The sequence below is a fragment of the Rhipicephalus microplus genome, chromosome 8 (assembly GCF_043290135.1).
Source record: "Rhipicephalus microplus isolate Deutch F79 chromosome 8, USDA_Rmic, whole genome shotgun sequence".
NCBI lineage: Eukaryota > Metazoa > Arthropoda > Arachnida > Ixodida > Ixodidae > Rhipicephalus > Rhipicephalus microplus.
In genome coordinates, this window is record NC_134707.1 from 12,390,099 (window position 1) to 12,462,187 (window position 72,089).

The 72,089-nt window shown below is 44.9% G+C and overlaps 1 protein-coding gene across 1 annotated transcript; it reads left to right on the top strand.

Moving 5' to 3' along the window:
• The first annotated feature begins 3,345 nt into the window (after positions 1 to 3,345).
• LOC119164140 (uncharacterized) lies at positions 3,346 to 41,984 on the top strand. Its single transcript, XM_037416250.2, has 3 exons — positions 3,346 to 3,570; positions 11,529 to 11,657; positions 39,656 to 41,984. Exons 1-3 carry the CDS (start codon positions 3,566 to 3,568, stop codon positions 41,778 to 41,780), a joined length of 2,259 nt encoding a protein of 752 aa, XP_037272147.2. The 5' UTR covers positions 3,346 to 3,565; the 3' UTR covers positions 41,781 to 41,984.
• The last annotated feature ends 30,105 nt before the right edge of the window (positions 41,985 to 72,089 follow it).

Genomic DNA, 72,089 nt, shown 5'->3' on the forward strand with positions numbered 1-72,089 from the left:
TCGTGCGTGGTATATCGCTGGATCCCGCCGTTCGATAAGGCAAGTGCTTACGTTAGGTCAGCTTCAAGCCATCAAAATTAGGATGGAGGCGTGAAAGTTTACCTTGTTTAGAAATTCATGTCTTTTTTATTGGGGGCACGACCACCTAGCGATGATTCTCTTTTAAATGCGAAGCATATTTTAGTGAACTTCACCGACTTTGAGCGTATCTATCTATCTATCTATCTATCTATCTATCTAGCTGCTTACGTTTTGGTACTCTCGTGGTCACGCCCTTAGCTTGGCGTGAACCAAAATTATCATGGGAGGATAAGATGATTTGACAAATATGATGCGCTGGCCAAGACATGAATAATGTCACAATCCCGTCACGTACGTCATCAAACATTTGTCGGCAGACAGTGGCAAATACCCACGAGCGGGTATGTGCCACTGTTATACGGGTATGTGCTGATATGCGGGTATGTGATTGAACACTTTATATCTAACCAGGATCGACGAGAACATACATGGGCAATTTTAACGCGCCAGCGTTAAGAAGTACCCGAAATTGGTAGCGCCAACCCCACGAATGCAAAGAATAAATGTTAGGGTCCAAGCTGGAATTGAACCCAAGCATTCTGCGTGGCAATCAAGCATTTTACCACCGAGCTACGCTGCAGGTGTCGGAACTACTTTTCAAATAGACGCTAATCTTCGTGATACGTCAATAGTGGTTGCAGTGCTGCCTACCTAATTTTATTTATAACATTACATATGTACTCCTTTGATACAACATCTAGCCTTCACGTCGAGCTAACGTCCATTGTAGTTAGGTGCCATGCGCTGAAGTTCATTTATGTAGCAGTGTCCAGGGCCAGCATCCTCGCGAGCATCAGCGCTTCATATCAGCTTCTGGTTTTGCTAATACACATGTTCTAGTTGACATCGCGTCGCAACTGCAAACAACTGGTTACATAAACATCTGCCACTCTTCAACATATGTCTGTTTGTTCAACATTTGTACATAAATTTGTACGAAAATATCACAGATGACATGTCGCTCAAATAAAAAAAAATGCAACATGGTCACCTTCCCTCTGCATGCTTCGCATAACATTGATTCCCAGGTAAGTAAAATCTGCCGAATTTTGTATTCTTCAAATGCTTCGGGTCAAGCATTTCCGGTTTCCCGAATATTATGAAGAACTGTTATTGGCTGGTATGAAATATATGGTCCTGGTACAAGTTAAAATTTTGGGTGGATACGCATTCTATTGAAGCGTACGTACAGTAAAGGTAAGGAGGAAAGAAGTTATGGAATAATTGAGAAAAGTAAGTTGAACTTTTTGATTGGAAGAACTAACGGTTTTTTGTGAACAAGGGAATAGTTGCGGCACCTGGCGAGACAAATGTCAACTACGTGTCTTTGTTTACGTAGCCTCACAGATTTGTTTTGGCAATGTCAGAAAACACGAAGGTAATACATGCAATACGACAGGACACAAACCCTGAGGTGCCAGCGTCACCACTAGACAGATGGTAAAGCTAACGACCAAGAATGCCTTGCGAAGGCAAGGAATCCTTCACCTTCGGCAAAATAGCTGGAGCTCACTCACGAAGTATATTCCAGCTTGGAGTTAACTCGAACTGAGCGCTCACCAACGTTTTCGTCAACTAGACTCACTCAGACTCCGAATCACTAAAATGTTCTTGAAACAAGCTCACCAAAATATCACTATACTGGACACAATGAGACTAAAACGCATGACTTTATCAGAGACTAAGCACACGAACGCCGACCTGTGAGTGGCACCAACAGACAGCTAGCTAAGTCGACGAACAGCGTCTCCTTACTGAACAATAGGATGGCGAAAAAAAGTCTAGCTTACTCAGGCTCAGGGCTCACTCAGACAAATCACTCGGAATTACAAACATTTTCTTCAGCCGGAGACAGTCACACTCAGGCTCACGAAAAATCTTGCTCAAACAAACTGACCCCGAGCCACACTCACCAAATTATCCCTCTCACCTGGACTCACCTAAAGTAAGATACATGGCGCTGTCTTAGGCGCGTATTCACAAACCAACGTCATCTTTTCCTCGAGTTTTCCCCATCGGTTTTAAACCTCGCTGCACTTAATGAACAAAGTAGGCCAGTATTCATGAACCCACCTTACTCATATCTTTCACCCTGTTACCATTTTCGTACATTTATAACGCATGCAGAGAATACAGGAAGCTGAGGAAGATCTGAGGTAAGGCCGAGCTTGGTTTGTGAATATGGGCCTTAGTCCGAAGGAGTCACCTCATGGGTGAGTTTGCTTACCTGTGCACTACAGTTACAAACGTGACTCAGCTGTTTCCTCTTTTCGAGTATATTGCCACATCATCGATTGGGCCATGGTGTTGGTGATATCACAATGTAGTTATAGGACTGTAGAAAATTCTTCATGTTCTTTCTTGAAAAGCAAATATTTTGTAGTAAAGGCAGTGTCAGTGTTCGTGGGAATGTTTATTGAGAATATTTGCGTTGTTGGACATTCAGGACACTCGACAGATGTTGATTCCAGTTTCATGACAAGCTGTATGTATTTTATTTGAATAATTCTCACGCAATGGTGTCAAGTGCCTTCTTGAGGCTTTGAGTTGTGTGCTGAGGAATTACAGCATACGTTATCACGGACGCAGCTATCTGCAAAAAGTAGAAGGGTGAAAGTGTGCTTGTTAGAGTAGTTTACACACCTCCGTTTATATAATTACCAATTATCTTGCAGTATCTAGCAAAATGGCTATTTGTCGACACTAGAAAATTATTTCACATATCAGATGGTTTGTCGTAGCTTTGGTATAGGCAAATAACGTTTGTGACAGACGAATATATTTATAACAAAGGCTGATATATGACATATATGATATGACACTGGACGGCCAATGGCCGAGGCCACCGCCAGAGCTCTTGAGCTCTGGCGGTGGCCTCAAGAGCGGGGATATCTGCCCAGATCCCTGAACAACTCGCCGGCCATTTTTTAAAAATAAAGTTGTGTTTCTTTCTTTCTTCTCCATGATCGGGACAGCCCACAGCTTGCTTCTTACTGGGGAGGGAACCCTCACTTATCCTAACACAAGTTTTTTTATGTAACCACATTTTTCCTCTTTTACTTGTTTCAAGTGCTTGATCTGTCTCTTAATACACTGCATATTTGTTTTCTTCGTATATGAACTCGCTTTGTGCCAGTTTATGATAAATAAAGATGTTGTATCTGAATTTATTTTCTTTGGCTATCTTGGGCTATTTTTGAGTTACGTTTGGCTGTTTTGGGGCTACTAATGGGCCTGAACTTGGCGGGTTGCTCTCCTACCACCTGGCAACCCTGCCGACGCTCGTGTTCCGTGGTATGTCACCGTATGTGGTGGTATCGTATAAACGGTGGTCGCGCATCGTACCTTGATTTTGTGAAGACTGCTCGCTTCCTTCCTCCATGCGGCTCGCTAACGGCGCGTCGTATTCCAGCATTTTCTTTCCCGGCACTCCGCAACTTGTTGTTTTGCTTCCCGAAGGCCCTGCCTCCAGTGTGCCTCAACGATGAGGTAAGTCGCGCCCACTTGGCGCGAAACGGGAGTCGCTTGAAGGCGGGCGTTTCAGCTTGTGTGTTGTGTCCACTGTTGTAATAGGGCACGCAGTAACTTGTGTAAGGTACCATGGTATTCAGTAACATTACCAATCCTGAAATTTAGCGCCTAACCACTGAGTTTCGTAGGGGTGCTCTGATGAGTGGCTTGCTTGGCGTAATCGCTTTGTCTGGAGGTAGTTACGTCGGACGTTAATCCGAGAGCCAGATACGCCGGACGCGTATACCCGTAACCAGTAGTCTAAAGATGCGTCGGCCGTCGCGCTTTCTCGCGGGCCTGCACTCAAGTGCCTCCAAATTCGACCAGCCCGTCCTGCCCGTCCGTCGTTTGTTCCCACGATTGACCTAGTGGACCGTGGAAGCGCGTATCAGGGAGGCGAAAGATACGTTGGACGCTGCACCTTTTCACCTACTCAAGCTTGGTTATAGCGGATGTCTACCAACCTGGAAAACCTGTAAAAGTCAGGGAATTCGGACCCTTCTGGAAAAGTAATGGAATTTCTGAAAAACCTGGCCAGTTCATGGAAACTGACTGCAGTTCTGTGTGACAGTCACACAAATAAGCATTGCCATTGATCAAAGCTTAGGAAGTCGCTCTTTCAACGGCATTTACAGTGAGGTGCTAATTGATTAATTGATATGGGCAGTTTAACGTCCCGAAACCACCATATGATTATGAGAAGACGCCGTAGTGGAGGGCTCCGAAAATTTCGACCACCTGGGGTTCTTTAAAGTGCACCCAAAGCTGAGCACACGGGCCTTCAGCATTTTCGCCTCTATCGAAAATGCAGCGGCCGCTGCCGGCATTCGATCCCGCGACCTGCGGGTCGGCAGCTGAGTACCTTAGCCACTAGACCACTGCAGTGGGGCACAGTGAGTTGCTAGAAGGCGTGTGAAAAAAAAAAAGTTCATAACTTTTGCTTCTTAGTGTAAACAAGAAAGGATACACAGACCCATAGAACACAATGTTTACTGACGTTTCAACACCCGGTAAGGGAAGGAGCCTTGTTCACAATGGAAACCATAAGAAAGGCACAGCGTACTTCAGTACACCTAAATACGTGGCATAAGTAGCGAGAGTACATTGTCAGAAGCGTCCTATCAGTCCTGTTCACTCTATGTCCAGTCGTCTGTATCTGGATTCTAGGTTCAGGCATGATGCAAGCTTCTTTTAAGAGCAGAGCGTTTTATGTTTTCCACCCCTACTTCGCATGCTCACGTCTCGTGCCAACTGTTAATCTCCAATTATTTTTCAGCGTCACGTTCACAGAAGGGGACGTAGTTCAATGTAACGTGCCAATATTCGTGACTGATCTGTGGAATCAAGGAAGCTGTTGCACCTTGACAGATTCCTTCTTGCCACCACATATTCATATGTCGGCACTTTAAACGCTGTCCCCAGATTTCGTTGTAGCCGTCTGAGAACTTTCGCTGCACTTCAAGTGTCAGAGCCCAGAATCAGAATACAAACATGCATGTGCTCATCAGAGAAAAAAAAGAAAGCAAAAAAATATAGAAAAAAAATAGCAGTTGGCCCTGTTCTAGCAACATTGTCGTTATTCCTTGTCAAGGCAAGGTACACAGAGTGTGGGAGTAGTTGTTATTCATTTTTTAAAGTATATTCTAGAGGTGCACAAATTAGGCGGGCACCTCAATAAATAGTAAATACAGCAATCCTGGTCGAGTCAGATTTAATTCAATCCACATTCTAAATAGTTGAGTCAAATACAGCAGTTCAGGGCGATTTAATTCAATCCCATCCACATCCTAAGTGGTGTGGGCTGCAGCCATTATAATTGATCGTTATGTGGGATTTAACGTCTCAAAACCACCATATGATTATGAGAGACGCCGTAGTGGAGGGCTTGGGAAATTTCGACCACCTGGTGTTCTTCAACGTGCACCAAAATCTGAGCACACGGGCCTGACACATTTCCGCCTCCGCCGGAAATGTAGCCGCCGTAGCCGGGATTCGATCCCGCGCCTGCGGGTCAGCAGCCAAATACCTTAGCCACTAGACCACCGTGGCGGGGCGTGCAGCCATATAGTAAACTAGGTTATACTCCAGTGGCAGAACCGGCCACTCTCCTGTGTCCTCCTTTTACATGGATGCCACGAGATGGTACCGCTGTTACGTTTCCTAGCAACATTGACTGCGTTGTTGGACTATCGCAGGCTCCTTCAAACTTACATATGCAGTTACTTTTAACTTGTGTCTTTGCTTCCTGGTTCTTCCGAACATCAAACAGCTAAGTTGTTCACTGCCTGGCTCAGGGATTTTATTTTGGCCAGATATAAACCTTTTTTCACATTTACCGCACGCGCTCAGAACATTCATAGTGCATCTGGTAAATATGTTTACTTATTTTATATGGAGCGCCTGATTTTTTTTTACCTCTCGAGGGTTTGTTTTCAGTGCACAGAATTTTCTAAGCAGATGTGGTGGTCATGGAATTTGCTTTTAATCATCATGAAAAAACCTGGAAAAGTCGGGCAATTCAGAACTATCAAATTGGTAGACACCCTGCTATAGCACTTAGTTAAAAAAAAAAAGCGGGCTCACGCACGCTGGTTAGTTTTTGAAAGACGGTCGCAGTTGCGGTTTCAAAGAGTATCAAATGAGGCGGCACCCAGAATGGTTTCTATGCAAACTCAACTGGCTATAAGGAGACTGGAAAACCACATTCACATGGGCACCTCCCAGACACACTTTTGCAGCGAAGGCCCTAGGTGTATTGCTATGATCCTCTATCAGAGGTTGCAACTATGAGCCGAACCGCCCCTCCCCTCCCCCCCGCTTTTCCAGAAAAATGCACTGCCGAGGCAAACTTCCGTGCGAGTCTGCCCCCTTCTTTCCGTTCAAAAGGTCTGCGAGGAGAGAACGCTCACAAGGATCGTGGCAGCTAGCACAAACTTGACACAGGTGGTGGTTCGTCATTTATGCGAAAACTGAAGGCGCGCTTCGCATGCAGTGAGAGAGGTGACATGACACGCACTTTAAAATCGTTGATGTTAAGGCCTACACAAATCTATCCGACAAGTTATCACGTTTTCGGTTTCGTGTCAGTGGTCTTTTCAAGAAGCATTGACACCGGCGATTGACAGAAGTCTACAACTGGCACTACCGACCACGACACCGTTCGTCAACCATGTGATGCTGTTTTTTGTTGTCATCGGCGGTGCTCGCCCGGCTCGTTTCTTGTCGGTCTTCTTCAAACTGGTATGCGATAGACACGATCCACCCTGCGACTGGTGCGTTCGCCACTACATCGCGATAGCCGACGTATCTTTCGGCTCGCGGTTGCGGGTGCGACTGACGCACAGTACCTTAAGCCTTTGGGATTCGCGCATACCCAACGTATCTTTAGACTCCTGGTTCCGCGTACGTCCGATGTACCTTTAGCTTTTAGTATTCAGGTATGTCCAACGTACCTTTAGATATGTGGTGTCCTAATTAAACATGAACGGTAGCGCGGAAAAACAAGAACTCCGAAAGAACAAGTAACAACACGAGTGCCAACAACACGAACGCAACACCAACTGGCCTAGCTTCGCATCCTCTTGCAGGCTCCTCTTGATTGCTGCATGGTCAAACGTGGCCTTGCTAGTATTGAAGGCTGTATAGGGTTGGGCTAGTTGTTTCATGATTATAACAAGCAAGAAAACAGTGCCAAATTTTGTCCTGTCAGACTCAACATATTTGCGCAGTTCAAGAAAATGAATATTTACGGCGTAACTACAGAAGGAAGAGACATGTACAGGAAAGAGCGCAGACTTCAACTAAATTTTATTAGCAAAAACGCTGGAAATATATACACGATAGCAAGCAGCGCACCACAGTACAAGTGTGCTATTTGTTGCGTCACAGCCAGACACTCAATATTTCGTTAAGTGGGTATAAAGCATGTCCTCGTTTTCTTGTGCGGTGCAAATATGTCGATCCCAAATCGCCAAGTAGCCCAAGCATGTCTTATCAAGTCCTGTCAGAATTTTGCAGTGTCAGATACAGCTTCCTTAAAGTGGAGTGTTCAGTAAGTCTTGGTTCTAAAACATTTAAATAATGTTTTCTTGTAACATTATCATACCACCCAAACAATGTACCGCTCGCCTTGTGTGTCTATTGTGCAGCCCTCACCGAAAAAAGGATCGTGGGACGACCCTAGTTGAGGCAGGTGCTCGCGTTAGTCTGCCACATAATGCAGCAACCTCGCAAAACTCCACATTGGCTGCCAGTGCAACGACCTCCAAACTTGCAATGGGAATAGCACCTTTGTACGCGTTAAAACCATTGCTACAGAACTTGTACATGTGCGTTGTATTTTCAGTTCTTGGTGGCTATATTACAGCAAACTGACCATGACAGTTCTTGTGCACTCGCACTTCAAGTTTTTTTTCTTTTTTTAGGGAAGCCTGCTGGTAAATATTTGTATATAGCATATCCTTGGCTGTTATATCTGCATTCCCTTTGAAGGGACTGACGAGTGGTTTTTTTCGGTCCAGTTTTTCTCTGAAAGTTTGTAGTGTTCATAGCTGCCGTAATTAATCCCAATAGCACTTAGTCGTATAAGCAATATTTTTTATCTAAAAAGCTCTGAACACAGATGAGCCCTTTCATCTAGCAACGCTGAGAATTTACAGCGATGCGGTAGCCTTTTTAGCGACTTGTGCATGCTGTAGTTCTGCTTTCACAGGAGTCTCCGTCACTGTGAAAATTCACTGTGTCACTGTGAAATTTGTACCGCATTGTGTGCGCCTGCGCCCAAAGTTGTTCCATCGTCGTTACTCTCTCGACACACGAGCCAAGCCATGTTACCGAAAACATTGGCACTGGTATGCACAGCCGTGCTGACTGGCTGTACATGTCAATTCTGAGACAAATTGTAAATAGAAAAACCACGACGCTCTAAAATCTTTGCGACCCGCGAACTGCGTGCTCGGTTTTATGGGCAAGCAGAAAAGTTTCTCAAGACGCACTAATGAGCATGGTTTCTCAAGACGCACTAATGAGCATGGGATGATTACGTCATGCAAAGGCAGCGCCACTTTGATGCGTACTACTAATGCAGGTATATATGTAAATTTTTATGTAGTAATATCTGTTACTATAAAAAATTCAAATAACCTTTCGATACTAACTGAGAAATTGTTGAACGTGTACACTAGTTTATGAAGTCACGGGGCCACGGCCGGGCTAGACTGCACCTGCACGCTGAGGCACATTTGGCGGCAGTTTCTGCCACGAGGTGCTGCCACAGGCTATTTTTGCAATTTTCTAGAAGGAACAAAAATATGCACTTTTCACAAGAAATATAGGGTTGGTTTCAGTTGCTATGAGGGACAATATTTTCGTCCATGCAGTCATCTCATTTTGTGTTCTGGGCAGCTGTCGGTCCCTTCCCTTTAGTTGCAACATCTCGCTGGTTAGGTCAGGTGAGGGCACGTGCAAGTGTGGAGGTCGCATGTTTCACTAGCTACCTCGAGGAGGCACACTGAGGTGCACTCTATGTAGTGCGATCCTTAAAACACTGGCACAATTCTTACCAGTGAGTTTTATGTGCACGAGGTTTCTTCCTAGTGCTCTTAATGTGGGAGCATCAAGGAGCTAGTTTCTTAGAAACTCCAGTGGCATTGGCAAAGTGAAACTTCGAGGTGGATTCAAAGAAATATAGAAGCTGGAGGGAGGTCATTACTTTCTTGCAGCACAGTTTAGGTCTCTTAAGAGCAAAAGCAGGGTAGCTATTGGGAAGGCTATAATATTGTTGCCATGTTCAGCTCTTAAAGGGACCCCGAAACAGTTTTGATGATTCTTTACAAACACATTGGGCCAGGAGACTTATTCTCAAGAGTAATTTACAGACTGAATTAAGCTCTTTGTTTAAACTCTGTAATTCATTACAATGCTTTAAAGCTACGAATTGCTGCTAATCACTGTGGCTCAGCTAGACGCATTTGAAACCACTCATTGACAGCGTGACATCCTCTGGTAGCAGGACGCCGCCCAGACTCTTGATCTAATTGGCTGTGGAATGTGCGGAAGATCGGCTGGTAGTATGGCGACGCCTCTCGGAGTAGATATTAACCACTCCGCAATCATCTCTGTTGCTAGACGGTGTGCGTGCTGACGGGCGCACTGGGCTGTGACAGGCGTCGCCATACTACCAGCCGACCTTCCGCACATTCCACAGCCAATCAGATCAAGAGTCTGGGCGACGTCCTGCTACCGGAGGATGTCATGCTGTCAATAAGTAGTTTAAAATGCGTCTAGCTGAGTCACAGTGTGGTTTTCATGATTCCATGCCTTCTGTCGGCCTGCGATCTCTGAGGCTGTGACTGGGCGAATCTCGCTGTAATGTGTGCTTGGAAGAGCGCTGCGATCGCCAGAGATGTTGGCATGTCTCGGGAGTTGAGGAGGAAAGGCAGTGATGAAGAGGATGGTATAGATATAATTGTTCATGGCGGCCTTCGTACACAGTGTGCAGCTGTATTTGTGGTGTGATTGATTTGATGCTCTAGTGTGAACACTCACAAAAGTTAAACCGTTTTTGGATTTCTTTAGAGGGGAAGCTTAAAGAGCCAATAAACTACCCCGAGGTCCAGAAATTGCTATGAAGAGAAATGTGCACACTTTTGCTATGTGCATATGTTGCCGCAAGGATTATCCGAATACGTGCTATAATAAGGAAGTCGCAGGGGTTCGAACATCCATTTCACTGCCTCACCACCCTTCTCTGCCATAGGGAGGGGAAAGGCGTAGCCCATCGTCACGACTTCGCCCACTTCAGCAATTTGATGCGACGTTCAAAAATATTACAAAATTTTTACCACCACAGTTGCTGACTTCACAGAACTTGCATATGGCACTTCATAGGGTTAATCAGTGGAAGAGAACTGGTGTTCAGCTGGTCAGCCAGTTGAAATTAAGTGGTTACCACCAGGTCAACCAGTTCAACACTTGCAGCATGATCTCTTTACAACTAGAATGTTTCCTATAAAGGCTCTGCTCCAATTGGAAAGTCTTTTCCAATTCGGATGTGCACATTCCAATCGGGAGGCCAATAGGAATCAACTCTTCCAATTGTGTACCAAGTGGTATGTGTGCAACCAATTGGACTGACAAGCATTCCAATTGAGAGACCAATCGAAAACTGGTGGACCTATTGGAATGACCAATCGGAATTGTGTGATCCAATAGGTCCTTCACATTGAAGCGTTATATCCAAGTTGGTTTCCAATTCATTCCATTTTGGATCGATTGCTAGGAACTGGTATAAATAATTGGACCCATTCACTTTTTTTTAATGGGTGGAGCTATCGCTGGCTAGTGGCATGTTTGCATGTAATGGTAGCAAAAAGGTAGTAACAGCATGTGAAAGTCTGTTCTGTGGCTTATGGTATTCACCAGCCTTGTACTATTCTGCACTGTTCATCTGCACCTCTTTTGGCAAGATGCTTTCTGCAAACTTGAGGAAACGTGCTTGTACACTGTGCCCGTGGAATGAAACCTGATAATTTAGGGTTAAGCAGTGCAGATGCCTCTGTTTCTACTGTCTTCAGCTTTTATCATTGCAGTATAATTTAGACTCGAGTGCTCACGTAATCTAACTTTACATTTAATGTTCATATTTGTCGCGACATGGTTTGGTCATTTTGAGCCATACTAGTCGTTATGCTAAAAGTTTAGATTTTACATTTTAACCCGTGAACACTTTAAAGAATATGCTTGGGCAGTATGCTCTCACACAATATACTTCATTGCAAGTTTGCTCTGGTATTTGCACATGACTCACCTTTCTGCTTGCAAAAATGCTGAATGTCTTGCGTAAAAGTATTTCTCGCGGAAGGATTTTAACATTCATCATATGTAATATGTAACACCATTAAATTGTGGATTCGTTGATGAAATTGCCTGCTTTTCAGAGGCTGTCGAACGAGGGCCCGTAAGTTGGGTCAAGGCGAAGATGCTGGTTCAGCTCCGCCGCAGGACCTTGGTCAAATCCCTGCTGCATTGGACACCACTACTAGGCGTACAGCCCGGTTGAAACACTCGTAGGTTTCTCCATGGAAAGCTCTATCTATGTTAGTTACCACTAGAGGATCTTTTCGGTGCTCTCCTGTCAGTGGTCTTCCTTCCACAGCTTATTTTAGAAGCTCACCTCGTGTTTAATTTGGCGTGTTCTGAACACGCATTTGATGCAAGTTTTTCTCTGCAAAGCAGTTTACCACAGCTGCAGGCATGAGCAATGAAAATTATCGAAAGGCGCATGTTCTTTTAGTCTTCCTTATTTGCAGAAGCATTAAAAATTGCTGTAGCACAGCAGCCACCGTGATGCAGAGGTGGAAGTGCTGCACTAGTCTGAAGCAGGACGGCGCAGCAAAAGCAAACTGCTTTGTTGCGCCAATACTGCTCCTAAGCAGACTTTGGTGCTTTCATGTGCCGTTGTCATTCGTGACATGGCTCGAGCAAGCGAGCCCCTACTATCATCTTCAACATGGCGTGCTTTTGCGTGCAGCTGTGATGCTGATGATGGTGCGAAAAAGCTAGCTAACGGTAAAGGGTAGGAGACAGCTAGCTACAGTAAATAAAGTGGTTGTTCAGCCATTTTTTTCCAATGGTGGAGACAGAGTTTTGTGAACACTTCACTTCTCTTTCCTTTTCAATCGTATGTGTAACCTGGTGTACTGTCAATCTGAACATTGTAAAAAAAAGAAAGGATGCTAAGGAATAGTTGGGTTTAACTAGGCAGTGCATTGAATGTCTTTATTTTCCTTTTGGATATCATGTCGGCTATGAATTTTTAAAGAGAAAGGGTACTGACACAAAATATTGTGGGTGAGACAGTCTGCAGAAACGATTCCCGTGAACATGCGCTTGTCATCTCCAAATTATCAACAGCAAATATAGCTTCGAAGGTGTTTTAAATAATTTTGAAGTTTGCATAATCAATGGACTTTATCACGCTATTGACACCCTCGAAGAGGACTCTTGGGGACCCCCTACTCCCTTAGCGTGACAAAGCTGCAGCAAGTTATGATGACATCATAGCTTCTTTTGCTCCAAGAGGTTATATTTCAGCAGCTGCTCGAGAGTCCATGGCCATGGCGCACAAGTTGAGTTTTGTGTTTGATTACATTGATGTCTAGTTTCCTGGTCGAAAAAACTTTTAGGGGCGAAGCTCCTTAAGGCGTGGGCTGTGCGTCCCCTGTATGTAGCCACCTCTCGTTTAGTTCTTGCAGTGTCCACTAGATGGTGGCACCGTCTCCTGTATGTTGCCTCCTCTCGCTTAGTTCTTGCAGTGTTCACTAGATGGCGGCACCGTCTCCTGCATGTAGCCACCTCTTGTTTAGTTCTTTCAGTGCTCACTAGATGGCGGGACTTGTAGCTGATGATGAAAAGATGCAAGATGTTATAAACTAGACGGCGGTACTTGTAGTTGATGATGAAAGATGTGAGATGTTATAAAATAGGAATGATGTCACATATGGCACGTGTCATTGGTGGAAGGCAATCGTTCGATTTAGTGCGGCGACGTACGCTAGGGGGGAGCATTGTAATAAAATCGAGTGGGCAAAATGTACGGAGGATTCATGGTTTACCAGGTTTTCCTCTAGAGCTTCGCTCACTCATCATCATTCACTTCGTGGATATGGCGGCACTTTTTTTGATCTGATCAGCACAGAAGTGCTTCGCAGCTCTGTGTTCTGACATGGTCAAATGTTGCACCAACTCGGTAGTGATGGACGCACCCGGTGGCTTGTCGTTTTTGATACCGAAACTGACACTGGTTAGCAATACCGAGCCTTTAATTGTGTCGTGCGCTGCCAAAATCTGTCTCGTGTTATGGCTAACAGGGCCCCAGGAACACATTACAGAAAAAAAAAATACGAGGCCATAATTTTTGTGTCAGTACCCCTTTAAAATTCATATTACTGCAAAATTTGTATCAACCATAATCGTATCCTAGAGATTCTACTGGTTTAAAGCATGCAAAAGTGCATTACTCATTGCAGTATAGACCGCTAATAAAATAAGTCGCGGGAGTCTCGAATATCCGCTCTATAAGCGGTACCACACTATAACTAATACTATCTATTTTTTTTTTTCAAGGACCGCACTTGCGTAAAACGTGTATACTGTGCAGCCTCGAGAGTTTGAGAATCGAAGCATGTGATGCGCAGTGCACACAAGCATATACATTTCCAAATAAAAAAAATTAACTTCCAAAGATACGTGCTTCTAATGTGATAATGCGAAAAGGGGGGGGGGGGGGCTAACGGAAGCAAGCACCATCACAGAAATTCGCAGACTACTTCTCAGACTGCCTCTATTAGTCGCATTACAAAGAAGCTATGTTGAATTGTGTCCAGAACTTCACGCGCCGAAAGACTCCAATCGTTCAATTTCACGGGCGCGCACACGATTTAAAAAAATCGCAGTCTGATCGTGAACCACCAATAGAGTGCTACATGTGCCACACTCGTTTTCATTAACTATATGTATCGCTTCCCATGAAGTGCAGCCACCACAAAGAGTTTCGTTAATTCCGTACTAAACCACAACCTACAAATGGCAGGTAACCACCAGCCCCCCCCCCCCCCCCCCCATCCTTCTTGAAATTTTTTTTTGGTGCTGGGGGGGGGGGGGGTGGCTACTCGATTTACTGTCGTCACTGTCTTCACTTTCAGACACAAGATAAATTCAGTGATACCTCGTTAACTCGAAGTCTTAAAAACCAGGGGAAATTTCGACATAAGCAAAGTTGTGCTAATCGCCGGGAAAAATGAAAGCTTTTCAGAAAAGCGCTACTGCTTACTGGCTCTTAAGTGGCAGTTTCGAATTTTTCTTCTCGTGTGGGTTTAAAAAAGATAAAAATAACATACAAGAGACTTTAACCAGCTGGGTTTTGCCGCACTGCCATTTTATTTAGTAGAGAAAATTGCCCAATACTCGTCTGCTTTGCAGTCATACTCGGACCTAGCAAAAAGTCCTCCAGCTGCTTGACAAAGGGTTGCTTGACAAAGTTGATATGTCACTGGGCTAAGAAATAGCACACTTCGTGTTCGTGGAAAGTATTGATGTAGTGGCAGGGTCGGATAAATAAGAAAAAAAAGTACTGACTTCAGGCGTGGCAGTATTGTGCGAATCTTGTGAAATGGCCTGGCAAGTTATCTGCAAGCTGACTCAAAAATACTTCAAGATAAAGAGAAAAATGTACATGGGACGTATAAAAAAAAATGTTCGGTGCCGCGAAAAACTTCAACCTAGCTGATTTTTCGCAATGGGCGAGTTTGAGGTAGTTAGTAGTTAGGTATTACTGTATATTATGGGCAGAAACAGCGCACAAACTCACTGGACGAAGAGAAGAGACACAAACAAGCGCTGCAGGATGGCTTCAGTCTTGCTTCAGTTTATTAATGTATATGTACCCAAATTGTCATCACTCAAAGATCACGATAATGAATAGCGTCTTTTTTGTGTTCACGGGCCGGCTATGCATTGGTTGCAGTCATTGTTGCAGTCTTTTCATACATAACCATGTTCATGTCGCAGTAGACAACTACATCCTCTAGCGAATGCTGCCATGTAGTTGATGACGCACAATGTAAGCTGTAAAGGTACGCTTCTTTGTCTGAACGCTAGAGGGCGGTACCTATTCTGCTAGGAGGAGTTCTGCTCGTCCAAATTAGTTTGGGGACAGTTAGGGCAGGATGAGCCCTGCTCGTCTAAAGTAGCTAAAAAGTTTAAGGGTCGCCCATTTTTGCTTGTGCAACACTTTCCCCCACATAAAATAATTTATCAATTCCCCCCTCCACTTTTCAAATAGCCATGGAGCCATACCTGTCTAGTGGCATGTTTATATGTAATTGGAGCAAGATGGTATTAAACAAGATCTGAAACATTGTTTTGTGGCTTTTGATATTCACCAGCCACTTGTACTATTATGCACTATTCATCTGCACCCCTTTTGCCGAGATGCTTTCTGATGATTGATATGTGGGGTTTAACGTCCCAAAACCACTATATGATTATGAGACGCCGTAGTGGAGGGCTCCGGAAATTTAGACCAACTGGGGTTCTTTAACGTGCACCCAAATATGACCACACGGGCCTACAACATTTCGGCCTCCATCGGAAATGCAGCCGCCGCAGCCGGGATTCGAACCCGCGCCCTGCGGGTCAGCAGCCGAGTACCTTAGCCACTAGACCAACGCGGCGGGGCGAGATGCTTTCTGCAACCTCTGCAAACTGAAGGAAGCTTGCTTGATATACTGTGCCCATGGACTGACGATTTGGGGCTAATTAATGCACGAAACTTTGTTTCTACTGTTTTCTGCTTTCATCATTCCAATGTAATTTCGATTCGAGTGCTTGCATTATATACAACTTTGCCTCCATTTATCAGATAAGTAGTGAGTGACAAGACTTATATTTTGGCATAATGACTAGTATTGCTCAAGATATCTATCTGTGAGCACTTTACATTTGTGAACATGCTTGGGCAGTATGCTCACACACAATGCTTAAGGGCAAGTTTGCTCTGGTATGTGAATATAGCTCACCTTTCTCCTTGCACAAATGCTGAATGTCTTGTGTAAAAGTATTTTTCATGGAAGGACTTAAACATTCAGAGTACCAATAAATGACCCTGTTGAATTGTGGGTCAATGTGAATGCAGCCATTTGTGGGCTGTATTCGTAATTTTGTAAAAAGATCTATGTAGCATCCAAGTACTTAGGAGTAGTAACGAGATATGTAGACAGGGATACTGAAAAAAAAAAAAAAAAATGGGACAGGATGGACGCCACAGATGATATGAGGGTGCAGCAGGTACTCCATCTCACAGAGAAGCCAAATGGCCACAAGTAATGCCAGCAGGCCCAGATGTGACCACAGCAGGCGGAATCGCGGTCATGTGAGTTTGAGCTGTCGGTGTCATCGTGGAGGTTACATCAACGTATGTGGGCAGCGGCCTTGCTGGTGGAGCGACCGGCGCTGTCTGTGTTGTGATGGTTGCCAACTCCTGCTTTTCAAGATTCCATAGGTTAAAGGGTGTGGGTGGAGTTGAGACAGCAGTGGACCACTGCTGTTCCATGCGTCAAGGTTCTTCTCAGATAAGAGCTTTCAAATAGGAACGAGGCATAAGGCAAGGATCGCTGTTTTGTTGAAGGTGGGGGGACTGCCACTGGTAAAGGCATTGGCATGTCAAAATGACGTTTGCAACAGCAGTTGGATTATAAAGAGTGAAGGCGTTGAATGCAATTGTGCTGATTCTATTAAGGATGTGGTGAATGCGCTCTGCTTCCATCGTATCGCTGTTAGGATGGTTACGCAGGGCCAAAACATCCTCAATATACAAAGTGTAGGACTCATATGCAAGTTGAACACACGGGGCCAGCTTCTCTTTTGCAGTTTCTGAAGGGCCTGGTGATCATGTGAAGATCTGTTGCAGCTTAGTGGCAAAGGTCAACCAATTGACAAAGTCAGTTTCTTGGTTGAAATGCCACGTTTTGGCTGCGCCTGTCAGAATGGAAAGTAGCTCAATTTCTCTGCTTTAGTCTACCGATTGGCTGAACCCACATTGTCGTAAAAGTCGAGCCAGTCCTCGATGTCACCGCGGTGACCCGCGAACGTGAGTGGTTCACACTGAGGGCTGGTGATAGTGAATGGAGGGAGCGAAGCCGCAGGCATTGGTGCGATAGCGTTAAGGGTAGGTGTTGGTTCTGTTGTCTGCATAGCTGTGCAGGTGGCCGGCTGCAAGTAGCGACAGGATCTTAGCTCCAAGTGGGACACGAACTTATTAGGACATCGGGATCTTGACCCACCTCTATCACTCTCAAAGACGCAGGAAGATTTGACCATGCAAGGCCAGCAGAAGCGTTTATTTCATTGTGTCTGCCTAGGCCCATAACAGCAACGAGAGAGAATAGAGGTGATGATGGTTGTGTACAAGTAAAAACGATGCCGTGCGATAAATGTGCTTACAGTGCATATATGTATACACATACATTCGGGACGTGGCGGCGATGGCAAAAATTAGCCAAGAGTGTCCATATAATTGCTATCACAGTAAAAGCATTTTTTTAGAGCACAGCTGTTGCCGGTACGCGAGCGCCAGATAAGTCCAGGTGGCTGGCATCAAATAGTTTATTAGCCGAACTGCATGCAGAGGGTTTCTCAAGTTTCTACTGTGTCTTCTGTAGGAACTCCGAAGAACCAAGCAAAATTGAAGGTTGCTTGACTGTCACCACGGTGTAAGAATAAGTTAGGTGATGACACTGCGCCTGGCGGCGCGTTCAGATTTTGTTCGTCACCTGGGATGTTTCCGCTTGATGCGACAGATGGCGCTCACTGGGGAGTGACTCTGATCCGCGTGTAGAAGGTTATTGCTGCAGAGCCTTGCTTGCTTATTACCCTCGATGTACACATATACATGTATGTCGATAAATTAATACACTGTGACTCTGCTGTAATGAAATTGATTTCCTAGTTTTATGTGCAGCTTATTTGCTACCAGTGTTCTTGTCATATGAATGATCCGACAGCAGGAAGCATAGGCCTGCAGAGCGGTCGCATTTTGACGCGACGGCACTCGAGAGTTCGTTTCGCTAAAATTTTGGTGTCGCGTCAGCATATTTGGTTCAGAACAACAAAAAAAAAAATGCATTGTACAGCAGAGAAAATTTGAAGTGTTTGCAATAAGGATACCAGCCCGAGGCAAAGGCAGGCTAGCTATTAAGAAAGCGATAGCCTGCGTGCGTTTGTGCTTGTATGTGAGTGCATGTGTGCCTGCTTGTAGGCGTGTGTGTGTTAATGTGTGTGCATGCGGGCGCGCGTGGGGGGGGGGGGGATAATGCTGTTGCATTTTGTTTGCTTAGCAAAATCAATGAATAACTTCGCCAGTAATCTTTCAAGTATAATGTATCACGACACTTACACACATTCTATTAAGAACTTAAATCGACAGGCTACCCTTGCCAGTATTGCTGTTAGCGTTGCATAGATGACTCCATTGTGGCACTGGCAGTGTAAGCAGCATTGTATTTTGCGGGAAGAACGTCATTGGGTCCCGAAGGTCGACCCTGAGTTAACCCGTACCACACCCATGCCGCCATTGTCGGGCCAGTGCCATCAGCCATGCTTTGCGATATTTTATTAAGCCGGGCAGACTTCAACTTGACTGAAGCGCTTATCGGATAGTGAAAGCGAGCGCACTACCTAAAGCAGTATATTTTGTGCAGCTCGTCCCTTACGGCGCCGACGTGGGACGCCGACAATGGTATTTCGCGCTTGATGAGGCATCTAAGGCTATCTAATGGCTTCGCCTTAACAAACGGTGTTGTGCCATAAGTACTATGGTCGGAAGTGTTCCTGCGATGTTGCAAGACAGTGGCGATGAAGTGCCAGAGACATCTAAAAACGAGAAAATCTGGCCTGATGTCATCTTGCTTAGCAAACTACTTATAATGACGTGAATATAATGAACGTAAAAAAAAAAAACATGGGCTGCATCAGAGAAATAGTATGCCCATTGATTTCTGTTCAACAACATTTAATTTTTCTTGGTCCAAATAGGCATAGATGACTGACATGTGGGTTTTTGAGGTCCCAAAACCACCTTATGATTATGAGAGGTGCCGTAGTAGAGGGCTCCAGAAATTTCGACCACCTGGGGTTCTTTAACGTGCATGCAAATGGGAGTACACGGGCCCACAGCATTTTTGCCTCCTTCGAAAATGCAGCCGCCGCAGCCGGTATTTGATCTCTCGAACTGTGTGGCGGCAGCCGAGCACCTTAGCCAATAGACCACTGCGGTGGGTAATATAGGCATAGATGAGGCAGCTAAAAAAAATGGCATCCAAATTTAAAACAAGAAATTACTTCTCTGATGTGATAAGGAACTGAGTCAACAGCGCATAGGCCCACACTATCAGTGTGTCGGTGAGGAGCATCCTCCTCTTCACGAGGATGAGGCCCGTTACTGCTAAAGTCGAAGCGCTGCCTTTTGCATGTGTGCCTGCTGATTCATCATCCCCATGCTGTGGAGTCACTCTCTCCATGCGAAATAAATTTGGCATACTTTCAGCGGTCAGGTAAGGCACTTTAGATGCAATTGAACCTTTTGGCCCCCGCCGCGTAAGAGAAGTCGGCAGTAGAACCAGTGGTTTTCGCAGAGCTTTCCTGTTTCTTTCGCTGCGTAATCATGTATTTTGGGTAGCCTCGGTAAAATGGCAGGCACAGCATCTGAAGTAAGTGCAGGTTTCTTTAGTACGTGTAGCAAGACATTTCTCTTCTATTCTGTATGATACAGTATGTGGCAGAGATCGCTTCTTCCTGGAAATGCTTCATGCACACATAGTCAGTAGGCTCCAAGGCTTTCAGCTCTGGGAATTGCCCGTCACCACATACGCAAGCGCTCTGGTTCATGCGAAGCCTTGAAAAGCGACACACGCTCTGGTCAAGCTTCTGATACCCCGGCTTGCGATTTAGAACAAAACACTACTTGCCCATTTGGAGGTGCAAACATTGACAAGGCCGCTTACGCATACACTTGGTCATATGCCGCGTCAAGGTATACATGCGTTGATTCACAAATTGTGGATCAGCATGAAAAATGCACTGGCAGTGCTCGCAGGTGCAAGGCAACACGTATTGCATGCAAAATAGCATTTTTCTAAAAGCATTGTGTGCATGAAATTTGGCGATTTATAATTTCAGAATGAGCAGCGCGCGAATGCCTGGCTTACCATACAGTAGAGCCATCTCAACTCATGCTACAAAAACTAATCGTAGCTCAGTCATCGGCGAATACAATCTGCCCGCACCCTCTCCTTACGCGGAGCGGCGAGTGTCGGCACCCAACTTTTTCTTACACCGTGACTGTCACACATTGCAAACCCAGCTGTGATGTAATTGTCAGGCTTGGTGAAAGCAGAACACAAAAGTGCTTATATTGCCCGTTGTGTAGATTTCTCAGGAGGCACAGAAACTAAGGAATAAAACCGGCTATGGTATTCCCGATAACCTACACTTGTTATAAAGTGTGCAGACCAGTCCTTTTTTTCTTTTTCACAGGGCCATAAGCGGTTACTGAGGCGATTTCCTGCTGTTTCATTTTTTAATTTCATATTGCACTCTCCGTGTGGGCACCATGCCTTCACACTTGTGAATGGCAGATTGTGAAGCTATTGTAGAATTGAACTGTTTTACGATCAAGGAGGTTTAAAGAAATTTCTGGAGTGGAAATCATTGCCCAGTAGTGAAGCGGTGCTTATGGCAAGATGGCAGTTGCAGTGGCCATCTTACTAGGGGCATGGATAAGTATCACCTCGTACGCCCAATGAGTTTAATGTGGAAACTTTTTTGGGTCACATAGTGCCCTAAGTGCGTCTTAGTTTTCCTAGTTTTCCCGAGTAAGTCTCTAATTGCAGGCAAAGCTCTTTGGAGATTCAGTCACCGATAATTCTTTCTGTGTGTTATTTTATTGGGAACAACTACCTTTCAAATAGAACTAACGTAGCTTTTACACTAACAAATCAAAGCCACCTCATATCTAAGTCAGCACTACCAGAGAAGAGCATGTGTCCGTCATCTTTGCAGTGGCAAAAGCTGGCTTCACTTCTGCTGGCGAGGCATTGCAGCAGCTTCTACTGCAGCAATTTTTCTTTAAACCTCCTTGTTTACAACGTATGAACTATGCACAGTTGTGAACCTTTGGTCATAACACTGTACATAATTTTTCTTGCTGTACATGATTGTGAAAATGCATTAGAGACGTTAAATACCTGGTACTGAATGCCTTTATTAGAACCGCCTCCTTGTCCTGTTTTGTATGGGAATATGGAGAAGTACGGCCATCTCTCAAAACTCGAGAGACGTGTGCTAGATATGCTGAATGCGGGTGTGAATCCTCTCGAGGAACTACGTTCTGTTGATCGGCAGCGAGCAACATCGCCAGTGGGGACTAGTTGCTGCATTGCGAGCCGACTTCTGAAAGCCAGGCGAAGGAGTTGAGAGAAGCTTTGCCAGCACGCTGCCCTCCCATTGAGAACACCATAATCGTATCATCTTATGATGTTGCCTGAGCTTTTGCAAAAAAAAAAAAAAAAAAAAAAAAAAAAAAAAAAAAAAAAAAAAAAAAGTCGTAACTTGAGGAGAAGCAATTTTGCCACAGACAGTGTGCAGTAGCCCCTCCAGGCCGTCTACATTTCAAGCTCATTCGTCTGCACAAAGCAGATGAAATGTAGGTTCCGAGACAGATGCGCAGGAAGCTGTTTCGGCCAAGTTTAAAGAGAAGTGGCGAAGAGTGCCTTTCACGCCACTGGAAGAGGAGGCACTTGTGGCTTGAGTTCCGAAGCTTGTTAAAGGAAGCTGGTTACGCATAGTGACAGAAGCTGGCTTTTTCTAGAGGACAAGCAGTCAGCTTAGTGACAAATACTGGAACTTGAAGTTGTGTGGCCATCTGTATGCAATGAAGAAAATCGTGAAATCTAAGCATGAGGGTTGAGGACCCCTTAGAACATCTCTGAAAGTTATCAGCTGCTCTCTGGAAATCGCAACAGGAGGCAAAAGAAGCATTTCTAGGTGTTAAGAAATTTTTGTTTACTTTAATACCTTCTTTTTAAATGAAATGCTTTTTAATTTTCCGAGACAATCAAGAGTATTAAATAAGGCAGTTTAAAGTGTACTTTTATGTTTAGGTTGAAGAGTATGGAAACGTAGTCCTATCATTATAGGACATCGTTTGTTTCGTTTCAAACCGCCCCGCCGCGGTGGTCTAGTGGCTCAGGTACTCGGCTGCTGACCCGTAGGTCGCGGGTTCGATTCCCGGCTGCGGCGGCTGCATTTCCGATGGAGGCGGAAATGTTGTAGGCCCGTGTGCTCAGATTTGGGCGCACGTTAAAGAACCCCAGGTGGTCAAAATTTCCGGAGCCCTCCACTACGGCGTCTCTCATAATCATATAGTGGTTTTGGGACGTTAAACCCCACAAATCATCATCATCATGTTTCGTTTCAAACCACCCAGAGGTCGAAAGTTAGTTGTGTGGAAGTTGTGCACGAATGTACAATGAACATGTAGCTGTGAGAGTTTATCCAAACTGTGCCATAGTAGCAGAGTTGCACGTGTTCAGTGATTTAAGCACAGTGGTCGCTCCTTTCTTCACTACGCTCTGCTTGTTGGTAGGGCTTTTCAACCAAAATCGTTTTGTAAACAGAGTGCTCTTTCCAAGTGCAGGCGACGTACTGTAATCGCTGATGCGCTTTCCACAATGGCGTGCACTTCTGGTTGCCCTGACTTCCTGAACATTGTCTCTTCCTGGTAACCATTGTTGTGGTGCCGGCCCATGCTCTTGAGAGTTGTGCCAGTATGGACCCTGTGTTGCGTTGTACATGTGCCTTCACAGGATTGGCAACATGATGGACATGCCGTGCAACATGCCGTGCAATATGCCGTGTCGGAGCGCCCCCGTTCGAAATGACTTTATCTGCAAATAACCATCGGCAGTCTTTCTGTCGTTCGTGTTCTTCGTCGGAGCATTCTTGTTCAAGTGGTGGAGATGCTTGACAATCCCTTTGACTTCTCTTCATTCAACGACCTTGCCTGGAGCTTCGTTCGGGATGTTGCTTAGGCCAGCACACTACGATGTCTTGGTGACAACCCATCCGGCCCAACGACCCATCACCAACCCCAACCCTGCCAACAACTCCCCTTGTGAGCCTCCAATCTTCTTCGCTCTGCCTAGAGATGATGTCGAGGAGGCTCTCAACACCTACGACCGTGTCAGCACTTACGAGAGGATCATCATGCAACCCTCTGCCAGCTCTTGGTCACCACTTGTTGTTTTGGTGCAAAAGGGGGGATGGGTACGATTTTGTTGACTACCGCCCGCTGAACAGAATAACCTGCAAGGATGCACACCGATGCCCTGTATAGATGATGCATTTAACTCGTTTCAAGGCGCGCATTACTTCTCCAACCTTGACCTTCGGTCTAGATATTGGCAAATTTTCATGGACGCAGCAGACAAAGACCGCCTTTTTCATGCTGGATGGTCTATAAGGGCTCAATGTAATGCCCTTCGGCCTATGTTATGTCCCCACCACATTTGAAAGGATGATCCACTGTTTTTCACGGCCTCAACGGAAAACGTGTTTCTGCTTCTTTGACGATATGGTCGTGTTTTCTTCCGCTTTCGCTGGCCATACGCAACAACTAGACAAAGTTGTTGCAAAGCCTCGCAAATTTTGGAAAGCTATCAAAGTTCTGGGACATGTTGTAACAAGCATGGCATTCAGCGCGATCCGGCCAAAATTTTCGTAGTACTCGTTTTCCATGCCCCTTTAGCCCAAATGAACTATGCAGCTTCTTTGAACTCGCATCATACTTTCGTCGCTTCATACCAACTTTGCCACCATTGCCGCTCCTTTGCACAAGCTCTTTGCTAATACCGTTGCCTTCGACTGGAATGATCAAGGCGAAACTCATTCCATGAGCTAAAGCGCGCACCGACATCCCCACGGGTTCTGTGTTATTTGTATGACAAGGCTACACTCTGGTGCTAGCGGACAAGGAATTGGAGCCGTACTTGTTTAGCCCGATCATGACTTTCGCGAGAAAGTTGTCGCGTCTGTAAGCGACGCTTTCACCTCTGTAGAAAATAGGTTTTCGATAAGGGGACAAGATTTCATGGCCGTTTTCTGGTCCATTAAAAAATTCCGCCCTATGCTCTATGCTGGTTGTCGACAATCAAAAAATTGTCGGGATGCCTTGGCCACTGGATTGTCCAATTACAAGCATATGACTGTGACGTCATTTACAAGACCGGAAGACAGCACCAAGATGCCGGCACTGTCACGATGCCCTATGCCACCATCATCGGAGCACGTCATGTCACCTTGTCAGATTGGCTGCACCGAGGATGCCTCAATTACATTCATTTTTTCGTTCGCTTTATCGACCCGACCTTCAGAGCTTGCCACTGCTACGAAGACGGCGACGCCAACATGGTCCGGAAGGCGCCACTGCTCCGAATTTCGCCGACACTGTCACCAGCAGTTTGGTATCGTGTGTTACTGAGCTTGTGACTGTTTCTGCACAGAGATGATAGACGAGTGGACGAGACGGCTGTGAGTTAAGGCAAAGTTTATGTACAGCAAAGAAATAGAGGCGTTACAAATTCGGCACTGGGGCCGACACCTTAGAGACTCGAAGAGCCGAGATGTCTTCTCTCTTACGCTGTCACCTGGCGCATCGCCGATGAGGTTACGATGGGTGCCACGAAACTCGTCGCTGCCAAGGACACCGGGCGCGCTGACTGCGAAGGGGCTCGAATTGACGAAAGTCTTCTCTCACGCATAGGTCAGCTGCTCGCGACGCTCCGCTGGGCTTTTTTTTTATAGTCACCGGGTGGATTATTTGAGTAACTAAATGTCCAACCAGAAGCGCCGCTGGTCGTGATGTTGGAATCCTCCAATGGGGCTCGCCGCTGGGCCGCGTCATGCTCATCAAATCCGGAGCCGCTGCACGTGGTTGCACCCAAGGACGAGTGACGCCGCCACACATTGCTTAAGACTCGCCAGACTGGAAGGCACCGATTGCTTCAACGAGCTCATGGGCTGAGGGAGCTCGATGTGCGTTGCGGGACAGACCGGCGCCGCCGCTTGATGACTTCGTTGAGCCGATCGTGTCAGGCGGGCTCGATTGCTAGCCTTGACACAGATTGCCTTTGCAGAGGCACTGACGTTCGGTGTGGACTCGCAGGCGTAACACCACTCACCAGAAAGCCAATTCTTATTGCACTGACATCATCGGTCGCTTAGCCTGGAATTACGGGAAGGCTAAGCTCTGGTTAAGAAAACGGCTCAAGCTATTGAAGTTCGAAGATGATGCACTCTATCGGTACATTTTTCACCCGGAGGGCCATCAATGGGTTCCCGTCGTACCGCGCGCTTTACACGCTGAAGTTCTGCGGTTTCACACAACCTGACTGCAAGCCATTTTGGTTACCACAAAGCGCACGAGGGCATCTACAGCAGGTTCTTCTGGCCAGGTCTTTCCACGAGCGTTGCTATATATATTGCCTCGTGCGCACTTTGCCAACACCGCAAGTGGCCTACCACTGCCCCAGTCAGGACTCTACAAACACTTCCTTGCCCAGCAGAGCTATTCTGTCATCGGAATTGACCTCTTCTGGCCAACTACACCTGACGGCTAACGATGGATCGTCACCACAGTTGTTCACTTGAAATGGTACACTGAGACGGCCTCGATCACTTCAGGAACGGCTTCGGAAGTAGCAACCTTCTTCTTGAACGCTATTTACCTCGTGTACTTTTGTGCGACCGAGGCAAGGCATTTCTGTCAAGCACGCTTAGTGCAGCTCTCCAAGCTTCAAAAACACTTCAAGACAACTTCCAGCTACCACCCACAAACCAATGGCTTAACGAAGAGATTTTATTGCACGCCGTGCCACGTTCTGTTTATGTATATCTAATTATATAGGTGTTCTCCTATTTATCACATTTGTGTATAATACGTCTGTTAAATGCTTCTTGCAGACTACTCTCCATTTTTTTGCTGAGTATACGGACACCAACCAGCGTCATCACTCGACGTTCCTTTTTTTTTTTTTTTTCTGGACCCGCCAACTCTTCATTTGTTTGCGACCAGTTTGTCGCGTGTTTCGCAATGTTGTCATTGCGCCCGTATAAACACAGAAGCAAGCTAAGAAAATCGCAAAAATTGTCATTAACCGCATCGTTGTGTACCAATCTCATGATGTACTCTAATTTGTGCCTGCACCAACACCTAGTATATGCGAAAAGCTTCAGTCTTCTTATATTGGCCCGAACCAAGTTGTAGAACAAACCTCTCAGTGAACCACCGTGTTGCACCTATTCATGCCCCCACTGACAAACGCTGCTGTGGAACAGAGGTGTCTCAATTTCTTTCATATGTGTTCCACAGTGTAATTCGCGGCCAGGTTGGTCGCTTTTGTCTACGGTGACAAATATTGTAAAAATCTAGTGGACTTAACCTTTGTAATTGACCATCACCGATGTTAGGTATGTCCCTGACAACCGCCCACTCTGCTACCACTGCGGAGAGGCTGGCCACACCTTCCGCTGTTGCCAGTACCGACAGATGGGTCTACAGGGCTTGGACGTCAATGCGCCGTGTCCACAACGGGGTGAACGATTGCATGACTTCGCCGACTACGTCGGGGGAGCACAGTCGATACGCTGACGACCTTATCGCTCACCGTCGCCAGACCGCTACGCCTCACCACAACGCGGGAACTACACCGGCCCTTCTCGCGGCCGGTCTCCGAGCTCTTACTCAGAAAAATAAGGGTAGCAACCGAAGGAGGTGCGGTTCCTGTATGACAAACTACCGAAGATCCTCCGCAGACGCTGCCTCTATGAAATTGAAAGCACCCGCGGCCAGACAAAAGGGGTCTTGAGGCCGAAACTTCGCCGCCTGAAGGGGACGCGATGATGAAACGTGGAAGCAGGGGAGCAAACAGACGTAGCCGTGATCTGACACCACAACCCAACCGCAATGTGCGATGATGAACCAGCGACTTCGACGTAATACTGGACGGCCACCTGGTTACTGCTCTCATCGATAGGTACTGGAGCCAACTATTCCGTCGTCGGTGGACCTTTCATGACAAAGATGAAGAAAGTGAAGACTGCATGGCAAGGCCCCGAAATTCAAACAGTTGGAGGTCACTTAATAACGCTGCCTGGAGTCTGCTAAGCAAGAGTCGCCATCAATAACAAGACTTATCCTGCGAGCTTTGTAGTCTTACTTTGCTCCAGAAATGTGATACTTGGGATGGACTATCAACTAAACACGGCGCAGTCATCTACCCGAGGTCATAGTCAATTGCACTAACCAAGGAAAACGCGCTGCCGACCCCCACACTGCCAAGAAATCGCACATTGAATGTGGTAGAAGAGCCGCTCTCTATGCTGCCCTTCTCCAGCATCATAATTTTCGTTTGCACCGAATAAGTTGAAAACCTTGAAGGTCTCATCGAGGGCGATCAGCACTTACTATTAAACAGTCAGATTTGTGTCGCAAGAGGCATAGCCGAGCTGTGTGACGACAAAGCAATGATGGTGCTCCCAAACTTCAGCCGTGAATACAGGCACCTCAACATTGGTACGACGGTGGCCTACATCGACAAATTCGTGGATGCCAGCAATTCTTTTACCTTCTTCGATGATGCCAATGCTGCTTCGATAAATCAAGGTCCTGAACCAGATTTTGACGTCAACCCAAGTCTTTCGAAGTGCGAGCAAGACCAGCTCAAGTCCCTGCTCCTGCGGAGGACTGCTTCTTGTCATCATCGAAAACTCTACAAACCCCAGTCGCGAAACGTCACATCATAACAGAAGAAAGTGCCTGACCAGTTCGACAAAGCCTTTACCGAGTTTCGATGTGCGAACGCGACGCCGTGAAGAAATAAGTAGACGAAATGCTACGTCACGATATCATTCAGCCGTCCAAGAGTCCGTGGGCGTAACCCGTGTTATTAGTGAAGGACGGGACCCTACGATTTTGTGTCAATTACTGCTGCCTGAAGAAAATTGCGAAGGATGTGTACCCTCTCCCACATAAAAATGATGCCTTGGACAGGCTCCACAGCGCAAAGCACTTTTCGTTTATGGACCTCAAGATCGGCTATTGGCAAATCGAGGTCGACGAGAGAGATCGAGAGAAGCCTGCCTTCATCACACCAGACGACCTCTTCCAGTTTAAAGTCACGTCATTTGGTCATTTGATAGCTTGAAGTGGTACTTCAAGCTATCAAGACCTATTGACTTGCGCTGAAGCAAAAAAAGTGCCGCTTCGCATACGATGAGTTCTTTTTCCTGGGACACGTGATTAGCAAGCCTAGAGTTCGTCCCGACTTGCGGAAAACCGCTGTCATTGCCGATTTCCCGCAGCCCACTTTCAAGAAAGCTGCACGCAGATTGCTCGGACTGCGCGCCTATTACAGGCGTTTCGTCGAACTTTGACAAAGTCGGTTTTGTTGTTGAAATGCCACGTTTTGGCTACGGCTGTCAGATAGAATGGAAGATTGCTCAATTTCTCCGCTTCGGTCTACCGATTGGCTGAATCCGAAACAGATCGCTGAGCCGCTAACTTGCCTTGCATAAACCAACATCGAATTCAGGTGGGAAGCGGCACAAGAGGAAGCATTTCAGGAACCTAAACGAAGCCTCCAGGCACCACCGATACTTGCGCATTTCGACGAATACGCCTAAACAGAAGTACACACCGATGCAAGCAGCGTAGGACTCGGCGCCGTCTTCGTGCACTGGACTGACTGCCTGGAAAGGGTCTCGGTTATGCTAGCCAGTCGCTATTCAAAACTGAAGCTAACTATTCCACAACAGAAAAGGAGTGCCTTGCCATCATCTGGGCAGCGTCAAAGTTTCACCCCTACCTCTACGGCAGGCCTTTCGAAGCTGTGAGCGACCACCATGCCTTGTTGTGGCTAGCTAACTTGAAAGACCCTTTGGGTCGCCTCGCATGGTGGAGCCTCAGACTTCCACATTTGTAAACGATGGTCTTGACGAATTCTTGAAGAAAACTCTGACGCCGAGTGCTTTTCTCGTGCTCCCAAAGTTCTGGATGAGGACGGCATCTTGGGAGCGGTACCTGCAGACGAGTTCGTCGAGCAACAGCGAGCTGACCCGGAACTCGGGAGCCTTGTGGAATACCTCGAGGGTAACAGCGTGAGTGTTCTGAATGTTTTAAAGAGAAGACTGGAGTCGTTCTTCCTGCGAAACGGAGCTCTTTTAAAGGGGTACTGACTCAAACTTTGGCCTCGCATTTTTCTGCTGCAATGTGTTGCTGGGGGCTGTTAGTCACAGGCGTATTAGACGGGGGGGGGGGGGGGGGGGGGGCTGAATTTCCCACTTTCGTCAGTGGTTACTCTTGGCTGCACGCTGAGGAAACCAACAAATAAAGAACACAACACAACAGTAATCCCTCAATTATGTTCTTATGAGAGAGAGAAAATGTTACGAGGCAATGTTACAACATAGTAAAATTTTCCAACATTTTCGTTGCGACGATTTTCCTTGTAGGCTCGTTGCCGTGTGGGTCGACTATGCGACGCTTTTGCTGCGTCTTGTGCTGTAGTATTGCAGAGCAGCCAAGCGCTGAACTGGGGCCCTTATAATATTACATCACTTGTTCATGCTTTTATTCTGCTGTGACTTGTTGATGCAGTTATGGATGGGAACAATCAAACTTTTTAAAGACCGGTAAAAGCATTTGCGGCATCGGGAAAATAACTTCCTTCAAAAAGGATATATCATCACTGCTGCTCTTTTCCAAGCTGTTGTGAGCCGATGAATGTGATAGATCGTTTTGGATGTTCAAGTCTTTCCGTACTGAAAGGCTAAAAATTGTTTCTGATTTATTATCTGATAAACCTAATCAGCCTTGCTTATGGTAACTTGGAGCCACAGCGGCAGCTTGAAAAGTGTCCATGAATAAAGCAGTGGACTCGAGCTCAGTAGGAAGCTCAGCTTTAAAGCTTGCCCCACAACTTGACCCAACGGACAAGAGCGAAGGTGAGAGATCGTGGTTTTTAGCCCTATGGAGGCTTAGTTAAGGGTCTGGCTAGTTAGTTTTCACCCAACTTCAATTGTCTTTTACAGCTCAAAATACATCTGGGACAGCAAAGAAGCACACACGTGCAGCGCTGCTTATTTCTCTCTGTTCCTCTTTCTCTCAGCAAGTATGAGCTCACAAAGATGTACACACACAAACTACTGAACGCATTTATGCTGCAAGTAGAAATATTTCATTATACTGATAATCTATCGCGCTACCGGCTATAAATAGCTGCTGCCTGTGTGATTGGCAGCTAGCCTACTTGAATTACATTTAGAAGGAGATGCTCTCCAGCTTCGCGACGTCGTTTAACAAGCAGGCAATTTGTGGCTCACGGAAAATTTTAAATGCCGAACAACCAATAGCAAACAATATGTCGTATCGGAAATAGTTTATTCTCTTATTTTTTACGTGGTTTTGCATAGAAGGTCGTTACGCGATGGATCATTTTCGTGTCGATTGTTGCCGAGCGTAACAAGTGCTGTGTGCATGACACACTGTTTACACCAATCATATACAGCTAAATATCATTTAGAAATGAAGCAACAAGGGTAGTTGAACGTTTTAACTGCCCACATTTTGTTGTTTCAAACGAGAACTTTGTTTACCCCTTTGTATTGGCGTATATATGCAGATGCCTGGGATCCCCTTAAGGAATGTTAATAGTGAGTGTAAACAATGTAGTATGCCCCTAAAACTACAATTTCCAAATAAAAAAGGTTGAGAAGTTGATAATAAGTTAAAGATAGTAATTTAAAACTAGCTATACTATGATTATATGCACACTCCAGAAACACTGTTCAGACTATTAGCAACAAGGCAAATTATAGTACAATCGAGCCTGAATATATTCAAGGAAGCGTAATACTCGTTATGTAAAAAATATAACAGCAATTCGTTGAAAAAAAAAACATGGTTGATCCCTCCGTCATGGGAATCACCCTATAGTACTAAAGTAAAAAGCGCCTTTGCAAGGGTAATTATAAATATTTGCCGAATGTATGTTTGGCCGAATGTATGTTTGCCGAATGTATGTTTTGGTGTTTGGCAGCTATATTCCCGTTCAACGTGGGTGTATCCTCGTTGACGCTTGGTACATCTCCATTCCGACAACTAACATCCATGATTAGACAAACCATTGTGGTATCTGTAGATGTTAACCGCCAAAGCTTAATCGGAGAAAGAGTCGTGATAGCAAAATGAGTGTCATATATTGGATAGGGAAGTCGGGCTAAGTACCACATTCCTTCACTTGTTAAATTGTGATTGAGCTTCGTAGCATCTAAGAAAGTGCGTCTTGTCTGCTGTTTATGCAAATTCACATAAAACTGTGATCGCATCCATGGAGTTCTCTCTTTCTCTCTCTCTATATATATATACACACATATATATATCCTGATGAAGGCCAGACTCTAGGCCGAGACGTCGAAATAAACCACGTTGTGACCGCTCACAGAGGATCTACTTGAATATATATATATATATATATATATATATAGATGTGTGTGGGTGTGTGTGCTCGCAAGTGGGGTAGGTTTGCCCCCCCGCCCCCCCCCCCCCTCCTCACGAAATATTTGGTACGCCACTGCTGTTAGTCATGACACGACACATCGTTTGCTGCAGTATGCGACAGATAAATTGCTATTGGCCACTCATTATCGATCATTTTCAATTGTGACTTGCGAGAGCTCCAAAAATCAGGTGCAACTATCGCCACCTAGCGTGTGCTGCTTTTGATCACATGAGAACACAGAACTGTCGCACACTTCTGCATGGTCCGCATCAAGAATGACTCTCAAATAGGGAACAAGACTGCAGTGTCGCCCAAACACAAAACTTTTGCAGCGTGCCCCACAGCCACGCACTCGCAACTAGCTGCTGAGAAGTATAGACTGTGGGAACAAGCCTGGCAAGAGAGAAATGGTGCCTATGATGTCATTATAACTTGCTTTATTGACTGCAGCTGGTGACGAGAGAGAAGTAGGGGGTCACCAAAAAGCCCCCTTTTGAGGGTCTCAATAACACGATGGAGTTGAGGGCTCACTCAAACTTCAAAATGAACTTACAATACCTTCCAAGCTATACTTGCTGATGATATTTTGCAGATATAGGAATGTTCAAGGGAAGCAACCCCGCAGGCTATCTCGGCCGTGAAATTTTTGTGTCAGTAGCCCTTTAAGGAGGCATTTCTCGCCCCTTCGAGCCAATCACCTTCTCTTGATTCCTTGAGCAGTGAGACCAGAAGTACTTGAGGCCCTACACGACGACCCGACGGCCGGACACCTTGGTGTTTTCTGTACGCACGCACGAATACATTCTTTATTGTGAGGTAATAAAAAAAAATCCTCGGCCCGCACCATAAATGTATAGCAGGTCCACAAGAATACAGCAAAGTACTACTGACCACAACTTGCCGCCGACGTCGCTCGTTTTGTCAGGGCCTGTCGAGACTATGAGCGACAAAAGACACCGCCGACTAGGCCAGCCGGACTTTTCCAGCCCATCGAGCCACCTTGTTGGTAATTCCAACAAATCCGCGTGGTCTTACTGGGGCCATTGCCGCCGTTGAATTCCGCGAACAAATCGATCGTCGTAGCTACTAACTACATCACACGCTATGCCGAGACAAAGGCCCAGTTCAAAGGCAGCGCCTCTGAGGTAGCAATGTTCTCCGTCAAGAACATCATCCTGCGTAACCGAGCTCCACAAGTCCTCATTACTGACAAAGGTAAGTCCTTTACGGCGTACCTAACTCGGGTGATCTTGAGGTACAGCCAGACAAGTCACCACTTAACTACTGCCTACCATCCACATACCAATGACCTCGTTGAGCGTTTTAAGACCATCACCGATATGCTGGCCATGTATGTCGACGTCGAACACAAGGCGTGGGATGCAATACTTTCGTATGTGACCTTCACGTTGAACATTGCCATGCAAGAAATTATGCCGTACAAGCTGGCGTATGAGAGGAGTCTGGCGATGACGCTCGACGCCATGTTATAATTAACATCAGCGACGAAGAAAACATCGTTGTGGCTGTCTACCTCCAGTGCGCCGAAGAAGCTCGCAACTCGCCCGCCTCCGCATCAAAAACCGACAGACGACCAACAGCCGCCGTTACAATCCTCCACGACGCTTCATGGATTACCAGTGAGCCGAGGTACCCAAAGGGGGTCGGCATAATAATAAAAAACAGAAGAGATCTGACGGGCAAGGAGGCCCCAGGTGTGGGTTAGCAGGACTGCAGCGGATGAATGTAGGGGGTGCAGTTATTACAGGGGGAAATGAAAAAATCCAATTTGACGACTGAAGTTGAGTGCATTTATTGTGTGAGTCAGTCCATTACGCGAGTATATAAGGTATTTGGATGTTACTATCACGCATGACCTCAAGTGGTCCTTTCACGGGATGAACATTATGTCATCTTCAAACAAAACTTTACATTTCTCAAATGTAACCTTCGCAGTGCTCCTCAACACGTAAAACTGTTCACATATAAAACAATGGTTAGGGAGGGATAAACTTGAATATGCATTACCCATTTGGAATACTTATCAGATCTATCTCAACGACGCTATAGAACCCGTTCAAAATCATGTCATAAGGTATATACATTCATCATTCTCGTATATCAGTGTTTCGTCATAAAAAGCAGATTATGGTTTGGATGCACCAGTACATCGCCGTTGCATAGCGAGCTTATCATTAAATCGTAAATTTTATAACAGTTCACTTTCTCAAGCACCTTACATTCTACTTCTTAAATGCATTTCACTGCGCACAGGCCATTCTTTTGACGTTGCTCATCCAAGTGCACTTACTGTCACTTGCTCGCCATCAGTTTTTTACGGCACAGCCAAAGGCTGGAACAGCCTTCCCCAACACATCGCCTCCATCATCTCATCACCTGCCTTCATTGGAAAAATGACTAGATTTATTTGTGGGCAAACTTTGTAATATTTGTTTATATAACCAATCCATATAATACCCCTGTAAGGTCTTTAAGGTAAATAAATGAAATGAAAGGGGGCCTCTCGGGGACTGGGCCCTCTACTTCCCTCACTTGACCACACTGCAGCAAGTAATGAAGTCCTAGCCACTATTTTTCTTTGATCCCATTTGCTCCAGCAGACTATAGTTAAGCCTGGATATAAGGAAATTGGCAATCTCCCAGAAAAAAATTTGTTATAAAAAGTATATCATTATGTGCAGGTTTGGTACGGAAATTCGAAAAATAAATGCACAAATTAGACATAGGGGGACCTGAAGGCAAAGCTAACCTAAAACACCCATTTAGCGGTAAAAAGCTGCATTATTCAGATAGCAGTTACATGAATGGACACTCTAGGCGGGATTTTGCCGTCGCTGTCATGTTCCATAGCAAGGTAAAATTGATACCATGCCCCCTTGCATCGTAATTTTTACGAATGGGTAGAAGCAGAAATCAAATGAACCAGCCCATCTCTATTGTCTATAGGGTGCATACAATACCCCCCCCCCCACTCCCGTGTGTTAGAACTGCTGTCCAAGGCTCAAGCAGAAAGGAAACCACCTGTGTCTAAAAAATGAGCATGAAAAAACGCGGAGGGGGGGGGGGGGGATCGCTCGAGTAGCAATGATGAACTTTTATTTTAAGGGTGCGGTGGCGATCGCTTCCTGGCTATTTCGGCAAGTATTAGTGCGTTTTCAACGCGAAGAGATTGTGTGAAAAGAGCACTTTTCCCTGGAGCAGCTGTATTTGCTTACACCAGCATTTTATAGAGTTCCGCGATATCGGATCCAAAAGAGTTTGCTGCCAGCCTTACTTCATATAACATTACAATTTGTTGCTCTCGCATCATTGCGTTGCGTTCAATGCGCCGCCGTGTTGCTGCCAGGGCTAATCTCGAACTGCCTCCAGCTCGCGGCGCAAACGAAAACGCATGATGGATCGTGGTTTCGGAGAGTTTCTATCAGCGTCTAATCTGACATCCCCTGAGTAGTGACGACCAAGAAGGTTTTAAAAAATTGCTGTGGTGGAAATTATCGCCCATGAGTGAAGCCATACTCACCGTAAGATGGCAGCTGCGGCAGCCACTTACTAGGGGCATGGGGAGCTGTTGATGTTTGGCGATTGAGAAGGAGCGTTTTCCTTGCACGCCTAGCGAGTTTAACGTGGCAACCTTTTCTGGTCAGATAGTGCTTAAAGTGTGTCCTTCTGTTAATAGTTTTCTTTAGTAAGCCTAGAATTCAAAGCAAATTTTATAGGAGATTATGTCACCAACACTCGTCTCTGGGTGTTATTTCATCAGAAACAAATATCTTTTAATTTATGACTAACGTAGCCTTCAGACTGGTAGGTCAGAGCCACTTGATGTCTAAATGGTCACCACCAGAAAATAGCATGCTTCTGAGGTCTCTGGAGGGCGAAAGTTGGCTTCACTATGGCTGGAAAAGCATTGCGGGAGCTTTCACTCCAGCAATTTTTTTATACCTCTTTGGTGATGACACTGTTATCTGAAAAAGAAAAAAAAGGCAAACTTGAACGTAGTCGGGGTACCATGTGTGCGCAGTGAAATCATGCAGGCGCACACGGCGTCGATAACGAAAAGCAAACGACACTTATACGGCGGAAGACTATCGCCATCACCAGCAGCGCTGACCACAAGTGACGCCGGCATACGAAACGCCAAGAAAATGCCGGCAAAACGCTGTATAGAATTGGGCCTTAAAGTGTCCTCTATATTCAGCGCCACTCCACTTATGTGAGGCTAACTAAAAGCGTGGCACTGCCAATTAAAAAGTAGTTTTTTTTCTTTTTTTGGTTTGGAGAAGGAAGTCACATATGCACATGCACCCGCAGTGGCAAAAATGTTGGCAACAACGGCTCATGGGGCCCAGGTTCCCCTGCCCACCTCCCGCACACCCACGCGCCTGGGAGTTGCTGGGGCTGCGGGCGCGCTGCCGCCACCTCTTTGCGTTTCGGTGCGGCAAGGCAACCGCAACTATGTGCATGGTCGTGCCGAAATGGCGAAGTCTGGGGCGAAATTTCTAGATTGCCCATGGTGAAAATTCGTTATATCAAAGTTGCGTCTCTATGTTACTTTGTTACATAGAAGTGGTTCTATGGAGTAAAGGCCGGGAGTAGAAAAACTTCGTTATATTGAGGAATTCGTTATATGGAGGTTTGTTATAAGCAGGTATTACTTAGCAGCTGCTTGTGAGTCCATGGCCATTGCTCACGAGTTCGGAGTTATGTGTTTGGTGACATTGCTGTCCTGTTTCCTGTCCGAAAAAACTTCTTGATGCGAACCGTGGGGAAGCAAGTTGCAGTTTTGTCTGCTGACGTTGTCGCGCGTTGCATCCACTAAGTAATGATAGTTGCACCCGGTGGCTTGTCGTTTTTGAACCTAAAACTGACACTGGTTAGTAATAATGAGCTTGTCATTAATTATGTCGCACATTGCAGAAAAGGATGTGCAGTGTTATGACGAACAGGCCCCCAGGAACACATTGCAGCAAAAAACCCGAGGCCAAAATTTGTGTGCCTACCCCTGTGAAATTCGTATAATCGGTAAATTGCGACCAACTGTAGTTGTATCATCGAAATTCTGCTGTACTAAAGCGTTCTGAAGTAGATTTCTAATTAAATGAGTGTAATTAGCACAAAAATGCGTGTGTTGTGAGCTGCTATAAACTACTCAATATCGAGACACTGTGATATGACTGGTCACGGCAAATTAGGGCTAATAGGTCATGCGAAATTAAGCAAGTTATTGTGAGTCATTTCAAAGTTGATAACGAAGCATTAATTTAAGGTCGTACCACTAGGATTACGTTGTAATTTAAATATTTTGCTGCATAGAGTGCGAGAACAGTATAGCCTACATGCTCAGTCTCCCCTCCGAATGTTTTGTCACAGCGTTAAGAGGGACAAACAGCTTGGTTTGTATCTCGAGACAATGCTAATCTTGGTGCACTAGGGAGTGAGGCTTGTTTGCTAAGGATGCCGCGCATGCGCAGGTCACAGCTCTATATTTCTGCAGGTTTCATTCGCCCTCCAGCGTCCTTAGGTGTGGCACTCTGAATTAATTTGTGGCCGCCTGTACAGTTTGTGTGAGACGCGCGTCTGTGATGTTCACAACGAACGTGGCATGCTATCGTATTGTGATGATTGATGTTTTGCTTGCAGTGGTCAAACTAAAGCATAAATTCACTCTTAGGGATCGTTGACCTGTTTACGCAGAACGAGTACGAACATGTCACGAAGTAGCATGATTGTGCACAGCTGTACTCTTGTAACACGTATGTAGAGGCTACCCTCTACTGGAGCGAGCTTTAGACAATGGAGAGGTGTCCTAAAGTAATATGGCGGACACAGCCAATGGCAAGCCTTGAAATGAATTTTTAAACGTTTGATTTTTGTACACCTTCTTCTGACTGGAGGACCTGACTGAAGCAAGAAATTTCTGGAAGGAGAAAGACTCTTTCCGATGAGCCCAAAATGGTGGTGCTTGGTTGTGCCGTTGCGTAGCTATATATATTTTTTTAGAATATAATTTAAATATGGTTAGGGGCCTTTGCAACTATTTTGTCACTTTGGTTCAAAGTATTTGATAAATATTAGAAAGTTGTTCGTTCCGCATTCCTAGGTTTTATTATTCGCACTACTCTGGTAAAAAGCCTTATCTTTTGGAGCACACCTGTTGCCAGTATGTGAGTGTCAGTTTTAAATCCAAGTTGCTAGAATAAAATCGTTTCTTAGCCGAACTGCTTGTAAAGGTGTTTCTCAATTTTCTAGTGCGTCATCTGTAGGAATTCACGAACTGAGCAAAATTGTTAAAGGTAGCTTGATTGTGACACACTGCAGAAATGTTTTTTTTCAGTGTGAATAAGCCCAGCTCTTTTTGAGTGGGTTGGTACAAGCAGTGTGGATGAACTGAGTTTGTCTGTGGTAAAGTAAGAGTTTATCAATGATGAAATCGTCAGGTTTCGTGGAAGCAGAAAAAAAATGCAGTGGCAGATCCCATGTACAGTGGGAATCGATAATTTGTGAAGCACGAGAGTGAGGAAGTTCGATATGCCACTTTAAAATATGCACAACGTTACGAGGCAGACGTAAATTATGCTGTACATGATTTCAATGTCATGATTATCATGTTTGCACTTGTAATTCACGTCGCATAATACCAAATTTGGTATATGTTGAGCTAGCGAAATGGCTACGAGCACGCTATGAGCTTAGCATGTAGTCATGATATTCATGATACCCATGTCATGATTATCCTGTTTTGTTGTCATTCACCTTCGTCATCTATTCACGTCACGTGATACCAAATTTGGTATATGTGGAGCTTGCGAAACAGCTGCGAGCGTGCTATGAGCGTAGCATGTAGTGATGTTTCACATAACACACATGTCATGTTTATCATGTTTGGACGTGTCATTTACCTTCGTCGTCCATTCACGTCATTTAATACCAAATTTGGTATATGTTAAGCTAGCGAAAATGCTGCGAGCGCATCATAAGCGGGGTATGTTGTCATGTTCTTACATGATGCCCATGTCATGATTGTCGTGTTTGGACGTGTCGTTTACGTTCGTGGTTAATTCACGTAACGTGATACCAAGTTTGGTCCATGTGGAGCTAGCGAAACGGCTGCGAACACGCTGTGAGCTTAGCATGTAATCATGATTTACATGATACCTATGTCATGATTATCATGTTTTGAAGCATCATTTACCTTTGTTATCCATTGGCGTCTTTTAATACAAAATTTAGTATATGTGAAGCTAGCGAAACGGCTGCGAGCACATCATGAGCATGGCATGTAGTTATCTTCTTAAATGACACGCATCTCTTGACTATCATGTTTGCACCAGTCATATACCTTTGTCATCCATTCACATCCCATAATACCAAATTTGGTATATGTGAAGCTAGTGAAACGACCGCGAGTGCACCACGAGGGTGGCGTGTAGTCACGACTTACGTGACATGCATGTCATGATTTCCACGTTAGGGTCGGTCACTTGTGTTCGCCATGCAGGCATGTCATACCTTACCACTTTTGCAATATGTCATGTGAAGGAAACCACCGCAAAAATATCAACATCATGGAGTGTAAATCATGACATTGATGACCTATATGTCATGGTTTCCATGTTATGACTAGTCACTTATGCTCGTCATACAGCCATGTTATGCCATAGCAATTTTAGTATCGATACCATTATTGAAACGGCCAGGATAGCTAAATGTTGTTAGTGGACAGACAGACAGACAGACAGACAGACAGACTCAAAGTCGCCCAAGTTTGCTAAGAAATGTTTTACATTTAAATGTGCTTATTGTGTTGTGTATTTTGTGAATAGCTTTAATATAACCCCACTCTTTACTTCTTCTGTTGTGTGTCATTTCAGGAGGAACAAGGAGGATGGCAAATCTGATGCTGGTGTTGTTCCAGAGCATGTCATACAGCTGTGCAAGAGTGTCTCAGACATACAGTTAATCTCAAAGTTAAAAAGGAAGGGCAGGCATCACAATATCGATATGGTCACTGCCATTAATCGAGCTGCTTCAGAGTTGAGTCTGCCAGGCTTTCCTAGAACTGACACACACGAGATCTTGTTTCACGTGCTTCCATTTCTTGGGATGCCGCAGCAAGCCAATGAAACTCTGCCTTCGAAGAAAGAAATTTCGCAAGCCGTCGCTTTTGGAAAGGCCACTGCAAGTCAACCTCACGCCCGGGAGCAAGACAGTTCATCCGTCATGCACACATTGACCTCTAAAAGAAAAAGTTTATGTACCATGACCAGTCTCCCTGTTCAGGACACTTCGGTGGTGAAGGTGCATGATGCTGTTTCTGGTAAAACTGTGGTCGTTACTTCCGCATGCAATGTTGTTGTGGAACTCGACAAGTTAACCCCAGAGGAAACAGCCTCCTTCACTTCTTGTAAGCACCAGTCATCTGTGCAGAACAAAACAGTGCAGGAACACAAAGCTGGTGATTGCTGCTTCCAAGAGACTGGTGAACCAAAGTCACTGCATGGGCAATCCCAGGGACAGAATTCACTCCAATCGTGTAGTAAGCAAAACACTGAGGACTTCAGAAGTGGTGCATCAAACACTGGTGTACCTGTGCATCGAAAAAGTCCCTGCCGAAGCGACTCTAGTTGGTCTGACCATGAACTTTCGCCATCTCTGTTAAAGCCTGAGCTGTGTCAAAGTAAGCAGTTGTTGCCACCTTCGCCGAAGGAATCCTGTGAGGGAACACGTAGCGAGCGCCTAGGTGTTGGGATTGAAAATCCTGTAAAGGAAGAATTCACTGACCAGCCGAGAGAGAAGCACTTGCTATCAGCCACTACAGGTCCTGAAAAGAGTTCGCAAGAGCAACGCCGGGTGTCTGACGATAGAAATGTGCATTTGCAGCATTCTCCGGAAGACACTAAAAGGCACATTGTCCGTTCGGTCAGCCCTGATGCGTTGCATCCTCCAAAGAGGCAAAGGATGCGGTTTACAACACTGCAAGAAGAAGCACTCGTATATGGAGTAATGAAGTATGGCAGAGGAAGCTGGAAAGAAATCAGTGAAGATGGCTGGTTCGATGGGCGCCGTACAACAGATCTCAGTGACAAGTACAGAAACTTGGAAAAGTATGGCCATCTTCCGAAAATCAAGAGACGTGTGTGTGATATGCTTAGTGCTGGTGTGAATCCCCTGAAGAAACTGCGTGCGCTGGTTGATCAGCAGCGGTTGCAGCGAGCAAACTCACCAGTGGCAGACGAGCTGCTGCATTGCAAAGAGAGTTCTGCGAGCCAGTCGAAGGAGTTACGAGGAACTTCGCCAGTATGCGACCCTCCTGATGGGGACAGCTCAACTGCATCATCTGATGAAGCCTTTGCTGAGCCATTACAAAAGCGAGCCGGAACTGGAGGAGCAGCCGATCAGCAGCGGTTACAGCAAGCAAACTCACCAGTGGCAGATGAGCTGCTGCATTGCAAGGAGAGTTCTGCGAGCCAGTCGAAGGGGTTACGAAGAACTTCGCCAGTATGCCGCCCTCCCGATGGGGACAGCTTAACTACATCATCTGATCATGCCTTTGCAGAGTCATTACAAAAGCAAGCCAGAACTGGAGGAGCAGTCGCCTTGCCAAAGACAGTGTGCAGCAGCCCCTGCAGGCCGTCTACATCGCAAGCACATTCGTCTGCGCAAAGCCAACAAAATTCAGGTTCTGAGACGGATGTGCCGCAGGAAGTTGTCCTAGCTAAGTGTAAAGAAAAGCGGCGAAGAGTACCCTTCACGCCACTGGAAGAGCAGGCACTCGTGGCTGGAGTTATGAAGTTTGGTAAAGGCAACTGGTTCCGAATAATGACAGAAGGTGGCTTCCTCGGGAGAACAAGCATTCAGTTAAGTGACAAGTATCGCAACTTGAAGCTGTATCGCCAGCTGGATGCAATTGAGAGGATCGTGAAATCTAAGCGTGAGAGGGGTGAGGATCCCTTGGAAGAGCTCCGAAGGTTATCAGCTGCTCACTGGAAGCGGTGACACAAGGCAAAATGAGCACTTCGAGATGTTAAATTTTTTATTCTTAAAGCCACCTTTTCAAATTAATTTTTTTTTAATTTTTGAGGCAAGACTTTTAGTTAAGAAAATTCAAAGTGTACTTGTTGGAAATTGTGTTTTTGTGTGTGTTGAAAAATATGGCTATGTACAGCCACCTGTTTAAATAAATTCATTTTTATTTTGCAACGATCAAGAATTTTAATTCAGGCAATTCAGGCTGCGATTTTGTTTTTGTGTTTTATGTTTATGTTGAAGAATATGGCAACGTAGTCGTATCATTATAGGGCATCAAACGTTCCACTTCAAAGGGCCCTAAACCAGCCAGAGGTCAAAACTCACTTGTGGTGTGGAAGTTGTGCACAAGTATACAATGAACAAGTAGCTGTGAGAATTTTTTGAAAGTGTGACGTAGTAGCAGAGTTACTCTTGTTCAATGATTTGAACATGGTGATCGCTTGTTCCTTCGCTACCCTCTGCTTGTTGGCAGGGCTCTTAACCAAAACTGTTTCGTTCACCAAGTGCTCTTCCCATGGTAATGTGACATACCATAATCGCTGGTGTGCTCTTCAAAATGGCCTGCACGTCTAGTTGCTGCGAGTTCCTGAACAATGTCTTTCTCGGCGAGCCGGCGCGTGCTCTTGAAATTTGTGCCAGTATGGACCCTGCATTGTGTTGTATGCGTCTTCACAGGATTGGCAACATGATGGAGTCATATGGTGGCACGCCGTGCCGAAGCGCCCCCGCTCAAGATGAGGAGCTGTCTTCTCTGCCTTCCCAAGATAGTGGTGAAAGTGCGGGTGGGCACACTCTTTAGATTCTGTTCGTTCAGCTTATTAGGCCACTAAGCATGAGTGTGTTGGTACGCTAGTAATCTGGTAATTATGTTTCATGCGGAAGTTGATGATCTCAAGTACAAACACTTGGGCAGCACGACCAACAGCAAGGACCACAGGGGGCTGTTTGGAGATGAACCAGAAAGCATAGGTTTGAGTTTGATCAATCGCATCATCGCTTCCAGATCAGTTCACAGATTCAACTTGTCAATCTAACACATGTTACTGGGGAGGCAAAAAAAAAACCCAGAGAAGAGGAGGAGTTTCTTGGAATTCGTGATGCACCCGCGTCTTATAGCACTGCTCCGTGTGGTATCATTGGTCATGCTGGCATTCTGCACAGGACGTGCGTATTTACTTGGAATTTTTGCAGAAATGTCGTAGGTGGTTTAGAGGCCATTAAGGCTTAATTATGATTCAGTTTAAGGCACCAGGGAGTTTTTCGCATATGTATATGATTGGCCGAGTTGTATACAACTTGCTGCTTCACTGTAAAAAGTGTGCATGCTAGCATTATGGAGCCCTGAATTAGGATGTTCTGGGAGCTTTTGAATGTTGTGCACTGTATCACACTATATATATATATATATACCCTTTTTCAATATATATATACATATCTTTCCCGTAACAATATATATATATATATATATATATATATATATATATATATATATATATATATATATATATATATGTGACACTAGATGCGGGAGACGTGGCCTAGCTCCTACCCCATGTTTATTCTATTCTGATCTTCTTTCTTCTCTGCCTCTACCTAATCATCGCTACCTTCTTACGTTACAGGATTCCCCCTCCCCCGAAAGAAGTCGTGTCAGACGAACAGAAATTAAAACTGAACATGCAGGGCTTAGAACTGTGCACTGTCAAAAAGAGATCATTTCAAGTCCGAGGAAGTTTCCGTTAACACACTATAGCTTCACAGGAGAGGACAGCAATCCGGGGTATTAAGTACAGCTCTGGAGGGCAAGGCTGGCTGTTGCGCTCTGGACAATATAAGCATGCTTTGAGCGTGAAATCAGATGGAAACACAGCCGGTATCCTTGCGATAAATGAACGTGGTGTGATGGCCTTGAAGCATTGGCTGGATGATTTGCGCAGGTGTCGTGCTATTTGTCTTGATTGGAACCCATGCGTCGCCACCCGTTTGCGTGCTTGTTGACCGAGGCTGGTGCGGTGATTTCTGCGTCCTTGCGGAATACAGGGTATGGTTTGGCGCCTTTCTCGACGTTGTATGTCGTGTTGCCTGAGTCTTGATCTCGACTGGAGAAAGCTTACTCGACGTCCCTTGGGAAAATATCCTGCATTCGATGCTTTCTTTGTTTCGAGCGAGAAATCTTGAATATGTCGTCGGTTTGGTTGACACATTTGTAAACGGCTTTCCATAAACTGTGTGTGTTCTTCCGAAGATGATTCCATTCTTCGTTGTCCTTGTTCGTATAGCCCTTGGAATCTCTGTTGTTCTTGGACTTGCTGGAATTGATGATGTTGCTGCGAAAAGACCTGAGGTGGCAGCCCTTTTTCACCATGACACTGACTTTCTGGGCAATTGAATGTGGTGCCGAGTGGGCAGGTAGTAGTCTCTAGGCTGTTGTGCTGCATTTCGGGTAATGAAGGTAATGCTTCAGGGTTGACAGATACATCATCAGGGGCTTCTTCTTCGCTGGTCGCTGCGAGTGGTTCTTGCTCCTGAATTTGGATGGTAGATTCAGGGCTTGGCTGAGTATTCTCCGAGCTTCGCAGCTCTATCCCGACCATTGTGAGCGTGCTAGATGTGAGGTGGGCGTTGTGAGCGACGAAAGAGCCAAGTGGCTGAAAACCAGGAGGTAGCCCAATTGTGCTAGATGGGAAATAAGCTGATCCAATGTGTGAAGACTGATTTTCACTCTTTGAGTCGTCATGGCGTTGTTCGGCATTTTCCTCATGTGTCAGCTGGTCTACCATGAACAAGGCGTCCTTATGACACGAATAGTGACCGTTAGGAGCCTTTGAAGAGCTGCGTCGCAGAAAACCAGGTGGTGGACCATGTATGCGAGACGAAGCATGAAAGGCATCAGTAGGGTGAGCGACATCTCGTGTCGTATGTTGGTGCCACGACTTTGGAAATGCCGACTTTCGTGCACAAGGGAGCTGCGCTTGACAGTTGGGTTTTTCCCAATATACGCATGGCCTTCTGTAAGTAAACGCATGTGCCACTTCGTCTTGAGGCACTTGTCGATTCGCACTGGACTTTCGAATGCTTCAGGACTGCTTAGGAAATTTACGATAGTGTGCAGTTGTCTCTACATGGTTGGCAATGAGTAAGTCTTGGTCATAGTCAATAAAATGGGTAATCATCTCCTCTTTGATTTTTCGCCATGACTCCTTGTTCTCGAATATGTGAATTAGGTAAAATTTGAATGCCTCACCGGTGACGTAGCCGCTGAAGTTCGTAACCATCTCCCGTTCCGACCAAGATGCAGCGGTAGCGTGGAGTTCGAACAGGTTGAACCAGTCCTGTACGGGTCCGTCGTCCGCTGATCCGGTGTACTTGGGGATGTCGAGGTCAGCCGATGGTTCTGTCATGGTGCTGGTGGTTGTCCTCCTAGGCGATGATTCGGTAGTCAATGTACGGTCAGGGCATCTTCTGGGGAACTGCGTCGATGATGAGTGACTGATGAAGGGGCAGGCAGGTCTCCATACTGTCGACTTGTGTGACGCTAGATGCGGGAGACGTGGCCTGGCTCATACCCCATGTTTATTCTATTCTGATCTTCCTTCTCTGCCTCTACCTAACCATCGCTACCTTCTTACGTTACATATATATATATATATATATATATATATATATATATATATATATATATATATATATATATATATATATATACATACATATGGCTGCCGGGAGGCCCCAATGTTTAATTTAAATTGGGGAGCAAGTGGCCATTGTCCATTGTCGCAAGAGGTTGGTGCATGGGAAAAAGTCCGGTGTTGTCATGTGATGTGAGAACATTGCGAACAGGAGCTGCAGCAGTGCAAGGGGCATGATGAAAACATCACGTCTTCATTGAAGGGCTTGCGTCTGGTACTGTTTACCAGAGTGGTAGCAGGAACTCAGAAGTGTTTGCAGAATATGAGAGTCCGATGTCTTTTGCTGTGCTCTGCTGGTTGTTATCACTGTCTGGACCAATCCCCATATTATTTGGGGCCCTGGCCAGCCCACTGTGCTCCTGAACCTTGCCGGATTCTCGGGGTTCCACGGCACTGGAAGCTCCATGGAAAATGATTGTTTGGCATCTCTTTATGCACGTGAATAAAGCTTCATAATTTATTTGAAATGCAGTGTCGCGCCCATTTTCAGTCTGCATGTGTACAAAACATTGATTGCTTAGTTAACTAAGTAACCAACAGTGGAATAATAATGCCAGACTTTTTTTGGGCCAATGTAGCTACAGTTCTAGTGTTACACTTATTTGGCTATTATGCAGGCATAGAGAATGAAAGTGACGACTTGGCACAGGCTTTTTTCTAGCAATACGTCTGCTACATTAGCGCTTTTTTTTTTTGACATTGGCTCACCAGTCAAATGAGCTGCACTTGTCCTGTACGCCAAGGTATAAGGCCAACCACAGGCGTCTACTAAATGGGGCCAGTGGGGCACATGCCCCCACAGAGCTTTCCGGTAAGGGTAATGCCCCCAGTGGCGCTTTAAAAGACTTATTTTGTGCTCAAGCTGAAGACACTTATTATCGTGTCCGGGACTGGTCTCTACAGAAACAATCTTTATTGCTTGACGAAGCAAGAAAGATCACTGAAGCTACTAGAGAGAGTATTAGAGAGAGTTGGCAAAGCTTTTCCCACTTTTGAGCCGAGAGCCCGCTGAAGCTAGGCAACTTTAGATTGCAGAGTCTTCGATCTCAGCTTCAACAGGGGTGTGGGGGGTAAGCCGCTACAATGATGGAACCACTTGTCATGTGTTTTGTTCTCCTGAAGGCATGCACCGCCAGTTGTACTACAACGCAGTGTACTTGGTGTTTTCCTTCTTAAAGACCGATATCCCGTTTACACAACGCAATGCGTCAACATTGCACGTTCCGACAACACGATGCCCCAGTTTTATGGGTCAGACTTTCAAGATGAGCGCCTGAGCCTCACTAGGACATACTGTTTGACATTACAAGGCAGTGAAATAAACCTCCAGTCAGAACACTTGATGTTGTTCAGATGTTCACAGGTGAAAGAGGCGAGTACCTGTGAACGCTGCTTCCCGAAGTCGGGCACAATAGGCTGCGTGCGAAAGCTCGCATTGGACTAGAGAAGTAACCTGTGTATGTGACACCATTCCCTGAGAGCGTTTGTATAGTAGTTGGTTCCTCAATATATTGGTGCAACCCACTCTGGCCACGAGTTAGACGGTGCCTTGTTTCGAAAACTAATGCGCTTATTGGGGTGACAGGTGGAAAATTTGTTGTTTACACATTGCAGAATTATATTGTAAGCTCGCCAGATGTAAAAGAATTAAAGTTTGAAGTACTAAGTAGAAAAAAAAAAACTTTAAATAAGCCAGTTGGCTGCAGTTACACCTAACACTCAATTCTTTTAGACTTGTGAAAAGTTACATGCATCATTGAAAACGCCCCTGTGGCTAAAACCAAATATGGTTGCACCAAATGAAAGAATAACCGAAAGTGACAAAATCATACTTTTGCAGAGATTGTTCTAGTAGTCTTTTTCTTTGTATTTTAAATCTTCGGCACGTCAAAAAGAAGTGCTCCAGAGATGCACTTTCATTACAGTGAAGCCATAAAGGTGACTGGGCCAGACCCGACGTGTGAAGGTAAAAGTTGAGTGGGCAGTCTGGGCAATGTAGCCGTGTAATTACTATTTCTTCCTTTCTATATGCACACCACCTGCTCTTCCAAGAGAACTTTAGCTTAGAAAAATCTGGTAAAATATGTGGAGAATTGTTGAAGTTATTGGCCGTTCGACGCTTTCCAAATCATGCTACTGTGATATACGCCGACGTAGGCACTACAGAAAAAAAAGAAACGTTCCATCATGGGATGATTTTGCCTGTTCATGTAGTGCTAAACCTCTATGGCCTGGTACCCACACTAGTTGTACTAGCCGTACATGTTTGGGGATGAGCAAATAAAATATCTCCAAAGTACGCGATAAATTAGGTGCGCTTAAGGCAGAACAGACAGAAAGGCAGTCTGTTAGAATAACCAGTGCTATGATAGATTCTGGGGCGTGCAATGCTAGAACTATTTCCAGCCGTTCAGCCTGATAAAAGGAGTAAAGTCCAGTAATCATATTGAGAAAGTTCAATCTAGAAAGAAATAAGATTCTCACACCTGCCTTCTCTTCACAAACAGAAGCATCAGTCGCTTTATCACTATATGGTTGTTTCTAGATTGGCCAAGTGACCTTCTAAAATGTCATTTAGATATTGATATGGTAAACGTTTAGCGTTATCAGGGTATAAATGATCCAATTCAATTCTAATTGCTTCTACAATGCTCAGTACAAAAACCTCCTTGAGGTGAACGTTTACTGAGGCCAAAAGTTTCTATGTAAAAATTACTTGGGGGGGGGGGCAGCTTAATTTTGGCAACAGGTGGTAAAAAATAAAGTCCGCTGCTTAATGAAAATATACTGTGACCTCCTCTGTGGTCAAGCATATATTTTTAAGAACTTCCGTACTATTAGAATATGAAATCTTTGGAAAAAGAAGGTAGGCGTGATTCTTCATAAAGAATATTGTTTACAACATATTGAAGGAAGCCCCAGAGATCACGTTCCAACAGAACCAGTGGTCTAACTAAGCTGGAGCACCAGATTGCAAAACGCTTCTGAATTTTAATATCGGCCTAATGTGCAGCCGTCAGCACCTTTAACTCGAACGCTCTGAGGCGTGGCCTCGGCTCCCTGGGATGGATGAATGGATGCTATGAGCGTCCCCTTTGTAACGGGTCGTTGACATGTGTGCCACGAGGCTTGCAAGATAAAAAAAATGGGAAAAAATCTTTCTTTTTATGTTGGCCGAATTCCTAATCTACTTAGAATAAATTGATCCTATTAATATAAGAAAAAGTATAAATTTGCGTTCCTTCTCTCTGACTCCTTCAGGCACAATGACCTCACTTTCCAACTATTTCTGGCCTTTATCTCAACTCTTTTTCTGCCGCCAATACCCTAACCGTTTCCTACTTGCTTCTATTGCGGACAAGTTCAGCTTTCCATGTTTGTCCCTGAAACCCATAGTCTCATGTAGGCTTGTACAAACACATACCTGGGTGGATATCGTCGCATTCAATCGTTTCCTTAACTCCCCCACAGCATGTACATTGTTCTTCTTTATTGAATCTCGCTTTATGACTACGCGCTCTAAGGCGACCCGACCTCGCTTCAAACAGTAAAGCACTTCCCCCTGAATTATCATAAACCTCTCCCTCCTTATTTCGTTTTTGCCCTTTCTGTAGTTACTGAGAGCCGTTTTTTATTCATCGTTATCATCCAATAAATCACAGCATGTACGTTGTTCTTCTTTATTGAATCTCGCTTTATGACTACGCGCTCTAAGGCGACCCGACCTCGCTTCAAACAGCAAAGCACTTCCCCCTGAATTATCATAAACCTCTCCCTCCTTATTTCGTTTTTGCCCTTTCTGTAGTTACTGAGAGCCGTTTTTTATTCATCGTTATCATCCAATAAATCACAGCATGTACGTTGTTCTTCTTTATTGAATCTCGCTTTATGACTACGCGCTCTAAGGCGACCCGACCTCGCTTCAAACAGCAAAGCACTTCCCCCTGAATTATCATAAACCTCTCCCTCCTTATTTCGTTTTTGCCCTTTCTGTAGTTACTGAGAGCCGTTTTTTATTCATCGTTATCATCCAATAAATCACAGCATGTACGTTGTTCTTCTTTATTGAATCTCGCTTTATGACTACGCGCTCTAAGGCGACCCGACCTCGCTTCAAACAGCAAAGCACTTCCCCCTGAATTATCATAAACCTCTCCCTCCTTATTTCGTTTTTGCCCTTTCTGTAGTTACTGAGAGCCGTTTTTTTTTCATCGTTATCATCCAATAAATCCTCTCTGGTTTTTCGCTTAACACTCTTTGTGGTCATGTCGCCCACACGGCCAACCATGTATCTACTGGTGAGCCACCTAGTTTTTTTTTCTTTTTTTACGCTGTGTTCACGTTCTTCCTATACAAATACCTCAACACTTTCCCTGCCCTTCAACTCTTCTTCATTTTCCTAAGCCTCCCTTCAAATATTTTGCTCTCAGCTTCCCTAACTTCAAAGCCTGTCAATCCCAACGCGAGACGTCTCATAGTTTTTTTATTTACATCCATTGCTGATTGCACCACTGACTTCATGCACACCACTGAGTTTAAGCCCTGCAACCATTACGCCTTTCCACTGACCTCGAAGCACTTCGTACCTATTATACCCTCATATTGATCTGTGCTTCATTATTGCAGAATTACTCTTTGCTGCCGATGTTCTTTTTTCCTGTACCTCCATATATCTATATCCCTCATTCACCTATACTCGGAGGTACTTGTGCTCGAGCGCTTACTTTCGGTTTTTTTTTTTTTGCCCTGTTTTGAGACAGCCTGGTCTTTCTGATCGCTGAATACCATCAATGCACATTTTGTTGCTCTAAATCCTAGTCCTAGATCCTCGCCCTCCATTCCACACATATCTATACCTGGCGCTGTATACCGTCTTGACTGTCCCCAAACGGGACAATATCGTATGCATAAAATAGACTTGCAAGAAACTGCTCAACCATCATGCCAGCCTGTTTGTGTGACGGAATGAATCCAATGTTGCTACCTTCTAGCGTTTTTTTTTTCCATCTTCGTCATGTACAGCATGAATAACAGTGGAGTCAAAGGACATCCCCGTCTCGGCCCCTTTTTATTTCAACACTGCCATCAACAATTCACATTCCATGCAAACTGTATTTTCTCGGTATATTTATCTCAAAAGGTGTATGCATACAGTCGTCACCTATGCCCACTCCCTTCAATATGTCCTACCAAATTTCCTGATTAACGTTTGTAATACGCCCCAGCGATGTTCAGATAAGGTACGTATGAGTGCCTCTTTTATATTTTAGATATTTCTATACACTGAGCAAGAACAATCAGGCTATCGTCTACCGGCTTGTCGATTGGGAATCTATTCTGAAGTTCTCCCAAAATAGTTTTTTTTTTGCTCTGCCTACGTTTCTATTTTTAATTTTACTGCCTGCATCGCCAACCTGTATAGCAGAGATGTATTGGTTAGTGGTCTATACGAGCGAATGTTAACCTTTTCTCTCTTGCCTTTATTGATTAAGTTCAATCTATATAATATATAGGGAACAAACGGGGGTTAAAGGGAACAAACTGGGATTAAGGATATCATAGCTGACATAAAGAAGAGCAAATGGACATGGGCCGGGCATGTAGCGCGTAGACAGGATAACCGTTGGTCATTAAGGGTAACTAACTGGATTCCCAGAGAAGGGAAGCGGGTTAGGGGGAGACATAAGGTTAGGTGGGCAGATGAGATTAAGAAGTTTGCGGGTATAAATTGGCAGTGGCAAGCGCAGGACCGGGTTGACTGGCGGAGCATGGGGGAGGCCTTTGTCCTGCAGAGGACGTAGTCAGGCTGATGATGATGATGATATAATTTTTCTGCAAAGTGTCTGGTATTTTATTCTTATGTAAGCACTTTTCTACGGATTTCAGCAGTGCTTTTTAGTGTATGTCCTAGTTCGTTATTGAGGCGCACGGGAACACCATCTAAGCCCGGAGTAGTGCGGTTAGAAATTTTTCCTTCGGCCTTTTCCAATTAAAATGCTGAAGTATTACCCCTTCGACGGTTCAATTCTTTTTCATACTTTCACTCACCGGGGAAGTCCCTTGGGTGACCTTGTTAAACGAATTTGCTGTTACCTTTCGGATATAAACTACATGTTTGCACAGCGCAAGACTGCGAGTAGTTACGACGTAACTACAGAAGAAGAGACAAGGACAGAAGAGACAAGGGCAGAAAGACGAAACTACGAGTAGTTACGTCGTAACAACTCATAGTCTTGCGCTGTGCAAGTATGTTGATTCCCAATCACCAACTATCCCAAGCATCTGTCCTATCAACGATATAACCTAGTGCTTTGTACCCTTCCAATTTATTTCTTCCTTCATCTACCATATGTTGCTACATTTTGACAGACTTCCTACTCTTCCGGCGTTCACTTTCACCCACCCAGAGGTGTGCTCCGAGACGTTGGCGCGCCGCTGATGTGTTTTCTGGGTGCGCCTTTTATGTACGCATGTCCTCCAAGATGTCTTAACAGACTCTCGCGCCGCCATTTGGGCTTACGAAAGCGGCAACATCGCTAGAGAAGCAGGTCACATTCTACAAACATGCAAATTCATGGGCTTGCACTACCTCTCTCTGTTTCTTGGCCACATGGGCAAAGAGGTCCACGCACAGCAACCCAACCTCAACGAAATGGCTCATGATCGAACGCGAGAACTGACCCGTCGCGACGATCAATCAGCCACCGAAGAACTGGGTCCAAACGTACAGTTTAATGATATTTTACTCACCTTTCACGAAATTACCTCCTACTAACAAAACGATAGAAGTCAATACTCTTTACCACATGCAAAGCTCGAACGTGCGTAAGAGGTAACTTTTCGCATGCTACAAACGAGATCGCACCCATCACAGGGCCGACTCAGCCGTTACAACTCGGACATAGATTCACAATGCCCAGAATGATCAGAAATGTACGGTTAACTGGAACACATGCTCTGGCAATGTCCCTCGTTACCTCGAGGACCTCTCAGCAGTGAGTCCAACTGGGAAGAGGCACTCAGGAGCCCCAGTCTCAGAAACCAACAAAAGGCAGTCCAGAGGGCCCAAGAACTGGCGGAGCGCCACCACGTTCCCGCCCCGACTCGGGCGTCGCCTACAGTAGTGGCTGCTACTGTAAGCCTCCAGGGTGTCCACGAGGGACACCCTGGAGGCTTTAACTCTTCAGGACCATTTAATAAAGTTCTTGACTGACTGACTGACTGACTGACTGACTGACTGACTGACTGACTGACTGACTGCTGACTGACTGACTGACTGACTGACTGACTGACTGACTGACTGACTGGCCGACTGACTGACTGACTAGCTGTTCTGTCTTGATAAGCAAATATTTTGTAGTAACTGCAGTGTCTGTATTCATGGTAAATTTTATTGGGAATATTTCTTTTCCTGGACATTCAGAACACTTGGCTGATGTCACTCCAGTTTGGTGCGACGCTGTATATATTTTCTTCGAATAATTCTCACGCATCCGCGTCAAGTGTCTTCTTGAGGCTTTGAGTTGTCTGCTGGAGAATCACAGCATACGTTATTACGGACGCAGCCATCTGCAAAAAGTAGAAGGGTGAAAGTGTGCTTGTTAGAGTAGTTTACGCACCTACGTTTATAGACTGACTCTTGCAGTACCTAGCAAAATGGCAATTTTTCGAAAGTTATCTCACAGTTTATATATATATATATATATATATATATATATATATATATATATATATATATATATATATATATATATATATATATATATATATATATATATATATATATATATATATATATATATATATATATATATATATATATAGTCAAAATTTGGCACACTTACTACAATTGCATATATATAAGTAGTTATATTTCATTTATCAGTGGTTAAATTCAGCGATAAGAACCGCACACGCCTCAACGACCCGCCAGCGAGTATCGTGACTACTCGGATGACCAGGCACGCTAAAAGCACAGCAAAGCTGTGTATAGTAAAGCATATTACTGTTTAGAATAATATAGTATAGAAAGGCAGTGAGAAAGAGAAGTAAATGTGAGCAGGTGAGCGTAAGGAGGAGGGAAGAAAGAAGAGAAGAGCTTGCGGTATACAGTGCAACCTGCGCTAATTCTTAGTTAAAGGTCATTTTTATTTATTCTACAGAAAAATCTATGATGTAGCGCGCCACTGTGTAGTCGGCATGCATGCTACTTAGTTAAAAATGGGTTTGACTATGTGATATTTTGCGTTGGTCTAACTTTTACATGGTCGGTAAATTAGTGTTACGTATGCGATTGTTCTCAGATTCTGATTTAGTTCTTTCCGAAATTCAGGCATGGTAGAAAATAGGATCGCAAATGTACATTTATTTTTCCCCGCAGCGACTCCGGAAGCCAGCTGTAGTTTAATGATCAACATGCTTCGGTAGAATGCTACATTTACAGATATCAATTACAACTCTAAAACCATGCCATGAAACATCCTCATTGGTACGCATGAAAGGAACTAGCGTAATCGGTTTGAGATGGAAACAATCTTTTACTCACTGAAACTAGTAGGGACATATTGAGTGTGAAGAAGCCGCCACCTTCAAACGCCATATCATCCGGGTCAATGGAGTCACGGAGGCGTTCAATCTAAAAAAAGAGAAGGATGCGTCATAACCTTACGCCGACTTTATCACAAGCCACCAAAGTGTGCACTAACTCTCCACGATAGTGCAACTTAAGTTGAATTATAAAACTTTAGGCAATGACGTAGTCTCATTTCCTTTCTTGTCATTTTTAATGGCGAAACTGTCTGCCAATTCACGAGAACGGCTCTCATACAGAGATAACCTCATCATGCCGTTGCTATGGTGACGCAACAGCTGTGCACCACGTGGTCTCGCCGTGCATCGCTACAATAACGTCATGCTAAGCTGCGCATGCGCTAATGCTATGCCGGGCAAATCAGTTGTGAACATATTGGAAGGTCCGATATTCATGATACAGCCTTCACATATCATATCATTCGGATCAATGAAGTGCGGAGGGCGTAGAATCTGAGCAAAAACACTGACGCTGCATTGTGTCGATCTTGTCACAGGCAACCAAGTTGTACTCGACTACTTCGCGATAGTACTATGGACTACGGAATCTAAAAGACTTTATGCAATATCTTATACTATCACTCCCTTTCTACTGTTTTATCTTTTGTAGTGCTTCTTTTATAATCGTTACTTCTCATCAACCCCATTCTTAGCACTCGATAGCGAGCTCGTCTCATGGGCGGATGTCACTAAAATGATTTTATGTGACCGAATGAGCACTCCGCTGCTGTTGAAAGCTAAGCGCCACATTGAGTTCATGAATACCACTGAGGACACTTGTGGTTTAGAGAATAAGTCGGCAACACGAATTTCATACAAACGCGCGATGAAAGAGACAGAATGTTAGGTGGGCCAATGAGACTAAGAAGCTTGCGGGTACAATGTGGTAGCAGAAAGCACAGGACCCAATTGACAGGCGGAACATGGGAGAGGCCTTAGCCCGGCAGGGGGCGTAGTCTGGCTGATGAAGATGATGGTGATGATGATGCATTATAGTTTCAGCGGTTACAAAACTGCAAGATAGGAAACACTTTTCGTTACTCACCTGATGTCGGACAGCTGCATTTACATCACACCGAAGGTTCCTGCAAGCATCTTTCAAACTTGCAGCCTAAAGAAATGTGATGAGAATGCATCATGCGTTGGTGCGTAAAAAAAAGATTTCGCTCAAACATAGAAGTTTTCAGAGTCGGCATAGACACATTGAGATTGTTTTATGCCTACATAAACTTCGTGAAACTTCTACCGACTAGATTTTCAATCTGCATTCAAGACAATTCACAATTACCTTAGGAGACTCTGTAAAAGGCTCAAAAAGTGGTGCAGTTCGATCTTTCATTCATAATTTACATACTTGCAAGTAAACAGTTACGGCAAAATGCAAGAACAAAGAAAAAAAAAACACTCTTTTCGCTTTGACAGGGGAAAAATATAGGCAAGAAACAGATATACACGCGCCGCAGAATTTGTTAAAGATATACACTACACAGCGCTTAACTACACATTAATACAAGACCTGGCACAATACCCCCACAACTGCAGAAGTATTAGTTATTTTACTTAATTTTTATATTGTGTTGGGGAGATACTATTTTGCAATAGGTTAATTATATACCCGGGTGTTCGTTTGAGGTTACTGGTATTAATGTTGCCAGTTTTTGTAAGCCGTAGTTTGTTCGTGATCGCGATTTGACTGTTTTGCTTTCACAAATGTTCCCACTAATTTCTCGAAGTATTCAAAGCATGCGTGATAGTGCTTAAGTATGAACGTGCAAATGCACTAGCGGAGAATGTAGAAATTAAGCATTTTGCATGTTTAGAAGAGTAGTTAAGAGTACTTTGTACTCTACTACGAAAAAGCTTAAAGCTGTTGTTGCACGGGCTTCACACTTGACGAGTCACTGTTAACTGTGTTTAGAAAAATTTATTGTGACAAATGTCAATCAGATTTCAACAGAACATTTTCTTTTTAGACATGCATTCGCGATGATGACGAAACAGAACCCAATCACTGAAAAATTATGGCCTCACGCTTGGATGCCAAGCTTCAAAAAAAAAAAAAGTGAAGCGAAGGAAACCTCTTTGTTTCTCTAGACTTTTCTTTTACTTTCGTCCTCTTTTTTGTTTGTTTTCTGTATTTCTGCCTTTCGTCTTTTTAACCTTTTTTTATTTTCACCTATTTCTTCTTTCTCTTTATCTGTTTATTTCTCTTTCAAGGTCCTCCTTGCTGTTTTCTTTCTCCTTCTTTGTATTTGCCCTTGCTTCCTCATTTTCGCTTATTGTTCACGTGCTTTTGTTTGTTAAGCCAAGGGCACTATATTTTTCTACTTGTGATAATGCCTCATTCGACTGAAGCGTAACTTTTGGGACTCACGCATGAAAGAGAACACCGATGAATTCCAGAAATCTCAGGAGAAAAACTGTCCTTTATTTGCTCCGAGTATCGGCAGACTGACTCTCCAACAAAGTATGAGCTATGGCATTTCAAAATTTCAGCTTCGCCGTCAGATACGGATGCTGAAGTTTCCTTGTCAGCTAAAGCACAGAAAACTAGCTTTTAAAGCAGATGCTCACTTATCTCTCGATTAAAAAAAAACTGCGCTACAATTGCTGCGAAAGTTTTAAATTACTTAGCGCATTTTGGATCATTAAGAACCAACTACAGCGCAATACCTCACTTTGCCTACATATCACGTTTCTTGACCCAAGAAACGAGACATCGTTATGCTCAGTGACTTGCCCGCTTCAACACCAGAAGCCATGCGTTTAAACTTTCATTTTTTTTTCCACGCACGATGAATAAGGGCAAATCCCTTCTATTGACTGGTTACATATAGCGCTGAGCTCGTAAAGCAAATCATAAATAGAAAATATTAGTACTTGAAAAGTAAATAGGAAGTATTTGAAAGTATAGAAAGTATTTTTACTTTGATGAAACCTCACCTACTGTATTATACGTGTATTACCATACCCATACTTTACGCAAAATATATGTAGTCATTCAGCTATTACTGGTCGTCGTAAAATGCATAACGTTTGTTACGCATTTTACGCGGTTCCTCCACAAGGCGCAGCCGCGACCCTTGTGGCGAGGAAAGGCATTCTGCCTCAGCCGCGGTGTTGCGAAGATCCTCCGTTCGCACCACAAGGAAGTTGGTTCTTGTTCGTGCAGCACACGCGCGATTTGTCCCAGTACCTTTCGCTGCATTGCTCAAAAAAGTAGCCCACAATTTTCTTTCTATATGGTGTTGCTTTCTATAGCGGGTGTAGTGCCCTACGTGTGATCCGAAAGTGGCGGGACCGAAGCCCAGCCATGGTGGCCATATTCTTGGGGGAGGCGAAATGCGGCTCGTGCACTCATATATGAGTGCACGAGCCTTAATATATTAAGGCTCGTGCACTATATATATCGTGCCTTAATATATTAAGGCTCGCGAAATATATTAACACGCGCCTTAATATATTAAGGCGCGTGTTAAAGAATAATAGAAAATCTGGGTCTTAAATTCCAAAACGTGACATGGTTATGAGAGTCGATATAGGGGGGGGGGGGCTTCAGAAATTTCGATCATCCGGCGTGCTTTAACAAGCACTGACAAAACACAGTACATCGGGGTTTCTCATTTCGCCTCCGCTGGGATCGAACCCGTGACTTTTTGGGTCAGCAGCAGAGCACCGTAGCCACTGCTGCACCGAGCGTGTTAAAGAACATCAGGTGGTCCAGATATGCGGATCCATTAACTGAAGCGTCCCCACGGAGCCTAACCTCGAGACTGAAGTAACTAGAAGAATAAGAATGGGGTGGAGCACATTTGGCAAGCACTCTCAAATTATGACAGGTGGATTGCCACTATCCCTCAAGAGGAAGGTATATAACAGCTATACTTTGCCGGTACTTAGCTACGGAGCAGAAACCCGGAGACTTACAAAGAGGGTTCAGGTTAAATTGAGGACGACGCAGCGAGCAATGGAAAGAAAAATGGTAGGTGGAACCTTAAGAGACAAGAAGAGAGCAGAGTGGATTAGAGAACAAACGGGGGTTAAGGATATCATAGCTGAAATCAAGAAGAAGAAATGGACATGGGCCGGGCATGTAGCGCGTAGACAGGATAACCGCTGGTCCTTAAGAGTAACTAACTCGATTCCCAGAGAAGGCAAGCGGGTTATGGGGAGACAGAAGGTTAGGTGGGCAGATGAGATTAAGAAGTTTGCGGGTATGAATGGGCAGCAGCAAGCATAGGACCGGGTAACTGGCGGAACATGGGAGAGGCCTTTGTCCTGCAGTGGACGTAGTCAGGCTGATGATGATGATGATAACTGAAGCGTCCCTTATAATACTGTCACTTTGTCTTGCGGCTCTAAACGCCAAGAAACATTCATATGCTTAAAAAAAAACAAAGGTTGGCTGGAGCCTACCACTGTACTCACCTTGTTTATCAGTGACTGGCTCGCGTGTGCCAGCGTGAAGAGTTCATACGCAACGTATACGGTGTATGCGATAACGCCGTACTGCTGTTCTGGAGCGTAGGCTGCGTAGCAGGCTTCGTATACGCAGATGCAGGGTACCACGAGGGTGAAAACGCTCGCGGAGAGCAGCGACCACACCCAGATGTCATTGATGGCCCGCTTCAACTGGATCACGGTGAAGACGTTAAGCCTAATCTCCTCGACGCGTCTGGCCATGTTTGCGTAGCGGTTGAAGCCGGTGGCCGTGTTCCCAGTAAGAAAGGTGAGAGCTTGAAGTTCATGCTCCAAATACATGCAGAGGGCTTGAGCTGACGACTTCAACGCGACTGAATACATGGTGTCGTAGACCAGCCAGAATAGTGTTAGGAACAGTGTCGCCATCCAGAAGACAGTTTGCGTGAGTGCGTTCTTTTGTTCGTGAGGCGCTTGAGGCTCCGTCCATGTTATAAGTATTGCGTAGATTATCCAAACACAGCATCTTCTCACGTCAGCCCAGAAGATCCTATGGGTTGAGCAGCATTCGCAAGGCGTCATGCCGGCTCTCTTTTCGTAGGCGTAGGCCCGTTGGTAGATTGACACAAGCTTAGTAGAGCCCCAGAGCATGCAGACGAAGTTTATGGTGACCCTGCATATGAAATACCCGTTTTTCCTGTATTGTGGGAAGCAGCCGCAATTACAAAAAACGGGGAGGCGAAGTTAAGGCCAACAAGACCAGCACACTAGACTGATGCCTCCAACAGGACATGCGAAACTAGGCGGGTGTCCGCACCTGAACAGAATGGAATTTACTGATGCTAACACCAAAACACACCTAAAACTGACTGGTGATGGGCTCCTCAACGGGATGATAACAGCAAGGCTGTCATCCTGCTATCTTTATCCGGAACTGGTTTACCTTCCTACCTTTCTTTCTATACTATTCTATCTCCCTAACTGGAAATAATCTCCCCACCTGTACTCATACAACCGTGCCCGTACAAGCAGTAAAATTTCATACGATATTTACCAAAATAACTGGAGTGCCGCAATCGTGCAATGACCACGGAAATAATGGTAGTACATAGATACGCTCAAAGACTGTGTTTGCTGCAAGCCTTTGTGACTTTGCTAGTCGTATTCTGACTTTTGTTTCGGATAAAAGAACGAATAGGTGTAAACTTCGTGAATTTCTTTGGATTGTTAGGCATTCGGCTTGACGTTGCTTCACCACGGCCGAATCGCCTTTAGCTTTGCTTCATTTTGGGTAACCTTCCAGAAACTGAGTGGGTTAATTTATCAAAAAATTGAGGCAGCTATGCACTAGTGCGGTTAACACACAGGAAGCAACAGTGTTGCCTCCCGTCTTTTCTTCTTCTTCACCTTCACGTGCCTCGTCCACATCTTGCTACAAAGTAGTTCTGTCTAACCCACTCGCGAAGTCATTTCCCTCCTACTCACACTCTTTCGCACCCCTCGATATTACTCTATCATATGTGGCAATTATTGCTCTTTTTCTCTCAATTCGTCAATGGAACGGTCGCGTTTCGTTTTTCGTACTGGCGTTTCGATCTTTTCACATGCAACAGCTACCAGCTTCTTCAAATCTCTTTCCCGCCCAGTTCTCTCATTTTTCTGTATTTTTGTGTTCTCTTTTTTATGCTTCTTTATTTTTTTATACCTATTTTTACTTTGTGCTCCTGTTTATCTGTTTTCACATATCTTCGTTTCTCGCCACACTCATTTTTTCACCTTGTTCTTACCTCTTTTTTCCCCATTTCCTTCGATAGCTACCTTTATCTGCCTTTCTATTTATTCTGACTATCTTCTCTCTGCCGCACCCATAGGAGTTATCGCATCTCATCTTGAACGAATCGGCGTGCATATCCTGATAGCGGAACAGATGACGAAGAAGTAAAAAAAAAAGCGTGCGCAACTTTATGGTGATCTTAGTTTTGAAGTCGCACTACACGGCATAACGAAGATTGTCTCAGCTTCATGGTAAAGTGTCAAGTGGTGTAGTGGAACTCCCGAACCCCCACGGAGCTTTTCGTTTTACAAGATGGCTACAGGATTAAACGAAACAACGTGAAGCCGGAAAAACAAAGTTTAGCAAATACAAGTAACACGCATAATATCCAGTCTCTTTAAAACGCCGTGCGTTGCAGCTCTTTTGCACACTGGTGACACACTTCCCCGTAGTGTACTGATTTGAAACTCTATGCTACTAATAAAATACACTATACGTTCTTTTGACATCAGTGTATTTTTCTTGGGCGATACTCACTTGAAGAACAACATGGAATGAAGAGTGATGTGGAGGCCGTTGTCGACGCGTTCCCGATGACCGGACCACTCGACAGTCCACGAAGCCATCGTGTCAGCCCATGTATAAGTCAGTAAAGCGACGCACGCACAGCTGTAGATGGTGTACCAACTTCTCCAACGAACCCTCCTCGGTTGCTCTTGAACACCACTGAAGATTCCCCGGACGAAGAAACAACCGCACAGCTGGCCCAGACGGCCATGTAGCTTGAAGCTACGTGCCAGGAGCGAAGAACCACTCAGTGGCTTGTTCTTACACGTAGATGGGCTTCTACTGGCAGCCATCGAAACTTGAAGGTACTTCTTCACAAAACAGAGCATCAGAAGGCGACATGTGATGAAGGGAACTAGGGCAGGCTGAGTCTTGCAGTGCGATGACACGGCTAGAAAGTCGCGTTCGACTTGAAATAGTGTAAAGAAATCTGATGTGTGATTACGTCAGGGAGTTGCTGCCGTCATTTTCTTTTAACTGGTATGTGATGTATCACGACAGGGAATATCTCTCTAACTAGCCGCTTGCAAAAGTTCAAAACACTGACGATGAGTGTGGAGTAGTAGGGCCGGGTAGTACAACTTAAGGGTTTAGATGTCATGTGCCTAAAAAAAAAAAAAACCGTGCGCTGGTCGTTGGCGAGCAAGCGGGTCCCTTCGTTAAGTCCGGAAAATTGTACACTTTGTTGGATTGGCGGCACTGTTGTCAGGACTTATTTCGGCAAGAACGCAAGGGATGTTTATATAATTTTCGGGACATTTGTATGAAGTGCGAGACGCTTTGAAAAACAAGCCAGATTATAAAATTTCGGGGGCTTTGCACCGTGCAGGTGATTCCAAAGACAGACCAATAGAAGGTGGGTGTGGTGACTACGAACTCAAGAAAGGAATACTCTTACATGATGTAGATACCTGTGCCTTATGTAACCTCTCTGTCTGTCCGGTAGTGCTTCAACTGTGGGATAATTCATGGAGCGCCTGACCTCATCGAGTGTGACCAAGGCGGGCTCTGTGTTGAAATGGACGAGAACTTCGACGTAGTGTCTCTAAAACGAATCGGCACTTGAGATTTCAAAATGGCGTGTTACATTGTTTTGAAGCCTCGCAAGCGAATGTTTTCATGAAAGTCAGAATGTAGCCTCTTTCTCATTGAGTATTATTTACGTGCACATGACGTGAAGTAGCAGCTATTCTTCCAAAGGGAATATTTTGCTTTCGCACGCTAGTGTGCTGTTCGTTTCAGCCATATTATAATAGCCACTCTGGGGAGGGAGTTATTCGATGTTCAACGCAACTTTACGAACATAATGAGCTCAGTATATTATAATTTCTTGAATTACGAACGAAGATAGCTCGGATGCTGGCATGCTAATTGCTGCTTTGCGTGAGAGGCTGTTGAATTGCAAATGCGTTCAGTAGCCAAGTCTCACAGAGTTTCCCCAAACTCAGCAGCTTCTCATTGCTTTCTACTCAGCGGCCGTAACCCACGCGGTATGCCAAATTCTTACAGAAAGAAAACATTAATTATGCGAGAGACTAGGGACATGGGAGCTACATTCTGCGTGCAAACGTAAACTCAGGGGGACGGAAAGACAAACAGGCTTAACTCTTACTGCTAATGTAAAAAAAAAAAAAATATCGGCCTTGCACTCTGAAGCAATCGGGGTGCTTTTTGTCGATGGCTTTCTCGCAAGCCTCTTGTATGCGAATGCGCTGCGTTCGTTTGATGAGCCCAAAAAGTTTTGTGTGGGTTGGCGATGCAGCTGTCTCTACAAGGTCACACTGCGAAGCCGTGGCTTGCTATGCGTGGTGTTGCGGTTGCAAGGCTAAAGGCACAGGAAAACTGAGTTTTGAGTAGAACAGTCACATTACATTGTGTTGACTATCACAAGCAACCAAGTTGTAATGGAAAAGGCGGCTATTGAATGCAGCCTTGCAAATGTGTGTGTCTGCTTCTACTGAGCAGACACGCACATGCACATACGCTAAGGAAGGCGTTTAGTAGACGTTATCGTTTTAAATTCCACTGATCCCTATTGAATTTGTTAGTTCAATGGTTCAATATGTGCTGTGGTGGGCACTGTTATTCATTGTGATAGAAATCGTATGACTGGATTTTGCCACCAGTGCTGGTGTTTTTCACCGTATATGTATACGTATCTATATATATGAAAATGCAAGAAAGAAAAAAAAAGACCAGAAAAAAGACTCCAGTGGCGTAGGCGACCTTGGGTCCTCTCAATCGTGAGTGCGAGGCGTTAACCACTGCGACACCGAAGAGCACGTCCTTCAACGTTCAAACAGCAAGTTATTTATATCTACCACTTACAGCTGCTGACGGGCATCTCGGTGGGAATTGTGTTTTCAGCATTACTAGCAAGATGGCGCAATGAGCGCGCGTCACCACATTGCGTGGTGGCGCGTGCTCTAATCTCCCACGCATACTTTGTCCCGCTTAGAGGAGGAAATCATTGCTCCTTCGTGCGTCCTTATCTCGTAGAGGGGAAGAAGGGAGAATTGTGCGTCTTGGCTGGCCTCGGGCTTTACCTGGAACGAATTTTAACGCGATAGCGTTAAAGAGTTTGTGTCGCCGAAAACCCGCCCCCGGCGTTGGCCCCGTTGGTTGTGAGCGAAAAATCATCCGCGTCTGTGAACGAAAAATCTGGTTACTGAGATAGCCGCAGGAAGCCGCTACTTGTCCACGCGTGTGCGTGCGATCACACTGAAAAAGCCGCGCATTTGAAGAAAAAAAAAGTGATCAAGGTCACGAGGCGCGGTAGTTTCTTTGCCCTGCCACCCCTCCCTGCTTAGCTTTCGTCGAGACAATGGAAGAGATAATGCAATCGAAGCGTGCAACGAACCTTTGTAACTCCACTCGCAATATACGAATTCTCGAAAATTTTGCGGTGTTGAATTCGTGAGGTAATTGGCTCTTCTAGTGAATTCATTTCATGGTTACTTGAAAAAAGTGTTTCAGGGCCGCTTTAACACGTTTTGTTCGACAGGTGTCACGACGAAAACGAGCCCATTCAGCGATAATAGCGCGCACTGGCCCAATATACTGTGTGCATGTTTGTGTGCGTGCGTGTGTATGTAACAAAACGTATATGAATAAGTATGCACTTACCGGTTCAAGGGTGCACTAGGGGCCAGATTTCACCATCGCGTTCATCTCTTAAACGCGAAGCTTAAGGGTCCTCCAATTTTCGTTGTTGTTAACGGGTGCACAAAGGTCATTGCAATTGTTGCAGTCTCCGTTTGCGAAAAGCGCGCGCTCTCAGACACAGCGAAGTAAAACCGATAAGCTTATTTGCGTTCATTTGTACATGTGAGTACGTTTTGGGCGTCATTTTTACGTGAAAACGTGGGACACGTTTGAATCTGCTTTCTATTCTGCGCGTAACCTTCTAATTTGTTGCTATCGCGTTTATTGCTTCGCCTTTGCGGCAAAGTTGTGACTTTTTTTCTTTAAAAGCCCAATATATGAGTACTTGCGTATTTATAAAACTATGTCACCAGCAAATGAAAAATATCACTAATTATAACAAAAATAAAAAAATCGTCTGGATATTAGAAGCAATCTATCAAAATTCAGACGCACAACATGCGCGCATGTCTTGATCATGCAGACTGAAGTAATAACGTTCTAAGCATAGGTTCTCATATAATAAGTCACTTATACTTTATTTTGAAAGCTGCCATGCAGTAGTGTCACGTGGTTTCTTCAGAGCTTGAGTTGTCTGTTCGAGGATTACAGCATAGCTTATCACGGAGGCAGCCATCTGAAAAATAAAAGAAAATGTTATCTTACAAATGCATTCCACGCCGAAAGGTTACCTTATATTTCTAGTGTAGGATGACCACGAAGGCTAACTGAGAATCAAGTTTTAAGAGCGGGGGTATTTCACCTTTAAGTTTCACCAGGTATAATGCTGACAAGAATTGTGATCGTCATCAAGCAAACCCGCTAGCCTCATCTGCTTCAAATTCTGCTTCGTTCTCACATACACCTGCGTCATTTTGTCTGGTACGAAACGCAAAAACTACCACGGGTCTGTCTGATACGTCACTAAAAATCACGTGACGTCACGTGCATGACAACTATTCGCGTAGCCTAAAAGAGCGACTTTGTCACAAACTTAAACTAGTTTACCGTAAACTTAAACTAGTTTGCCGCAAACTTAAAGCCTAACCGGCACGTAGTTTACGTTGCGTAAAGGTCTACGTCTGTAAAAGCCCGTGCATGCGCAGATTTTTTTCCCGGTGTCAGGCAGCACGGTAACGTCAAAAAGTATGCGTACAAACTAAAAGCCCCTAACCACGTTACATAGCGTTACTGGTTACGTGAATATATTCATGTACCATCGTGTAACTGCTCGCGTAACTGAAAGTCAACTAACCCCAAGCACCATCCTGTGGCGTGACTAAATATCGGTAGCATTTTTTACACGGCCAAAACGACACAACATAGCGTTAATTAGGGACGATAAATATTCCTTTTATAGTTCATGTAACAGCGCACCACGTGACATGTTACCGTTAAAAGCCACGTAACAGCCCGTCATGTCACTGCACAACATCACGTAACAGGTATAGTCAACCAACACGTCCAGCAAAGTCTAGCCATATATTATTATTTATATTGAAAACATACCATATCTAAGCGAATCTCGGTATTACTATAAGAAAACTTAATAAGGCTAGCCGGTGGCTCCAATATTGTGCCGATAATACAAGGAGCGCCCTTTTTTAAGCCAGTAAAGGGTGATAAATGTTTTGTTAATGTATTTTATCCACCTCGAAATATATTATAGGCTTTGTTTCACATACAGCCTTCACATTAGGGGGACTCACGACCACGTGCACAAATATTTTTAAACTGATCAGGACTGGCTGACGAAACAAGTGTCACAAACAAGCGCAGAAATATGTCGATAGCTCGATTCATGTGGAGCCTTCCTGGATGTGTTGTGGTTCTCACGACTGACTGGTTTGCTGTGACGCCGTATTTAAATATATAATCGAAACCTCGAGTGCACTTTAGAGACTCGCACGTGCCAAGGTGCTTCGACATACGAGAGCAGTTTTGAAGGGCCCGTGACATGGTCACCCAACAATATACGGTTTTCGGCCACAAACGGAGGTAAAGAGCCATATGCTTTTACACGTGCGAAAACTGGTCTGTACAAAATTATTTCAGTCCAGAAGAAGCCGTAGAAGACGGCGGCCCGACAAACGCCGCCCACCACCGGCGATCGCCATTTTGACTTGGCCTGCGTGATGTCACAAGCCGAAAGAAGCGGTGTCGTTGTATGCTACCAAAGATCACCTTTCGCAGGCGGTCACTGTGTTCACTGTGTTGCGAGTTGTGCTTGCCGCATCGTCCGCACGTGTCTGTGTTGTAAAGGCTGCGGCGTATAACCGGTGCCTTCGCAATGTCGTTGGCCCCACCCTCAGCTCACGATTTGGGCAGTGCTTTATCGAGCAGCAGAGGTGGCAATAGGGTTGTGTACGCTGCGCAGCTTAATTTCTGATTGATATAAGAGGTTTAACGTCCCAAAACAACCATGTGATAGTGAGAGATGCCGTAATGGTGGGCTCCGGAGATTTCGACCACCTGGGGTTCTTTGACGTGCACCCAAATCTGAGCACAAGGGCCTACGTTTCCGCCTCCATCGGAAATGCAACCGCCGCAGCCGGGATTTGATCCCGCGACCTGCGGGTCAGCAGCCGAGTACCTTAGCCACTAGACCACCGCGGTGGGGCCAGCTTGATTTCTACCCCATCGCCACCAGCTCAAAAGCGCCGAAAACCGTGTGAACCCGAATTCCAATGACCTCGGCGTTGCGGCAGAGGCTGCCGACGGCCTTCCGCAATATTAAGTAGCTTTGTATCCAGCGTGCCAGGTCAACAAGCGAGCTTGGGATACGGGTGTTGGTGCACGCAATATTAGTGAGCAAGGGTTACTTTGTGCAATGGAATTAGCGAAGCGTGCAGATTTCTGTTTACTGTTAAGCATACATGCACGCACGACTTTCGGTGTTGAACATAATAAATAAGTGGTCGCAACAATGCTGCACGTTGGGACTGTTGGTTTTCGATCTGTTGTTGCGTGCGACATACGTAAACAATAGCTGAAGCGAACGGCACGTCATTGCGGCGATAGGGTTACGCACAATATACATCTCGGCCGAATCCTTGCTGCCCCGCCGCGGTGGTCTAGTGGCTAAGGTACTCGGCTGCTGACCCGCAGGTCGCGGGTTCGATTCCCGGCTGCGGCGGCTGCATTTCCGATGGAGGCGGAAATGTTGTAGGCCCGTGTGCTCAGATTTGGGCGCACGTTAAAGAACCCCAGGTGGTCGAAATTTCCGGAGCCCTCCACTACGGCGTCTCTCATAATCATATGGTGGTTTTGGGACGTTAAACCCCACAAATCAATCAAACCGAATCCTTGCTTGAACTCGGTCTCTTGCGTTTGGTTCCACGAAAAAAAAAACGGCAAGTGTGACGCTTAAACATCATACTGTCTGCGAGGATTTCCGTATATATTAATCCGTAGTGGCCAATGGCATACACGTCCCACAATCGCAGCACACTCTTCGAACTCAGATAAATTGACAAAAATGGTTTGCTGCAAGTACCAGCGCTAAATGAGTGACGCGGTGGCATTGTATGGACCACTGCAAGTAATTTATTTCCGGTGGCAAGTTGAACAACGCAGAAAAAAGCTTGATTGATAGCGCAGCTGACCACAAAACACGATCGTCCTCTGGAATGCAGACCGTGCAGCAGCTCGCCCAGGAAGCAGTTCGTGACGTCATAGCTAGAAAGCACACACTAGTGTTACCAGACTCTCAGGCCACTTGCTCGTTTATAAGAATATTCGATTATAAGTTAGCCGCGTGACCGAATGCGTTAAAATTTCTGCAGCTTGTCTGTGAACGTACAAGGACTAACGCACAGAAAGCAGATTACGGTCGAAAATTCGGTGGTATGTCCCCTTTAAGTGCTCATACTCGCCATCAGTTCAACACCGAATCAATGTGTTACTCACCGCAACTAATGCGGACTTATCCAAGGTAAAGAGGTCGCCGCCTTTGATTGCCATATCATCAGGGTTAATGGAGTCGTGCAGGCGTTGAATCTGCGAAATGAAGGAGAAATTAAATAGTTATTGTTTAACGGGCTTTTCGTAAAAAGCGCATTGAAATACGCATGTGCAGTACGCTAAACAACCTGATGCTTTTACCGTATGCGCGCTATTATGGAGATTTAGGGCAACACTGCTTGAGGCTTACATAGTGCATATACCTGAACGCCCGTTTCGAACTGACTTCAGCGTTGCGTTGACGTGCGCGGATTCCCAGTATAGCAGCGACTATGCAAAATGGCTGTGCTTCGGTAGCTTCGATGATGGAATATTATAATTAAACTTGAAACCAGCCGTGATGGTCTAGTAGCTAAGGTACTCTGCTGCTGACCCGCAGGTCGTGGGATCAAATCCCCACTGCGATGGCTGCCTTTTCGATGGAGGATGAAATTCTGTAGGCCCGTGCGCTCATATTCGGGTGCACGTAAAAGAACCCCAGGTGGTCAAAATTTTCGTATCCCTCCACTAAGGTGTCCATTATAATCATATGGGGGTTTTGAAATGTAACCCCACATATAAATCACCATGGATAACTGATCGTTGTTTTTTAGACTGCTTCTGAGTGTTTTAGAAAACCCCAAGGCATAACTAAGGTTGGTGTCAACAAATCTGCAAAACGAAAATTTTCGTTTTTGATGCTTGGTTCATGTTGTCCTACTGTTATTATTACTAAAACAAGAAAAGTAATATTGCTGAATGCAAGCATACACGCGGGAAATGTATCTTTTAGTGCACTTTTCATAATGCCTTCACCCTCCACTAGTGGACGCTGCCGTCACAAGTGCGTCGCGTAAGCGCTATCCCGCTGGATTTCGGCATAGTTGTGCTTTTCTTATAACCCGCGTCATCACGCTAACATTATTCTATAACTGAATATTGTTTTACGAAAGGAATATTTGACAGCCATTTGTGGCCCGAAGTCGCCAGGAAGTCCACACAGATCTGTTCGAATCGAATTCATGTTCGTGCACTCCGGAATGCTCGTGCACTCATGTTCGTGCACTCCGGGTGCTGTGGGTGGCAGGTTCGATCCCCGCCTCAGGACGTATTAAAGACGATAGTCCTTCTTGGGGACTTACAACGCAAAAATTTGGGTCTGTCTGTCTCTCGGTGGAACTGTCTGTTTGTCCACTAGAACGATACCCGAAACGACCAAAATCCAACCCTATCCGCAGTGCGCACGAATATTGCTCAAGCTTCAGGGGTCATACTTGTGCGATTGTCAAATAAAAAGCAACTATTGCGCACATCCGAGGCACAGTAATTACACGTCAATATCCTGTATGTGTCCATTTATACTAGAAGAGGCATACGTAAGTAATTCTGAGGACCGTAGCGTTTAACACGTGGTGCTGACAATCCAACGCTTGCGCGAAGAGGCAAGTGTTTCCATCGCTTTGCTAAGACGACACGGTGGTGGCACCTACCCGTCGCCTTGCGATATACACCTTATCGCCTCCGAGACAGGCGCGCACGCCGCGCGCTTCATTTTTCAAGATAACTGCTAGATAGCGCCCATGTCGCACGTGTGACGTACCTCAATGCGCTCGTTCGCCTCCGCTGAACGCATCCCGGCACTCTAACGCAGCGCCTCCAGAATACCATTCACTGATTTTCTCACGCAGAACATCAAATAAACGTTTCGTTCACTCTCTCCAGACGCAAGACTATCGTCTTTCGACAACATTTGCAGTGAAACACGCAGATACGGGGCCAATTTTTTCCCTTTAACCCTTTCAGAGGAATCCTAATGGGCGTCCTTTCGGCTTCGTGCTACAAACTTGTGGTTGTCAAATGTCCCTTTAATAAAGCTTCCTGCGGTTCACGTGATCCTGCAGAACTCATTAGCGGAATAATATCTCTTAGCGACGCGATTACGGACCTCGAAGTCGTGATGATTGCTCGTGGAGCAGCCAATTTCAGAGCCTTTCTTGTAGATGCTAAGGCGGGAAAGCACGCAGTCAATTTGCGTTTTTCTTTTCAAACGGAATCTTGGTATGTACGCGCAATTTTTTCCCCAAAGATAGAAGAGTGTAATTCATTGTCAATGTCTGCGCTGGATTCTAAAATCAAGGAAAGCTTAGAAGGGTGTGTTGAAAATCTATTAGAATACGGAGTGTTGTTAGTGGTGAACGTGCATTGCTATGCTGTTTGAAAATATATCGTGCATCATTTGTACAACAATCACCACATGTGTATGTTTATCCCTTACAGTTTTATGTTTTTAAAAAGAAGTGGGGTATTTTCCTACAGATTTGGTTTGGTTATACCACGTCCTAAACACGTTGTTTTTGTATTATGTTCGAATTCGCTGTACCCACCTTGTTGCGGCTGTAACTGCCGACAGTATCCGGAAATAGGTAAATGAATAAAATAAAAATTTTTTTTCTAACAAAAAGAAGTGTTACGCGATACAGTATATTGGGTGTGGACAGAGAAAGCGACAGTTTTTATTTGCCGATGTAACACACCATGCGAACTAAATTCCAAAGAGGGAAGGAAGGAGAAACTTTATTGGGCAAGTGAACTTGGAAACTATGTGCTCTGGGTCTAAAAAGATACTTCTTTCCAAATAAAATATCAAGAACGCCATTTTCGATGTAGCATTACTTCTAGATCAGATAAATTGCCACTGTTTTCTAAGATTACGTAAATTTTATTTCCCGACAAGTGAAAACAAAATATGAAGCACTGTAAATTCATTATTGTTTGCTTTAAGAAAGATGTTTGTAATTTATGACTGAAACCCGGATATACGCAAAGCAAGTTCGCCTCGAGGAAATTTTGAGACTGTAGCAAAACATAAAAAAACGTGCAAAGCCAGATATTTTGCAATAGACCCTTTGTAAATTACATCATAGCATTTAGGGCTGTGTCGTTCATGTTTGCTTTTCGACCTCGTTATTTTTAGCTTTGAGTTTATTCTTTATTTGAAGCTGAGTAATCTCTCATAACGGGAACAGTGTTTCTCACGGAATTCAATTTGTAGGTACCACAGCTCAATGTGTAGATACCTATCATCAGGCCCGTAGCCGGGAAGATGGGGGGGGGGGCGAGATCACCCCACCCTAAATTCGCATGAAGGGAGTATTTTACCATTGACTAATAACAAAAATAGGTAATTGTTTTTCAAGCTCTTCAACAAGTGCCCCCTTTCCTCTACCCCCCCCCCCCCGGAACAGATTCCGGGTTACATAACAAACACTGAAGGCACTATATCAGCAACATGCCATGTTATCTTTCTCAGGTCAAAAACACTCTCGAAGATATGCAACATGCTACTCACCTGATAATGAACGACTCTATTTTCAGCACTTTGGATTGCCATGCAAGCATCCTTTATCAGTTTCACCTAAAAAACCAACCGATAGATTACGCGATGCATAGAAAACTTTTGTATATTATAAGACACTATCATGAGGGTTCGGGACTTTCGAGAACATGCATGAATTCATAGGGAAATACGCCAACATCTGAAGTAAGCAACGCATTTTTAAGCATAAATGTGCGCGAATCATTGCTTGAGTGAGCCATCCGCTGTAAGCAGTGTAAAATAATTTGCCTTCTTGATTGATTGATTGATTTGTGGGGTTTAACGTCCCAAAACCACCATTTGATTATGAGAGACGCCGTAGTGGAGGACTCCGGAAATTTTGACCACCTGGGGTTCTTTAACGTGCACCCAAATCTGAGTACACGGGCCTACAACATTTCAATTTGCCTTCTTAAAAGTCATATCTAAGTCTTATTCTGCTTCTGTAAATTGAAAAAAATTGGCTCAGTAAATAAGATATGCACATTACTGGTACATCTCTAATTTTTACTTTACTGTTGTTAGAACACTTGATAGCCAGGGCCCGTTTGCTTACCTCAGTGCTTTCTTGTCTTCGGTTCGCAAAACAATTTCAACATGAAGCGACGATAAAATTTAAGGACTTGTTGAGAGACGTTAAACTTGTGTGTGCTTTGTCGCTAGTTTTCGACACGATGGTTATAGCGAACTGTTGTTACAATAGAGATCACCGTGTGGACAGACAAAAGTAACACGCTCACCCTGTTTATCATCGACTGGCTCACATGTGTGAGTGT

Bases quoted from the DNA above. Each gene is read 5' to 3' on its own strand.
- LOC119164140 (XM_037416250.2), top strand. The intron at 11,658-39,655 runs GTAGGTTTCTCC...GTGTCATTTCAG, and splicing joins ACAGCCCGGTTGAAACACTC to GAGGAACAAGGAGGATGGCA.